Source organism: Lycium ferocissimum, chromosome 2, assembly GCF_029784015.1.
Source record: "Lycium ferocissimum isolate CSIRO_LF1 chromosome 2, AGI_CSIRO_Lferr_CH_V1, whole genome shotgun sequence".
Taxonomy (NCBI): domain Eukaryota; kingdom Viridiplantae; phylum Streptophyta; class Magnoliopsida; order Solanales; family Solanaceae; genus Lycium; species Lycium ferocissimum.
This window is the reverse complement of record NC_081343.1, coordinates 64,505,291-64,577,379: the sequence shown is the minus strand read 5'-3', so window position 1 is coordinate 64,577,379 and position 72,089 is coordinate 64,505,291. Positions and strand designations below refer to the sequence as shown.

At 35.2% G+C, this 72,089-nt stretch overlaps 4 protein-coding genes across 5 annotated transcripts in view; 1 reads left to right on the top strand and 3 right to left on the bottom strand.

Moving 5' to 3' along the window:
• The window catches only part of LOC132046782 (scarecrow-like protein 32), a 2,037-nt gene extending 1,245 nt beyond the window's left edge, over positions 1-792 (bottom strand). Inside the window, exon 1 of the mRNA XM_059437531.1 lies at positions 1-792. This exon is cut by the window's left edge and continues 1,245 nt beyond it. Coding sequence (XP_059293514.1) covers positions 1-185 — 185 coding nt within the window. The 5' untranslated portion in view covers positions 186-792.
• A 28,249-nt stretch (positions 793-29,041) lies between these two features.
• Positions 29,042-30,306, bottom strand: LOC132046781 (LOB domain-containing protein 37). Its single transcript, XM_059437530.1, has 2 exons — positions 29,889-30,306; positions 29,042-29,790 (listed from the first exon to the last, which is right to left on the bottom strand). The coding sequence occupies exons 1-2, from the start codon at positions 30,070-30,072 to the stop codon at positions 29,321-29,323; spliced, it is 654 nt and encodes a 217-aa protein (XP_059293513.1). The 5' UTR covers positions 30,073-30,306; the 3' UTR covers positions 29,042-29,320.
• Positions 30,307-39,723: 9,417 nt separating this feature from the next.
• On the top strand, positions 39,724-44,457 carry LOC132046779 (uncharacterized). 2 transcript variants are annotated; one of them, XR_009412778.1, is made up of 7 exons: positions 39,724-40,092; positions 40,215-40,452; positions 40,547-40,737; positions 40,993-41,228; positions 42,301-42,544; positions 42,676-42,796; positions 44,069-44,457. XR_009412778.1 is itself a non-coding variant. In XM_059437528.1 (7 exons), exons 1-7 carry the CDS (start codon positions 39,874-39,876, stop codon positions 44,186-44,188), a joined length of 1,356 nt encoding a protein of 451 aa, XP_059293511.1. In that variant the 5' UTR covers positions 39,724-39,873; the 3' UTR covers positions 44,189-44,457. The 2 variants fall into 2 exon arrangements, 1 of the variants encoding a protein (XP_059293511.1); XM_059437528.1 differs by having other exon boundaries at positions 42,689-42,796.
• Positions 44,458-44,630: 173 nt separating this feature from the next.
• Positions 44,631-49,820, bottom strand: LOC132046780 (uncharacterized). Its single transcript, XM_059437529.1, has 7 exons — positions 49,461-49,820; positions 48,951-49,094; positions 47,959-48,057; positions 47,060-47,136; positions 46,770-46,878; positions 46,337-46,665; positions 44,631-45,005 (listed from the first exon to the last, which is right to left on the bottom strand). The coding sequence occupies exons 1-7, from the start codon at positions 49,528-49,530 to the stop codon at positions 44,913-44,915; spliced, it is 921 nt and encodes a 306-aa protein (XP_059293512.1). The 5' UTR covers positions 49,531-49,820; the 3' UTR covers positions 44,631-44,912.
• Between the last annotated feature and the right edge of the window lie 22,269 nt (positions 49,821-72,089).

Sequence of the window (72,089 nt, the reverse complement as noted above, 5' to 3'; positions counted from 1 at the left end):
AATTGCTCCATGCAATTTGTGTCACCAAGGGTTCCCATATTTTTTGACGTGTGAAAACCAGGCCACGGTCGTGCACGTTGGATCTGATTATTAGTACTATTTTTGTCCATCATCAAACTTGAAAACGGTGAAACTTGTTGGTGAAGTGATGGTGGTAAAGGTAAACTCTCAGTAAATTGCATCATGAGAGGAAGGTATTAGAGAAAAGTATTGCCAAGGTGGTAAAATTGAACTGGTGATGGTTATAAGTTTTGGTATTTTAGAAGTAATAAGAAGAGAAGGACAAGAAAAGAGAGAAAAAGACAAGACTAGTAGTAGTGGTACCTGACCAATATTATTGGGAAGCGATCCATTATTGGGTACCTGCTTTGCAGAGACCTTTTGCAATATTCTGCAAATGAATCAACCATAATTGACTGTTCAACTTTTTTGTTTCAATGGTATTTTTCTTGCTACGGACAGGTAAAATGACTGGTGAGAAAATCTCTATATATCTCTCACCCCAATGAATTGCTTGGTTAAAGTCAATATTGGGGCAAAAGAGACACTTCGTTGGCATAATAAGGACATGTCATATGGGGAACTTTACAAAGGCTAGCTACAAAATGGATTAATGTTACTGCATCTTCTTTATCAGAGACAGCAAAAAGAGGAGAGAAGGAGAGAGAGAAAGAGGGTTTGTGTGGAAGAGGAGTACTAATATAAAGAGGACTAAGAAATTAAAGGTGCCTGATGGCTGGGATTTCTGTTGGATTTTGGGGGCATGTGAAGTAGCCGGCCAAGGAGTTGTCAATATGTGGGAGTTGTGATTTTGTCACGTAATGGACTGAGGGAAAAGATTGAAGTCAGTTAGTTTTGGCTCACTCACGGGTTTATCATCATCATGCTCAAATCATTTTAGTCACTTCATATTCCATAAATGAACTAGAATTATTTGCGCATATATTCAGAGAATATAACTTTTTGCAGTTATTGGGTCTTTATTCTTGGTAGGGTAGCCTAGATATAATATAGTCCATCTGTAACAATTTATGTGACACGCTTTTTTTTTAGTCTGTCCAAAAAGAATGTCATCTTTGTATATTTAGAAAAAATAACTTAACTTTATGAGATTATTTACTGCAACATAAATATCTAAGGCTTGTCTTGAATTACAAATTAAATTTCAAAAGTCTTCGTTCTTTCTTAAACATCGTGTCTAGTCAAATGGTGTTACATAAATATTTAGATGGCTGGAGTAGTAGTATTTAACTTAAATATATCGTGACACCTATCACGTAAAGAATTTTTACACTATCAGAAAATCTAAAAGATATTTAAAAGTAATTACCCCTCATAAATGTGAGAATATTCATCATCTTGAAAATAAGGTAACTTATTTACCATTAGAACGGGTAAATATGACCTAATGATGTACTCCCTCTACCCCAAAAAGATTAGCACTTTTCGCTTTTCGAGAATCAAACGAGTTGTTTTTTTACATTAATTTTTTCATATGTCTTTTAAATATTTTAAATTATTAATTATGGTGACTTATAATACTTTTTACGTAGTTTCCAAATATGAAAATTTTATTTCAAAAAAATTAAAAATTCTATATTCAAACACACGGTCAATATTAAAAAGTTTAACTATCGAAAAGTGCCAATCGTTTTGATATAGAGGGAGTAAAAAATATTTACACTGTCCCTCGATATTAGTTAAATTCATAATGTTGATCGAAATGTTTCAATGTGCGGTCCACAATATTGCATGTTATTACGATTTGTCTAGGGACCTTCAAGTGACTGTGGAGCCAAAGGAAATTCTCATGCATCGATAGGATGGATGACAAGTCATTATCTAATTTAGCAGATTGATAGTTCTGAAGAATTAATCTGCAGAATATATACACCAAGAAAGCAAAATTGATCATAAAGATTTCATGCTAACGAGTTTTCTTTAACCGGTCATTTATGGCAGGTTACTACTCTTACCAAAAAAAAAAATTACAAAACTAATGCTGCCTTAATATACCAATTTACAAGAAGCCTAGGGTTTTTTGGGTGATGGTATGAGTTGACACTTGCATCAATTATTATTCAATTTTAAAACACATCTTTTAAAGCTGAAACTTTATACTACCTAACACACGCAATATCACAAACTAACACTGCACTCTAGGGAATATAACATTCTCCAAAAACTCAAACATCCACCAGTACACCCCGTTCTCTCTCTCTCCTCCTTGAAAACACACATAAACACATGCAAAAATATCCAAATAAGTAAAATACAAATTAAACATCTTATCCAGTACCATTTCCTGATATCCACCAGAAATATGAACCCTGTACTGGCATGCAAGCGACTTAAGAGGATGGCAAATGGGCATGATCATGTGAACATCATTTGTAAACAGTACCCCAAGACTCCGACTTGGGTCCATATAGCTTTATATCTCATTTGGATCTGCCTGCAACCTTGCACGTGATGCGCTTGCTTTTCCTCTTTGCCCTCAACATCTCTATGCTTCCCTAACCCCACCTCAAATAGACTACACGACCTTTGCCACCACACCAACAAAAGCAACATCCCTTGCCCACGAACTCCCTCTTTTGCCCCCACTGATCTTCATGTCAAAGTTGATTAATATCATTAATAATTACATAAAGAATTACTATGGTATGCGGTAAAAACCGATGCAACTTGTGCCCAGTAAGAACCGGGGTAAAGTTTAAAGTCGCCCGCTATGAGATCGAGGGAGAGTAGGGTGGCAACAACCGGTAGGAATGAAAACCGAGGAGTCGTGAGTACATTCAAGTCTACGTCAAAACCGAGGGTATTTTGATGTGCACGGAAAACCCGAGCGAGAAGAGAGCACACTCAGCATAGGTCCAGAGAATGCGTTATGGAACAAGCCACGCGTCATTTGACCGTTCCGCCATTTGTGCTGACAATTGTACGGGTGTCAGACCGTGCGGACGCAGCCTTATCCATTTTAGGGTTTTTCTAGAAAGGCTTTTTCTTACAATATTGTACTAAGGCCCATATATTGTTAGCTGTAAATAGGGGTCTACCATTTCCTTTTTAAGGTTAGATTTTCATTATTATATCATTTTGTAATCAGAAAAGTGGCAGTAAAATCTTCTTAATTAGTATTTTGGCTCGGTTAGAGAGAGCAATCTCCAAAGCAGACCAGTTCACAGAGCTCCTAAACTTGACTTCCTAAGCTTCCTCTACTATTATTTATCAAATATACTATTATTTACTTACTGTTATCTTATGCTATAAATTAATCTAACCACATATCCTATTAACCACTTACAAATTTAATTATTATCCACTTTTGGGGGTGAACAACTATAATCTTTGATTATATTATAATTGAATCCTTATTGATCTCAATAATATGAAAAAACAGATAAATTTAGCATCATATGTTGAAGTAGTGTTTTTTGGCTGAGACACTCTCAACGGAGCCTCCCCTGTGAGGTCCGATGATGGTCAACCACTCAGCTAGAAATGCTGAAAAGAAGCTAACGATGCAAGAGGCTTTTCCCTTAAAACTTAAGTCGAGAGAGACTAAGTGACAAACCCTTCATGAGATATGAGGCAACTTTCTCGTGATAGTAATTACGAACATCTCACCTATTTTCGTGATGTGCACAATTTACTAACATGCTACCTCAAGCACATCTCTCTTTCTTAAGGAAACTAAAGATAAAAGAATCATACATGGATTTTGACTGCTCTAATCTAGAGGACTTGATGGATCATCTTAGAGGTCTGAATTAGGAAGATCCTTCGAGGTCACATCTGAATTATGATGTTGCTTAAAAGATCGGTATTTGATTCTTCCAACTCTCACTTTAACTTCTTTCTTTTCACCAAAAAAAAAAAAAAAACTCACTTTAACATGGAGTGCAGCATAATGCCCATGCTACAAAAATTTCCCGTCTATTTACCAAAAATCTGCTTAATTTAGCACTGTACCCTATGCAAAACCTTGCGTTTTTTTTTGTTTTTTTTTTTAGTTTTTTCATTGTAGCTAAGCGGTTTAAAAAACATGTCGTAATAGTTTATAATCGGCACCTAAATTATACAAAGATTACATTTACAGGCTAAACTTTATAAGAAAAATAAATAAATTTAACCTTTTTTGTATTGTGGATTTTGTTGGACTACCATGTTGTGAAAATGCCCCCTTTTTTCTTCTCCCGAGCAAAACCTTTCCTTATAAAAGGAACTTTAATTTGGTTATCAAATTCTTAAGAATGAAATCATTGTTGCCTCTTCCAAAATCTAAACCACTTTTTCAAGTTTACATATAATTAAATAGTACTTCTATATCTTAAATCAAAATAGGCCCGTGCTTTGTCATACATAATATTCTTAACCTAACAAACCTTGAAGGTGCAAGAGCCAAAAAAAGGACGAGTAAAGAAAGCGAATCACCTTTGTCTCTTCTTGTCGTCTATCAATCAATATAATAGACGAACTACGTCACTCCAATCTTTTCAAAATCCATAAGAATTCTAGAGTATTAGAAGAATTCGAGGAGAAAACATATAAGGAGAATCGAGTAAGATAAAAAGAATTAGTGAAGTTTAGTATGAGTTCTCGAGAATTTTGAGGAGGATTCCGTAACTTTAAGATACAAGGACTAGAAGACACCAATCCGATGTTAAAATAAAGAAACAGAGTTTGAGCATTTGTTTTGGAAGTTCTCAAAAGAGAATTCTCAAGCATCCATGGTCCTTGGGGAGGTTTTTATTCCTTAAAATAATTAGGACAACAAATCAAACAAAAAGTGCCTAACCATGAAAGTAAGGAATTGTAAGTTTGTAACCATGTGCTTAAGATACCCTTCTTACATACGTGACTAATATCTACTCCTTTTTGGTTCTCTCGTCATTATATATATAGCACCCACAGAACTTGGCGTTAATTCCTACTTAATTTAATTAAATAATTCTTTATTTTCGTTAGCCAAAGAACAACTTGCCCAAAAGAGGAGGCGGCCAAAGGAATAGAGACACTGGATCAAATGTAGAGCAAAAGAAAATTATTAGGTTTTGATATTGATGATGCTTTGACTGAGTTGTCCCCTGTTTGATTTTTCTATAACTTTGGATGTTCTATGATATATTTTATAAATCTGTCTAATCATTATCCAAAAGTTTGATGCTCTCTGTCTTGAGCTGGCTCAATACGCTACGTGACGAGGATGGACCATTAATCATGATTTATGATCTTAATTATGAACATATGTACATTACTAGGTTTTAAGATTATAAAAGAATATAAAATCTACTGTAAGTTCATCGTACCCATAATAAAAAATATAGCACTAAAAGAATAAGTAAAATTCCACTTGGCAGTTGACATCATTTTACTCAATACATTACTACTACTCTACTACTAAAACTGTAATACCTCCGGTCTATTTTCAATTTTTAAGAACATATTTGATCCAAATAAATATCATTTTAGAAAATCAAGAAGCATTCATTTACTTTTAAAAGAAAATCTATCAGGTATTTTTCTTTTTTGTCAAATCTCCACGGTTCGAAGATTGGGGCTGCTTCATTGTTGGATTTGGGCTCTTGCACCGTTGCACCGATTGCATTTGGGCGGCCTTATTTCACATGATAAAATGGACTATACTCAAATCAGTCCATCAGAAAATTATAGGGAAAAGTACCTTTTTTTTTTGCGCGGAATGTCCTTCAAAGGCACTGGTCTTTAATTTTTGTCCCTCAAATCGTTGGTCCTTCGCCTAAAACCCATGGGTTCCGGGTTCGAACCCTCACTCAGTTAAAAATTATTTAAAAAAATCGCAAGGCAGAGTTTGGACAAAAGTCTGCCTTGAGGCAAACCTCTGCCTTAAGGCCTAACTTTTACCCGAATAGGCAAAATTTTGGTTAAAAGCTTGCCTTAAGGCCTAGCTTTTGCCCGAATAAGCTTAATTTTGCTACAAACCTTTGCCTTGCGAAATTCCTTTTTTTTTTTTTTTTTTTTTTTTTTTTTACCGAGCGAGGTTCAAACCCGTAACCTCGGGATATTAGGCGAAGGAGAAAATTAAAGACTAGTGCCTTTGAAGGGAAATCGTGCAAATGACCCAGAAAAGAACATTAATGCCTGCTACACACAAAGAAATTACCCTTCCATGTCCCCTTTACTTCCAGTTAGTTGTCTCTTTTTTCTTCTTTTCTTTTTATTTTTCTACTTCTTATCTTCTTTTCTTTTTTTCTCATTTTTTTTTTCCTTTTTTGTGTATTTATGTTTTTCCCAAGTCATCCTATTTTTTATTTTCCTTTTCACCATAATCTCATCCCATATTTAATTTTAGCTCATTTCTTTTCATTTTTTTCTATTTTCTTTCTTTTTTTTATTTCCTTATTTCTTGTTCCTTTTTTAATTTCATTTTTTTTCTTTTGGAGCTCCGTAATCTAATTTCATTCACTTTTTTTCCTATTTTTATTTATTTTTCTTTTTTAATTTCTGGTGATTTTCATTTACTTTTTCTCCTTTTCTAATTTCATTTTTTTTTTTCAGATTATTTTTTCTTTATTTTATGTCTTTTTTTTTTCATAATCTAATTCTACACACCTTTTGGCTCCTTTTTTTTTTTATATATCAATAAAAAGGATAACTGATATATTATCTTTTATTTGTTTTTTTTTTCTATATCTCAAAAAATAATTTATTCTAGCATGTAGTATATCAAATCAGTAGGAGGTGAAGTATACTGCTACAGTATACTATGATACCCAGATGGTATATATCTTATACCAACCTGGTATATATCTATAATAAGAGAGTATCATAGAGGACCGATTCATCCCGTCAAGAAAAACACAACTCAATCCTCTATGATACTTACATGATATATATCATATACTGACAGAGTATCATAGAGGACTAATTCATTCCTTCAAGAAGAACACTCGGTCCTCTATGATACCAACCTGATATATATCATATACTTATAAGGTGTCAAAGACGACAGATACATTACAACATTACTCGGTCGTTTATGATGTCCACATGTTATATATCATACACTGACAGAGTATCATAGAGGAATGGTTCGTTTCTTCAAGAAAAACACTCATCTGTCCTCTACGATTCCCCCATGGTATACATCATGTACTGACAGGGTATCATGGAGGACTTGTTCATTTTTTCAAGAAAGACGCTCCTCTTCTCAGTCCTTTATGACACCCCCATTGTATATATCATATACCAACAAGATATCATAGAGGATTGGTTCATTACTTCAAGAAAAAAATAACTCAATCTTCTATGATATCCACATGGTATATATCATATACTAACAGGGTATCATGGATGAATTATCCACATGATATATTATATACTAACAAGGAGCTTGTTTGGATGGGCTTAAAAAAAATAGCTTATAAGCTAAGCCAAAAAAAAAAAAAAAAATTGGGGTAGCCCAACTTATTTTTTTGGCTTATAAGTTGTTTTAGATAAGGTAAGCCAAACGAGCCCAATTATTTTTTGGGGCTTATTTTAAGCACAAAATGGCTTTTGTTCACATCAAACACTCAAAAAAAAAGTTCGAAAACAAATTATAAATTGTTTTCGCACTTATAAGCCAATCCAAACTCTAAGATATCATGAGGATCGGCCATTCTTGGGGGGGGGGGGGAAGCAATCGTCTATGATACTTACATGGTATATATCACATACTGATAAGGTATCACAAAGATCGATTCATTCGTTCAAGAAAAACAAAACTCAACCCTCTATGATACGCGCATAGTATATATCATATACTAACAGGGTATCATGAATGACTAACCCACGTGATATATCATATGCTAAAAAAATATCAAAGAGGACTGATTGATTCCTTCAAAAAAGAGTTCAATCATCTATGATACCCACATGGTATCTATCATATACTGACAGGGTATCACAGAGACTAGTTCGTTCCTTCAAAAAGAAAAAACTTATAAAAGATTCAACAAATAAAGCTTAAGCTTAAATTTGATATTTTAATTTTTATATCATTTTTAGCAAGTTATAAAAATAATTACCAAAAATAGAGCATATTTTAATTGCACGTAGACCTTACCTCTACCTTTGTGGGATATAGTCTAATTATTATTTTTTATATATATATTTCTATTAGTCTAAAAATAATTAGCTAATATAATCATCTTTGTATTTTATTTTTTCAAAAAAGAATAACAAAAAGACAAAATAGATACAAGGATTAAAAAAAAAAAAAAAAAAAAAAAAAGATAAGCTGACCCAATAATTATGTATAATGAGTTTTTAATTGGTGATTTTTCTGTCACTAATTTAAAATGGGTATTTAAATTGTAGTTGTTATAATTCTTATAATTAGGGCAAATTATATGTTCATCACAGTTCAATAGTTTTAATAAAATCATAACTTCAAATTTTTATCCGTTTTTGCTAGTAAGATTTGTGTAAATACAATAAGGAAAATAAATGTGTAGTATTAAAAGAATAGCGAGACAAAACATCAGATAGGATAGATGTCCAGCAGAAACAATGAAGGATCAATCCTACATATGGCCAGGGCGTCTCAACAACAATGGGGGACTAAAGTCAAACTTCAAATAAATATTCTAAGTTTTTTTTAAGGAAAGATTGTCAATATTTTTTTATTTAATGTCTACTTTTCTAATTTTTTCCGATGCGAAATCATTAATTAATTTTTTTAATTGATTTGTTCTAACAATTCCTTTTCAGTTGATAATATATCTAATCCATTCAGTCTCTCTTGAGACATTATTGATCTTAGCTAAGATTTTATCAATTTTAATTTTTAAAAACTTATTCGGTTGAGACAACAGTTTATATCTAAAATACATCTTTGAAGAAAAAATTGAGGCACCGAAAAAATTAGAACCCAAACGATTGCTTTGTTTGGCCTTATGGTCGAACCACCCGGCATATGAGTGCTGTTTAAACAAGGGAAAAGATGGAGACTTGACATTGTTTATGACGAACAACTAAGCAGAAAGCACAACATTGAGTAGATTGGGAATAATGAACACGTGAAGCATAATAATACCGACGTTGAAATATTGGTTATTGAATTTGTATTAAGCACTGCACGGATTAAGGGGGTATTCGGGTAAAAAATTTGCTCCGTATGAGCATCAATGGACAATGGTAATTAAATTCTGTGGGAGCAAGACAGCGTAAATATTTGCCTTTTATGGGCATTTTGTGTTGTTTTCCCAAAATTGTTATACCATGCTCAAATCGTGAAATATTGGTCCCATGTTCTTAATACTAGCAAAAATTTCATCATTCCGTCTCAAAGAATGGAACAAAGAACACGCTACCAAAAATTAAGGGTATTAAACATGCATAAATTAATAAATTAACAAGGGTATTATAAATTTTTTAAAAGAGAATAACATTTGGAGAAATTACCAGCTAAGCTGTCAATCCAGTGTAACAAAGAGTGATTTGTAAGAAGGAAATTTGAGCTAGATACATTAAAAGTATAGTACAAACATACTGTCAGCAGTTACTGTTTTGTTTCAATTTTTATCTTTTCCTTTTCTTGGACCTTTTAATTTCTTCCAAAATGATAATCAATACAGTCTATGGATTCAAATTCAGGATCTGATCCAGTTATTTTTAGATATATGGGCTTTGAGTTAACAATGTTTGGGTTTTTTCGTTACTAATTTTCCAGAACAGGCCTGAAACTGTACCTTGAGGCAAGACCCAGTGAATAAAGATCCACAATTTCGATTTTAACCACAAAAAATTTCATCTATTATATATACATAATAAAATAATTTTAACTTTTGAAAATTTTTTTCGCCGAGTGGTTCGACATACACTGGCTCCGCCCCTGACGTCACAAGTTCAAAACCAATAGCCTAATGGTCACTGCTAGTAAACTAGACTCACTACTCCATCCATTTACTATGTAAAAGAAAAATTAAGAATTACTTTGTTTTCCAATTACTAGCATGAATAAGTTAATTAATCAAAAAATTTACTGGATTCTTCTATATAACACTTTCTAAGTGTAACAGTGGAAAAGACGCTTACTTGGACTCAATGTTTACACTAAGTCAATAAATATACAACATATATTTTTCATATAAACTTTTAAGTTAAGTAATAGTAATAAATATGTATTATACTCTCACCTCAATATATTTTCCAGTGACCATGGTAATCTAACATAATCTAGTGAAACATTAGGTGTGAACAAGTATTTTGCCACTTAACTTTCTTCTTCTTTTTTTTTTCTTTTTTTTTTTTGACTTTTGCGCTAAATAATTGTTGCAATTATATGTATTGTTCAGTATAAATGAAGTACACTGGTGAAAGGACTAACAAGGGAAAAGAAAGGATTACGAAGAACAAGGATGAGCTAATCCATGTTGCGGGCAGTGATGTATAGATAAAAAATTATATGCACTCGATATTTAAGAAAAAATCAAATTAATTTCTCATAATAAATAAGAAATTGAGGAGAAAATGTGCATTAATCAATACTCCAAGACACATGCATGTTGTATGTGTCCTAAATTCGAGTATAGTTTGCCATCTGAGGGACATGATGGTACTTATTCTCCGGAAACAAAGGGTTCCTGGCTCCTGTAACACATAGCCAAATTAAGCTCTATTCACTTTTGCATGTTCCCTCCTAGTTGTGGATGACATAAGCTCAAAGAAAGGAATCCAACACATCAACTTTAAATCCAAAAGAAAAAGAAAGTTGAAGTGTACTAATAAAGTACTATACTATATGGATAGATAATTGAAGAGAGAGATGAACGCAACTGAAGAAATATAAATAACAATACGACCTTAAAAACACTTGAAGAGTCATGTGTCTCTCTTATAGCAAGAGCCAACACTCATAACTTTTAAAATGAGTCATTTGTTTTACAATAATCTGTAACCATTCATTACTTTGAAAAGTAAAAATGGACAACACAGCGTGATGTATTTGTGTGCTGTTTTTTGTTAGGTAATTTGGCTTTAGTTTATATGGTGGAAGCAAAGATTAGTTCGATCAATACAACTGTATATAAAAGTCATCCTCTATAATAAACTTTTCATTGTAAAAAACTACGTTTTCTTTGAAATCAACTTTTAATGTTTATATGCTATACTGTGTTCTATAATAGTGTTTTACTATAACAATAAGAAAATATCTGAACAAACACGCCTTCATAAAAAGACTTGATTGTAAAGGCAACATTCAGAATATTAAAAGCCACTAAAATTTTAGATTGGACACCCCATTTCCAGGGATGTGGGACTGAGGGCAGCTTAAAATCCCTATAAACTCATAATTTTTGTGAGGACAACAACGTAGATCAAATGAACCAATCTTTACTTGGAGCTGGCTAGACCTGTGGTGGACAACTTGCTAGGCCACTTGGACATAAATATAATCAAACAAAATTGAAAGCAGACTAGTTGGGCCCTACTTCTTTTTCCCATCTTATCCTGCGCCAGTCTTGAGAACACATATTGCACGTTGAAAATATTAGAATGGGGTGGTTAATTTGGTCCGTGACTTAGAATAATTAATCCCAGTAAAAATAGGGAAAAGTACACAAAGTACGCCCTCGGCCTAAGGTAATTACGTGTCTATGCCCCCACTAAAATAAATTAGACTAGATACCTATTCACTACAAAGTTATTACCCGTGTTGTTTGGAGTTTTAGAAGCAAATATCTGCCGACATCGTTAAATCATTAAATCGTTAAGACAATAGGTAGAAGCTGTCTCTGTTGCATCTATTTAAATCATTAAATCATACAAATGTTCAAATTATACTTTTTTTGTTTGCCTTTTTACTTATTAACTAATCTCTATGAACGTGCAGTTGCGCGTTATTCCCAAACAATCTAATGGAATGCTTGAATATAATTAATCGTCATACACATTGGTCACTAGTTCCTACTCGTTGTAATGTCGATAATTGATTAAAAGGCTTCGTGCATAATTGTAGTAAAAGAGACAGGATTAAAACAATAGTAATAGTTAAGGATAGAAAAGGATATCAAATTACTTAAATTAATATGATAAATTGGTATGTTAATAAACGTAAAGTAATTAGATTAGGCCTTGTTACGTGAGTTAAGTTGTAGTAGGAACAGGATTACTAAAGAATATTCCTAATGTTCTAGTAGTAATAGGATTAAGTTTTTTATTTACCAAAATAGATATTAGAAATATGATAGAATTAGACTAAAAGTCATTCAATATTTGAAGGATATTTGTGTCAACCAACATTTATATTCTTGCTTTTAAAATAGTATAGATAGATACATTGCTGCTTTACTCATTGTTTCCACATAAACAACATTTTCTATTCTGTATATGTGAATATTTAAAGAATAATGTATAAATAGAGCTTTCATTTTTTAGTCCTTTTCTCTATTTTATTTTCTCCTTTTTTAGTTTTGTTTTTTTTTGTTTCATTAAAATTATTAAATATAAAGATAAAAATATTACTAACTATTTAAAACTAATAAAAATATAGAAAAATAAAATAATCAAACTAAAGAAAAAAATAATTAGAAAAATGCCAAAGTCACTAGTACACTAAGTCACTAGTACACTGCGACGATATATTAATTAAGCTGTGTTTTTATGAAATTTTTCTATTTTGCTAAAAACAAAACCTATATTTAAATGTGGCTCTATTTTTTTCCTAATTCCTTTTAAAAAAATTAACTCGCTATGATACTTTGTCAATATATGATATATATCATGTGGTATCATAAAGGACTGAGGAGTTTTCTTTTTGAAGGAATGAATCATTCATTTATGATACCTTGTCAGTATATAATATATACCGTGTGGGTATCATAAAAGACTGACAAGTAATTTTTATTTTTTTTAAAGGGATGAATCAATCTCTATGATACCCTATCAGTATATGATATATATACCATACGGGTATCATAGATGACTGAGCTCTTTTTTAAAGGAATGAATCAGTTATGGATGATATCTTGTGCGTATATGATATATGATGTGGGTAAGTCATCCATGATACCCTGTCAGTATATAATATATACCATGTGAGTATCATAGACGAGTGAGTTGTGTTTTTTCTTGAAAGAATAACCCAGTCTTATATGATACTCTATCAGTATATAATATATGATATATACCATGTGAGTATCATAGAGGATTGAGGAGTGTTTTTTTTTTAAGAAATGAATCAATTGTTTATGATACCGTGCCAGTATATGATATATACCGTGTGGGCATCATAGAGGACTGAGTAGTGTTGGAACGAATCCGTCATCTATGTACCCTGGCAGTATATTATATATACTAGATTGGCATCACAGAGGACTAAATGTTTTTCATGAAGAAATAAACTGCCAGTCCTTTTCATTCAATTGGGTTTTCTCGGCCTCTTTCTCTTTCTCTGTTGTTTCCTTTTTTCTTTTCTTTTTTTCTTTTTTCTTTTTCTATTCTCCTTTTTTTGGTTTTGTTTTCCTTTTTTGGTTGTTTTTTATTCCTCTTTTTTTTTTTTTGTTACCTTCTCTATTTTTAATTTTTATTTTAAAAAGTATAAAAATAAAAATATAAACTAATTATTTTACATTAATACAAACTTTTTATATTAATAAGAATATAGAAAAATTAAATAATTAGACTACAATAAGAAATAATTCAAAAGAACACTAAATTCACTACTTATTTCTTAAAATATAAATTAATAGAAAACACGTTCTATTATTTTTTCTTTCGCAAATAAAAACAAAACTTATATCTAAAATTAAATATTTTTATAATTTGTTTTACAAAAATTAACTTGCTAAAAATGGTTAAATTAAGCTTAAACTATTTTTGTTGATTTTTTAATAATTTTTTTCTTTTGAAAGAATGAACAAGTCATTTGTAATACTCTGTTAGTATATAATATATGCTATGTGAGTATCATAAAGGAGACGAGGAATTTTTTTAAAGAATGAATCAGTCCTTTATGACCCTCTATCAGTAATGATATATGCAATGCCATCATTGAGGACAAAGATGTTTTTTCTAAAAAAAATTAAGAAACTAGTAATGTTTTTCTTGACGGAATGAGCTAGTCCTCTATGGTACTCTGTCGGTATATGAAATATACCATGTGAGTATCATAGAGCGCTGAAGAGTGTTTTTCGTTGAGGAATGAACAAGTCATTTATGATACCCTATTAGTATATTAAATATATCAGGATGGTATCACAGTAGAATGAGAATTTTTCTTGAAGGAATGAACTGTCAGTCCTCTATGATACCTTGTTAATATATCGTATAGTTGTTAAAATAGATTTTTTTCTTGAGAGAATGAGCCAATCTTTATGATACCTTATCAGTATATAATATATACTATGTGAGCATCACATACGATTAAGCGTATTTTTTTAAGAATGGGTCAGTCCTCAACGATATCTTGTGAGTATATGATATATCACGCGGGTCATTCAAGCATGATACCTTGTTATTATATGATATATACTATACGGGTATTATAGAGAGATTATATGCTAAATATTATAGGGGTATCATAGAGGACTAAAGAGTGTTTTCTTGAAAAATGAACTAGTCCCGATGATACCCTGTCAGCATATGATATACCATGTGGGGTATCATAGGGGAATGAGTACTATTATTTTGATGGAATGAATCAATCTTCTATGTTACTCTGTCAGTATATGACATATACCGTGTGGGTATCATATAGGATTGAGTTGTGTTTTATATGAGTATATGATATATACCAAGTTGGTATCATAGAGGACTGAGTGTTTTTCTTGAAGGTATGAACCGTCAGTCCTGTATGATACCCTGTTAATATATGATATATACTATGTGAGTATCATATTATACTGCAACAATATACTTCAATTGCTATTGATTTGATATACTATATGCTAGAATAATTATTTTTCATATATAGAAAAAAAAAGAATAAATTAAAAAGATAATATATCAGTTATCCTTTTTATTGATACCAAAAATAAAAATTCAAATTCCAAAAGGTGTAGAATTAGATTATGAGAAAAAAGAGGAAATAGAGAAAAAAAATTAAAATTAGAAAAAGAGAAAAAATAAATAAAAATCACCACAAATTTAAAAAGAAGAATAAATAAAAATAGCAAAAAAGGTGAATGAAATAAGATTACAGAAATAAAAAAGAAAAAAAGAAAAGAAATAAATCAAATTATAAAAGGAATAAGAAATAAAGAAATAAAAAATAGAAAAAAAGAAAGGAGCTAGAATTAAATATGGAATCATATTATGATGAAAAAGAAAATAAAAAATAGTATGATTTGGGAAAAAATAAATGAACAAAAAAGATAAAAAAAAATAAAAAATGAGAAATTAAAAGAACAGAAGAAAAGAAAGAAAAGGAATAGAGAAATAAAAAAAGAAAAAAGAAAAAAAGAGACAATTACCTACAAAAGCTACAATTGATAGAAAGGTTAAATAGTTTTGGGGGTATGAAAGTAATGGTGCATGAATGGGTAATTATTTTGTGTGTAGTAAGCATTGGTGTTCTTTCCCCTTAAAAATATTCGTACTGTATGAGATTTAAAGTTTTTAATTGGTCACATGATAACCGCCGCATAACTATATACAATACTAATTAAATAATATTTCTATTAAGTTATGCATGAATTATTTGTTATTTTATACAAAATAATAAGCAATTAAAATATATGTATTAGGATATAAAAATAATTACTCCCGTTTTAGTTTGTTTGTCTTACTTTGACTCGGTAGGGAGTTTAAGAAAAAAAATATTGCAGTTTTAACAAAAGATGTGTCTCATGTACCAAAAATATCCTTTTTTAATCTTGTGATCTTAAATATATCATGTATGATGTTGGGTGTAAAGAAAAATACTAAGTAATTGGTATGTGAATGTATTTATTTAAATATGTCAGGTAGAAAATAACATTCCTTTTTAACAAATTAAAAAGAAAATAAAACAAATAAATTAAAACTGAGGGAGTAGTTGGTATGTGAATCAAACGACCTCTTGTAAGATAATTGGTATTTGCAAAATGGAGTCCAGAACCTAAGTGACCCAAAAAAAGACACTTTGAACCAAATTACCCCAAGAAAAACAAAAAGTGATACCACAGTATGCTTAACGCAGTAAATTACGGCGTTAAAGGACTTAATTGTAACGGCTCAGTTAAGTCTAATAACGCAGTAAATTATTGTGTTATTGTGCCTTTTTTTTAAGGGTTAATTACTCCCTTTCGTTTAAATTTTCACACTTTTTCGGTACTTTGGCCATAGCTTAATCGTGCGTCGAGACTCCGAAACTTAAATATTTTACATAGAACCTGATTTTTTTTGTTCGATTAATAATGTAGGCTCAATATATCAAGGATACATAAAACTTTGGGTCGTCGTTTTAGTGGTTGAAAAGTGCTCGAAGTAAGTTTTTGTTTGAAAACTTGTTATCATTAGCTTTAAGTTTTTTATTTTTTAGGGTGTAGATTTAAGCGTTTTATTTTTTAGTTAATGCCTAACTTTATTTCGAATATTTTACAATTTTTTTATAATTAATTTAGGATGTCACACAAGTTAGTTATAAACGATAACAAAGAGTAAAAGCAAGATTTATCATTAAGAAATAAATACGCAAAAAATATAATATTTACTTAAACTATGCAACTTATTACATATAGACAATGGTCAATCGATCCACATGTAGTAGACTTTAGCATACCCCGAGGCCTAAGGTATATACGATCCCTATCACCCTCGTCACCGTCTCCGTCCCCCTTTTTTCTCTTAATAATCGGACGCTCTATGTCATGATCATCCGCCCTTCCCTTCTTTGCGCTCTTGACGATAAAGTGCTTCTTATTGGGATCTCGTACTGCTGGTACGCTCAGAACGTCTGGCCAGATGGGTTCATCCTCATCGGGAGACGGGAACGCTACATAATCATCCTCATCGAGAGACGAGACCGCAGGCGCCGAAGGATCAACGTGAAAAAACATATAAATATTAGTACTAATTTTAATTTATATTGAATACATTAACGTTTGTTAAAAATAAAATCTGTGTATCAACGAGCACATGAGTAGGCTGCTAAGAGGGCCCCTGAGGTGGGTCTGGTGCAGAACCTGAAGTAGTTTCATGGACGGGATGCTGAGAGGCTGAAGCTGGAGCGGTGTCCTGTCAATATAATTATTCAATATAATTAAAAAAATAATTATATTGAATATATTAAAGTTTGTTAAAAATCAAACATGTACCGAATTTAGCTTATCGTTCGTTATTCAAGATTTAGTTTATTGTTCGTTATTCATTTTATAATTGTAAAAATTATGAGAATTATGTTGTATTATATTTTTATGAATATTACTTACTTAATTAATTTCTTAACTATAAGTTTATATTAAATAGGAAATTATGTTAACTAACTGATCCTTTATCGGGAGTATATATTAACTAACTAATTCATAATTAACGATTGCTAACTAATTATTCTTCTAATTACAATTAAAGTAATAACGAACTAATTCATTTAATGAGAAATTACATTAATTAACTAATTAATCATTAATTAAATAATTAACACATAAATTGGATAACTACTTAGCACATTAAAAATTAACATATGATAAACAATTTGAATAAATAAATTAGCAATTATATAATTAACAAATAATAAGAGATTAATTTTCTAATTAACAAATTATCATAGAATAAACAATTAATAAATAAATTAAGTAAATATTATATTTTTTACGTATCTATTTCTTAATGATAAATATTATTATACTCTTTGTCATCGTTTATAACTAACTCGTGTGACATCCTAATTAATTAATAAAAAATCGCAACATATTCGAAATAAAGTTATACATTAACTAAAAAATAATACGCTTAAATCTAAACCCTAAAGAATAAAAAATAAAACTTAAAGCTAATGATAATAAGTTTTCAAACAAAAACTTACTTCGAGCACTTATCAACCACTAAAATGACTATCCGAAGTTTTGCGTATCCTTGATATATTGAGCCTACATTATTAATCGCACAAAAAAAATCTGGTTCTATATAAATTATTGAAGTTACAGAGTCCCGAAGCATGATTAATCTATGGCCAAAGTACGGAAAAAGTGTGAGCATTTAAACGAAAGAGAGTAATTAACCAAAAAAAAAAAAAACAATAACGCAATAACTTATTGCATTATTGGACTTAATTGAGCCGTTACAGTTAAGTCTTTTAAGGAGTAATTTACTGCGTTAAAGATGCTTTGATATCACTTTTTTTTTTTTTTTTTTTGAATATTTTGGTTCAAAGTGTCTTTTTTTTGGATCATTTAGTAGGCGTTTGGACATGCGATTTCATCTCATGAGATGAAATCCCAAATCATTCAAAAAAGCATGATTTGAGATTTGAAATCATGATTTCAAAAAATATAAATGTAAAATTTGACCCATACGTTTATATTTTGTAAAAAAAGACCCATAAGTTGGTAGATATATTTACTAATCATGTTTACCAACCATTTGTATTAAATATTAATATGCCAGTTGGTAAAATATATTTACCAATCATGTTTACCATGTGAGAGGATTATATTAAAGAGTAGTTACATTACTATTCATGTTAAATTTTCATTTTTATTGAACTAAAGTTTGATCAATTGACGTTGTATTTTTTAAAAAGGCCTTCTAGTAGAGTATTAATTTTATTATGAACCATGATTTACTTTTTTGGTAAGATTGTATAAGAATTGAGAAAATTTTGATGGTTTTCACAACTTGTGGGGTTTTTGTGTTTATAAAAAAAACTGCAACTTAAGAAATCTAAATTGCATGTCCAAACATGATTTCATCTCATGAGATGAAATCATGTCCAAACGGCTCCTTAGGTTCCGGACCCTACAAAATGTAGCAAATTAAACCATGAGGTCGGCCCCGCTCCTCGGAGGAAAAGAAAAATATGATGATATTAATGTACGTACGTACAAGTAAGCCTATTAACCGGTTGAAATCGGCCCGGACCGGTAACCAGTTTGGAAAATCGGGCGGTTTTTGGTCAAAAACCTTGAATCCGCCACCGGTTAACCGGGTGGAAATGCGGAAACCGGACCCGGATGGTTAAAAACGTAAAAAAAAAGCTTCTTTTTTTTTTTTAAGTATGTGTATATTATAGTATTTCTTAGTGTATTGTAGGTATATTTATATATCTTATATAAGTTTATAACTAAAGTTTATATATTTACTAACTAACAACACACACACACACATATATATATATTAAGTTATATGTATCATAAATTAAGTTTATTTATTTACTAACTAAAAACTTATGAATATTATAAAATTCTAGATTGTTTTTTTTTCTAAGGTTATAACTTTCTATTTTATAACTCAAGGCCAAATATATGTATATTATATAAATATACTTATATATATACACTATGTTTAAGTTATTTTCAAGTTTATAAGTTAAGTTACTATATTAGTAACTTACTTATGTTTTTTTTTTCTGAATTTATAAATTTATATTTTATAACTCAAGTATGTGTATATTATAAGTAGCTAATAAGCATATAAGTTAAATTTTTTCTAAGTTTATAACTTTCTATATATAACTTAAGTATATTTATACTAGATATATACCTAAATATACCAAGAATATACTTATAATATAAATATACTTAAGTTATAAAATAGAAATTTATAAACTTAGAAAAAACTTAACTTAAGTTATTTTTCCAAGTATATAACTTTCTATTTTTTAATTTAAGTATATGTATATTATAAGTATATTGTTAGTGTATTTTAGGTATATTTCTAACTTAATATAAGTAAGAATATGAACACAAGTAAATAGAAGAAAACTCAATGAGCCATATATTTTATTCATTAATAGATAACATTTATTTGCAAGTTGTAATTTTTTTTCACTTGCAAATAATACATGAGTTGCAAAAAGATAGTACAAGAATAAAATCAAAAAGTGTGAATCATTTCGCTAATCTCCGCAATATTAAATTCGGTCATTGAGATATCTTCAAAGTCTTCCATTTGGTTTACTCCACTTGCTATCAAATCTTCAATCTCTTCCTCTTTACCTTCCACCGCTTTTAAGTTTTAGTTGCGTCACTCCGATCTAATCCAATCGAGAATACAAACTAGTACTTGCAAGCTAAATCTAGATAATGAGTGTCTATGATCTCCAATTTGTTGTCTTCCTTGGCTAAATACACTTTCCAAAGCCACGGTTGGTATTTGAACCGTAAGGATATCTCGAGTCATTCTTGAAAGTATCGGATGATTCGCCTTGTATTTCTTCTACCATGCTAAGACGTCAAAATCATCTAGTTGGTTGATATCCACATTTGACTGCATCAAATAAAGGTGATATTCATCAAAATTTGCATTATGAGAAGGAGTTGGATGTGAATGTAAAACTTTTAAATTAGACAAACCCGACAAGCCTTTTTTGCTACTTTGAGAAGTAGTAGGGCGTGGAGCAACGGGTGTAACAATTTCTTCCAAAGTAGAATAATGAGTAAAAGCTTTTCTAAATTCGGCATCAACCGCGAACTCGGCGTCAAGTAAAGATGGTTTAACTCCCTCGGAAATTTCTAAATATTTATAAATTTGACCAACCAATCCTCTAGTATAAGACATTTTAAAACAAGGATTTAAAAGAGAACCCAATATAAATAAAGTTGGGGATGGGAAAAAATACTTCTTAAATTTTGTTGTCATAGAAAAAATAGCCGTTTGATAACCGGATTTATATTTATACTCATATAAAACTCTAGCTATTTCCGTTAAGTAGTCAAGACCATCTCTAATAATCAAGTTTGAAATGTGACAACTACATCTCACATGAAAAATATTTTCTGGCGGAGGGTTTAATAATAAATTAGTACTCATATATTATTAGAAGCATTATTTAAAGCAATACAAAGTGTTTTTTCTATAAATGTTTAAAAAAATCATAATAGTTGATATTGAATCCGCTAAAAATTTTCCGTCATGACGACCTTTTCCTTCATCTTATAAAAAAGTTATAATTCTTTTTGGCATCACCCAATTATCATCAACCCAATGACATGTAATAGCAAAAAAATCTAACTTGCTAAGACTAAGACCAATATCGGCGGTAAGAGAAACACTACAATTTAAAGAAGTAAATACATGGTGCAAATAAAATCTATATTTATTATATAAATCAATAATATCCGATCTACAAGTACTTCTAGGAATACCCTCAAACAACGGATTATAACAACATTGAATATAAGTAATAAAATTCAAACCCGAAGGAAAGGAAAATGGTAGAGCATCAAAAGCAACCATTTTAGCTATTTCTATACGATCTTTTTTCTTGTCATAGCTAAAAATTTTACTGGTTCGTGGGTTTATTGTTTGTTGAATACCCCCCACATTTGAACCCGTTTGCTCTCCCCAAACATCCTTATGTCTAGTTCTCATATGACCCGTTAATGAACCCGTTTCACCATCCTTACTAGTTTGTTGCTTGAAAACAAATTCTTTTCCACATATAGCTAATTGTCTTTCCTTATCTTTAGTCATAAATTTCCAAATTCTAGCGGTTGGCTTACGAGCTTTTGGCGGTCTGTCTTGTGTATGTGATTGTGTAGGATGCATATCTCCTATGGGATTTTCGGGAGCTTGTGTTTCATCATCATCATCAATTTCATTAAAAGTGCCGGTATGGTGTTGCATTACCTCATGATCTAAAAGTGCACTACCACTACTACCGCCACCACGTCTCACTCTCTTCGACATTATTAAATAGCAATAATTTAAATCACACGCAAATAAATCACAAGAAAATAAATTGCAACAAATTAAATTGCTAGAATTAAATTGCGTAAATTAAATAGCGAAAAATAAAGATAGAGTTAGAATGAAGGTACCAAATTGCCGGACTAATTTCCACCAAAGTGAAGGCAGGTAGAATTGCAAATCCACAACGAAGGTATCAAATTGCCGGACTAATTTTCACCAAAGTGAAGGCGGCTAGAATTGTAAATCCACCAAAGCTTTGGATCTACTTCAGATTGTTGCAAAATCACCAACTCCACCAATAATTTTTTTTTCTTTATAATTGCAAAATATAAAATTGAAACTAGAATAAAACTTTATAGTATTTAATTGAGAGAAATTTAAAGTATATAAAAAAAAAGTTTGGGGGGGTCAGGGAACAAAGGGAGGCCAAAATGGCCGTTTGTATAAAAAAAAGTTAATGGCCATTTTTGCAAAATGGACCTTGGCCAACGGCCATTTTTTGTGACCCGTTTTACAATTGCATATTTTTCTACTTTTTAAAAAAACAAAAAAATCTTTCTTTTACCGGTTAACCGGTTTTAACCGGCCCGATCAGGTTAATCGGTTACATTTTTTGAAAATCGGTCCGATATAGAACCCCGGTAGACCGACGATCCATTCCGGGTCTGGAACCAGTTAAACCGGGTCCGGTCACCAGTTTTGACCGGTTCAACCGGACCGGTTGACAGGCTTACGTACAATCTACTATTACTGGACTAGAGACAATTAATGTGGTTACCCATATTGGTCTACTTTAATGATTATGTATAAAAGAATGATCATTGCTTAGGTGACAACGTCGTAGGGAATGATCAAATCAAATTCGAAAAATCTTTATTTTTTTTTCCTGGTAAGAAGTGCAATAAATAAACCAATCCCAAACATACAAGAAACATGAGTTTGTGTGTGTTCTATATGCTTGCCCAATTTATTTGACATGCTTTCCTTTTCAATCTATCACAATTCTTTTTTTATTTTCTTATTCTCTCTGTTCACTTTTATTTATCCACTATATTAAAGATACATTTTCACTTTTACTTATTCACTTTAGTATTACAAGAGAAAAACAATGTTTTCTCTTATTTTACTCTTAGTATTAACTACTCGTTCCAAAGCCATTTCCAAGTTCATTAAGAATATATAAAAATTAAAATGAATATTACGGTAAAATATACACTTTATTTATAAGCTCGCTACTCTCTAAAACTTGTTCTAAATTACAAACTTCAAGAAATTTTTAGAAATTTTTTGTGTCTAGTCAAACATAATCACACAAATTAAAATGGAGAGTGTTTTTTCACAGATACCAGCTAGCTAGCTAAGCTGGGGTAAGTTTCGTAATGACGAACTATTCAAACATTTGGACTAACAGCATAGGTTTAATTAAATAATATTTTCAATTAAAAAATAATAGGAGTAGTCCATAGTATCTTTCTGTATAATGCCTGCGCATGCACCAAGAAGCTTGGAATTTGTCGTGGTTGGCCATATATGCCTCTATTCGATGAAATGAAAGGGACTGTGCTGATATCCGCGTCACAATTTCTCCTCTCTTTTCTTGGCTCTTTAATTATTTGGATATACACACAAAAGTACATTATATAATGACTTATCATATTAGTACGACTAGTATTTAATTCCTGTCCCCACCCCACCCTCACGTAATATTTCATCACATATTCCTCATTCACGCCCATGTGGCTTTGTTTGTTGCACTTGAAACACAATCCCTTCCTACCATAACAAAATCTTTGCATTTCAGTTTCAACATCATTATCGAAACAATTTTTTGCAGTCTTCACTTTGGAGCTACTATTGTTTTATTTGAATTTTATAGTTACTCAACGACTCTGCTACTTTGTAAGTTTCTCATAATTAATACGCTGCAACTTCGAATAATAAGGAGCCTTAGGGCTTATTTGGTTCGAAGATAAGCTATGATGCGATTAGTTATACTGATATTATTTTTTATCGACGGTAAGATTTATTGTATTAAAAATAACATGCATTATATAATTTCAAATAATGCTGAATAAGGTGTCTAACTATAAGAATAGTATTGATATTGTTATTGACATGATTTATTATGTATAAGAATAGTACTGAATAGGTCGTATTAAGTAATTATGATACTAATTGCGCAAGATTTCGCAACCAAATATTGTAGTACTAAAATTTATACCAGTAATATTTTATCTAATACACCTTACCAAACGATTCATAACAGTATAAAATTTAATGGTCTGTAAAAGAACAGTCAAACTTCAACTCTCTCTGCGATTTCAATATCAATTATTTTGGCAGATCGAATATGTTTTAAGAAATTTGATGCTTCCGAATAACAAAATGTCATTTATTACTTTATTTTTTGCTAAATCTACTGGTATTATTATTGTTTTAGTTAACGGAGGTGCTTAAGGAGAGATAAATGATAATTTAAATTAATAGCTTACAATTAAATTTATTAATATCATCCTTAAGGAATATACAAAATTAAACTCTTATAATAGATAAACAATATAAACCAGAGGTAATAATTGATGGCTGATTGATCAATTCAGAATTGCTTTTGTCATTCTCTTTCCAAGAGGAAGCGAACCAAAAACTAAAAATGAAATAATTATAGAGTTCACACTTGGTTGGCGGAAATGGTCATGAGAGATGAGAGCTTGGCATGGAAGCGGCATGAGAAGCTCCACAAATATAAAAACTAACGTATTATGCTAATATGAAAAACACACAACACAAGGGGTACATGACTTAATTTTTATTTTATTGCACTGGAGTACCATAAACTAATTTGTAACAAAAATATTCAATTTTATCTAAATATCACAAAGTCAAAAAACTATTTTTCTCAATAACAAAAGTCACTCAACTTTGCGTAAATATCACCAAAGTCATCTGGAGAAAATAAAAGAGATATTTTTATTATAAGGAAAATTTATAGCTTCTTTTTATTACAATTACGTAAAATTGATTGCTTTTTGTGTTACAAAAAATACTTTACTAACTTTTTGTGATACTTGAACAAAAATTGAATAATTTCATTTTTACAATAAATAATTTAATGACTCTGATTCAATTAAAAAAAAAGTTGAATAATGCCTCCCCCAGGAAAAGTACTCGCATTAGTCTTGAGAAATGGCGAGTATCATGCCTAAGTGTCGATTAATAATTAATTAATTTAGAGATTTGATTCCTTTATTCCTTCGTTGCTTTAATTTATAATACATACTTTAATTTATTTAGAGGTTTAGAAGGAAATGATGTCGAATATTCTTGTTAAGAGCAGCATGAATTGGAAACGTAGCCCAAGAATTTAGGTATTGTGGGGGCCATTGAATTTTTGCAACTGCGGCGAGGCGCAGGCAGCTTTGTAACTTGTAACAATTTATATACTAACTAGTAAGGAATTGCCCGTGCACGGCACGGGCCCAACTTCAAAGTTTTCTAATGATTTGTTTGGCCACGAAAATTTTTCATTTTTTTTTTGAAAAATTATTTTAATTTATTTGAAAATTTACGTTTGGCTATGAAAATTTCAAATACATAATTTGAAATTTGAAAAACATAAAATCTTATTTTCACTTTCAATACATTCAAATAACTAAATATTAACATTTGCAAAAACTATAACTAAACACAACTCCATCTTCAGAATTCCAAATAAAATTAAAAACATTTGATTTTCATGGCCAAACGCCTACTAAGTTGTATATTATTTATTTATAATTAAAAGTCTTTGTTTTTTCAATTTGTAACCTTTAAACATAAAATTAGATCTCATCTATGGTTTATATTTAGAATACATTAATACATTTTTACAGTATTAACTAAAAGCGATTTAATTTTGCTAAAAAGTAAAATGCATTTTAATGTAATGGCTAATTCATACCTTCTCTAAATTTCCTGAAATTTAGCTTATAGTATTTCGTCTTAAAAGAGTTTTAAACATAGAAAGTCCAATAATATCTCTGATTTTCTTAAGAAGAAAAATTTAATAATGATGTTGAAAAGAGTGAAAAGTTGCTCATTATTTTTAATAAATAAAAAAGACATCCTTGAATTTTTTTTTTTTTTTGGCTTGTAGTTGGTTGATATTATTATTATTATTATTATTATTGAATTAAGACTAAAATGGAGAATGGTACAGAAGTATAGCAAGCGCCATCGTCTTGAAAATGCATGCATGTGGGCCCACGTAGCACCATGATGAGATAAGCAAAAGGGTAATTTGGTCAAGGCATACAAGTATTTATATGACAGCTACAGTAAGATTCCTTTCCAGCCATCTACTGTGCTCCAATTTTAACACATTTACGTCAATACCCTCCGGGGCCCATAGTGCGAAAGGTCGGACCCACTAGGCATTTGAGTGAAAGCTTCTTGGCTTTTTCGTCACTTTGGATCCATAAAAAACAACTGTGCACTTTGTACAAGCAAAAGCAGCGCTAAGTACTATAGAAGATGCTCAAATTGACCTCCACCCAAATTAGAATTCCACGCCGACTTTTCCATGAGCTTTGGTGAATTGCCAGAGAAGCAAAGGATGTCCAGGCAGGCATGTTGATGAAACAGTGGCCTGAAGGAGCTCACTGTGGCTTCTTATATAAGAGAAAGTCTTATTTTTTTTATTTTTAACTTTACTGTTAAAGTTTTCTGGTTCATGAACCTCCCTCCAGCTTTCTAATACTTATTATAATCTTCTTTTTCAATGAACGGCTACGTATAAGATATCTCCAACGTTTTTTGTTTTGTTTATAATAATAGAGATTAGGCGCAAATTAAAATATGAATAAAACCTCTTTCATTTGAAACACATTTATACGATTCCTCTTTTTCCAAACATCATAGTCAATTAGTCATCTTTGATGTGTTTGTGTACTGAAAGAAAGTAATTAATTAATTACCTCTCCATCCCAATCGTTGCTCATTGACATTACACACGAAAGTTAATGTTAAAAATTTTGAATTTTTTCATCCTAAATGTGAAAAGCCAGATAACGTAGTAAACGCCCTTCGAACTCATGACATAAACTCTGCTAGCTTATGATGTCAATCAGTAAACATATTAAATATCGAAAGAAACACTCTCTTTGAGATAGATTAAAAAGAAAATTAAGAGACTTAAAGTGGAACGGAGGGAGTAAAGGTTAAACATCTATGTGCATCGGGAGTTTTGTCCTTTCCTGGTGTCTTAAGTAGATCAAGATGTACCTGACCTAAGTTATTCTGGCGTCAAATATGAAATTTATAAGGCTGCACATAGGCTGAAGGCATTACAATTTCCTGATTTAACGTACACTAGCCAAATTTCTTACTTTTTAAAAAAAAATATATAAGATCGTTTATAGGACGTCCCAAGCACAATATGGTTACCGGACGGACATAAATGTCTTAAATACCTCATAGGCTTATGAACGCAATGTTATTTTATTTCGTTTAAATAAAAGATATTTTCTAGCCAAAAACAAGTCACAGTTATTTTTACCAAAAACGCAATGCATGATCCTCTTTCCTTCATCAAAATAGTATCGTATTATTATGTGTTCAAAATTTAATATTTTTATCCAAACACATAATATTTATCTGTAAAATTAAACTTCTAACACCTAAAAATATTTTAAAAATTTGACATTTATCGGCTAACTCATATGAGCTCTAGCACTAAACTGATCGTTATTAATTAAGAAAAAAGAAAGGACAATGCCAACACGACGCTGACATGGACCGTACTGTTTCATTTCACTGGCTGATAAAGACGGAAGAAACTGCAAACTTCTTGCTTCCTTTCTTCCCGGGACCACGTCCCACTTTCATAGACTGCTTTGTACAAATTTTAAGTTCATGATTCTGAATTTTAAAATAAGATAATGATAATAATTCGAAATTGAAGTATGATAATCTATACAAATTAAATGAATTTCTTGATATGCAATAACATTTTAAATCAAATTTTACTGAATTATATCTAACCTATTATAATCGCAGGTGAGCTTAGTGGTCATCCTTTGATAGAAACATATATAGAGTATATTTTTTTTATTTTTCATTTCTCTACGTTTCGTATTAAATCTCGACTAAATTAAATTGTCACGTAGAAATTTCATTTTGATAAGTGCTCCTTATCAATGATTATTTTATACCCAAAATTCAAACTCACGATATGTGATTAAGGGAGGAGCATCCTCGTCCATCACATCCTTTCATGGTAAACACACACTACTAGTAATACATTTGATTCTTCTTTCACAATATCATGTAAGTAATAGTACTTGTGGCGAAAGAAAAAGTAGTAGTATAGTACTACGCCTCTTAACGCTCTCCAAAAGTCGCCTCTCTCCGATTCGCAAATCCAACCACTTTGTCCATTTCCAGGTTTTCACGGCCGACAATAACATACCCACTTGTTGTCCCTTTCGTTTACAATAATAGAAGTTAACTCCATTTATATTTTTGCTTACCTCAACTTTGGATAACTATGGATTCCTCCAATCCAAAAACAATGTCCAATGACCTACTTCTTCTAGGACATATCTACCTCCAATTTACGTGGGCAAGTCAATTATGTTGACTCCATCCCCCTAGCAACTCGGAACTCCCTACCACAAAGTGTTACCTCTTTTTATTCTCTTTAAATTCTTATCCCCTTAGCATTAGAATTATCAAAGTATACAACCTTTTACCTCGTCATATGTGGCCTTATATAAAACAACATTTTTAGTATTAGTTTTAACATGACCTGAGAATATGATGGTGACTAAATGTTATTTAAGTCCAAAATCTTATCTAATCTAGGACTTAGGTAACCTCTAAACAATAAAAGATGATAAGCATCTTCACCTTCATAGCAGACCGTCCATTTTTTTTTTCCTTCTCATTTTCTTTCATAATAATTAACTGCCTGAGACAAACTTATATAGAGTTATTTGGTCAGTTAGGATTCATATAGCTTCGCTGGACTTGTTTGAAACGGAAGAGTAATTGTTGTTGTTTTTCTTTGGATTATGACATACCAACAATGGTAGATCTAAAATTTAAACAAAGTTTTACATGAAAAATAGCAAATTCTGAAATGTATATCTAATTCTATTTCTATTTGTTTTGTTATTCACAGGTGTATATATATATATATATATATATATATATATAGTTGGATCATTTAAAGATTACAGTTCAACATTACACAAAGGAAACAAGATAAGATAAACAATCCGTTTATTCAATGTCCAACATTCATTAGACTCGTTATGGAACACGAAAACAAAAACAAATATAACAAAAGAAGGAAGGAATCACTGGCAAACTTTCACTTTCCCCTCCTTTCCACTATTTCGTAATAAAGAAGCTTGAAAGGACGGAAATCCAGTGCCAAAAATGATTTACAAAAACTCTCCGGAATTTACTTCCAGGAAAAACCCTTCCCCATAGTAAAAACAGGAAAAAGATTTAAAAAGTTAATAACAAAAATAGGTACAATCTAATTGAACAAGCTTAGTAACTTGGGTTCATCTCCAATAACAACAGTACTCTCAAAACACGTAGTTGTTCCAGATTCTTCTGAATTCATCGAAGGTGTTCCTGGTCGCCTGTGATTGTCCTGCAAAGGGTGGCTATTATACACCTTCTGATTATAACCTGGTGTTAAACTGAGATCAAGATCCGACAACATTGAAGCTTCTTCAGGAAAACGGCGTCGTTTTTGCATCTTCGGTCGCATGTTTTGAATAGGATCTTGAACCTTAAAAGCGTCGGTGCACTCAGATACTTCGTCACTCTCTAACGACGCGCCGAGAAATTCAGGGATTGGCCGCAACGCGCCACCGTGGAGGACGGTCTCCACCGCCGCTTGACAGACGTGCCAATTACCAGTCCATAATAAACCTACCGCTCCGTTAACTGGATTCACTGTTCTTCCAGCAGCTTCGTATAACAAAGACTGAAACAAAGCTGTAAGCAAATACACAAAAATAATCTCAGTTTATAAACAAAAATAATCTCAGCAAATTAATGAACAAAACTACAAAAGAGTTCGTAGAAAAGTATACCAGGTCGTTGGTTTTCTGGTACGTTGGAAATGAAGGACATGAGTCCAGCACGGCCAAAAAACTTAGCGACAAATACAGTGGCATGGCCTTGGGCTTCAGGGGTTTCGATCCATTGCAAACAAGGTCTAAGAATACAGTTCTCACTGCATCCTTTTCGAAGGACTCGACAACCATTGCAACTCATTGTTTTGTTTTCCTGTTATTTTGGATACTTCGTGTGTGTATATATGAGGCAATGGTTACCAGGGCATGAAGAAAACTTGAGAATAATGGTAGGAGGAGGAGACAAAGGGTACCTATACTTTAGAACCAAGAAACAGAAACTTGGGGAGAGAAGATATAGAGGCAATGGGAAAGAGAATGAAGTGTGTCTATATATAAACAATGATGATGTGAGACAGAGAGTCGGCTTCAAGTTTTTCTTCTATTTCTTTACTCCATTAAATAGGGAGTTGTGTAGGTGACTTTTAAGTATGGACTTAACTTTAATATTTTTTTCATCGTCAATAAAATTTTACATTATTGCTTTGCACTATTTGTACTTATAACAACGGTCTACCGGAGGTCTATCGGAATCAGCCTCACTGATTCTTAAGATAAAAATAATGTTTGCATACACTCTATTCTTCTCAGATATCACTTTATGGAATTTCACTGGATATATAGTTATTGTTGTTGGTATATTATACCGTTTTTATTTTACTAATTAAAAAAAGATCTAATTGTGTAAATATTTTTGAATTAGAAGTTATTATACCATTAGATCATCTTTATTTGTTGTAGCAGATAATTATTTATCTTATTTTTAAGATAACAAAAGCTACATTTTAAGGAGGTTATATAACTTAAAATCATATATTTTTTTACATGATTAGTGCCCAGAGCTTAACCACATATATAACTGGAGTTTAAGTTATATAGTACATCATAATTTTTTTACACTATCATTCAAATGGTATATACAGGTAGCCTCCTTAAAATGTGGGGTTTATAATCTTAAAAATAAGATAAGTTACTTGCTATAATAGGTAAATATGACCTAATGAAGTAAAAATTTTGCTGGCATTTATATAACTTAAATCCTAAGTAATTTGTGTTCTGAAAGAGTTTATACATTTATACACTGACTATGCAAAACAAATGTTTTCATTAATTACAATTAGCTCATCTAAAAAATAATTACAAGTAACTTGCCATAATAAATAAAGCTAGTCATACGGTAATTATAAAGTATGTAATTTGCTATAACAAATTAAATCACATCAATAATATAAAAAAATCACATTATCTAGTGTGAATCTTTGTGTTACTTCCGTATCAATTTATGTGATACACTTTCATAATTAGTTCGTCCTATGTTTAGAAATAATTTAACTTTAAATTTTCCTTTTTAGCCTTAATAAAATTATTTACAATCACTCAAATATCTTTGACTTATTTTAGACTACAAGTTTCAAAAGTCTTTTTTTTCTTCTTAAATTTAGTGTTTAGCCAAATTATATCACATAAATTGGGACGAAGGAATTAATATTTTTAGATGTTTGAGTCTAAAAATTACGTAACTCATAACTGAAATATTTGTTTGATTTTAAATGAATTTATTTCTTGCAGACGTTAACTAGAGTCAAGTTGGGGTTAACCTTATAGTTTGGGTTGTGTTAGATTCCAAAAGTATTGGGGCGAAAGCGGCTCCGTGTCTCCGCAGATGGCTGTCCATCAACCGTTGGATTGTTTTTTTTTTTTTTTTCCCCTTATCTCTCTGCTTTTTGGGGATATTGAAATGATAGCCTATCGCTTTCGTAATTTTAATTTTTCCATAAGACTATAAGAGTACTCAATTATACGAAGTGGTATTCACCAATTTCTATATATTTTTAGCAAGTGAACATGTCGATCATCGGTGTAGGGACAAGTCCTCTTCAATCACGAATTTTATACCATCTTTTAGAAAAAATCAAGAGATAAGCATTATAATCCCGTTTCGGCCAAACGACCACTAAGAGTACTCAATTATACGAAGTGGTATGAGAATTCATTTGACCGAGGATACACCATGGTGGGGACAATCAAAAGACTATTTTTGTAATAGTGTATCAAAGAGTGTAGTGTAGAAGAAAAATTATACACTTCATCATTTTGCCCTTATCACAAAAAAAAAAAAAAAAAAAAAAAATCATTTTCAATTGTCTTTTCTTTTGTCATGCAAACGAGTGGATAATGTTTAATTATTGGTCGGCTGGTAAAATGATTTCACTAGGCTCCCCTTAATTAATTGTAAAATAAACTAGTTTCTCGCCAAGTTGGAGATATCTTCTTTTCGATGATTAGGTTGGAGAAGTTTGCATGGTGTTTGTCTACTTTTTGAAGAAGAAAAAATGTTTACTGTTTAGAAAAAAAGAAAAAGAAAGAAGAAATGGGATAATTGTCTAAAAAAATAACAGAACTCTAGGGGAAGAAAACAAGTTTCTCAATGTGGACCTTACTATTGCGTCTGTGCGATTGTAATTTGGACATGTATTTGAATTTTTTAGGTAATAAACAGAAAAAATCTTAGAGGATTACCCAAAAAGATTCTGATTAACTAAAAATAGCACATTTATTCTTCACTTTCATCTTTGCATCGCTCCAATTATTTTACCTTTTTCTTTTCTAGGACGATCAAGAACCTAGCTAATCACATCCAAGTTAAAGTTGGGGCTGGGAAAAATTGAACCTGAAACCTAATGTGGCTAGTTGATATCATAACATTAAAACATATACTACTACTCGTAGATAATGTATAAGTGTGTTTTGGATGGGAAAATGGGAGTTGAAACTAATGTGACGTTGAAACTAATGTGACCCAGATGATATCTGAAGCTACTACTACTTCATATTAACATATGGGTATTTTTTCCTTGTAGCCATGAAAATGATAATCTCCTTTATATATATATCTACTACTAATATGATGCTTCTTTATTATTATAATGATGTAGACTTTTAACTTGGATGCACGATTTGATAGGCGGAGTAATTCTAAATGGCGTGACAAAAGTTTAAGAAAATAATGTAAGAAGTAAGAACTACTAATGATTGCCTGAAAATTACGAAAAATGATAAGTCGTTGACTCGTAGTTGGGACTTTTCTCTGAGTTATACTCATACTACACTATGACTTTTTTAAGTTGAGTTAGGTTAGTACGATCCAATTACTCGATCAAGTCCATTTCTGAGCTGTAAACTATACTATATCGATATATTAAACATGTATTATGCACAATTTTGTAGGAAGTAGGCACATGCAATTACCAGAATGCCCGACTGAAAGTTCGTTGTGTTTGTCGAAAATTATGCTTAAAATTTTATAAGAGAAGCTAAAGATTTAAGGATCAAAGGGAAAAGTTTGTGGTGTTGGTAGCTAGGAGTATGAAAACAGCACTAAATAATCTAATCGAATATAAACTATATATGGATCGAATATTATGTGCCATACGGCTAAAGATAAAGAATATTATGATGAAGGGAAAGCTTATAACAGCTCATTGTGTCGTCTATAAAGACATTTGTTCAGGAAAAAAAATATCATGTTTGTCACTTCTGGGCAAATTCAGAAGATCAGAACCCAAATCTTCTTATTTTTGTTTAAATCTTTTTTTCAAACAATTCTGAACCTTGCTGAAATTTCTATGTATTGCATAATAATTAATAGAGAGAATCATACAGAAGAGTTTCGCAAATACAGATATGCTTCACTGTACAAGTAATTAAACGAAACATTATCACATGGTTCTCATATGCCGCGACCTCAGCCCATTCCTTTCTCATCACCTATCTTTGCGTTCTCATATGCCCCGAACTTAGTCAAATGACCTATTTTTGCCTAGGAGTTTATTTTTTTTAAGGGGTGTTTAAATGGCTAAATGGACACTCTTTTTTAACTGGAGGGAGTAGTAATTAAGAAAGTCTGTGTAACCCATAGTCGTGTTTCCTTTTAACAGGGATCCTTATATACAAAAATAGCTGGCCGGATTCATGGTTTGGTTTACTTTCCTAGTCAGTATACATAAAGTATAGATTGATTTTACCCGATTATAAACTTATTTCTTGGGATTATACATATGTGTTACATCCACCGACTATTTTTAGTTTAAGCGATTGGGTGAGTCGCTATATAGGTTAATACTACTTTAATAATTTTTCTCCTTAGAGCGAAAAGTGTAGTGCAGCATGCACTCCTCAGACCCCCCCCCCCCCCCCCCCCCCCCCCCCCGAACCCCTCGCCCTTGTGGGATGACACTGGGTATGTTGTTGTTGTTAGGGAAAAGGATAGTGCAAATTGACATCAAGCATATCACAAAGTCGAATTCTCAATCGCAAATGTCCCAGCTGATTAGATCGAAGGAATCACCTATTTTTGGAGTGATTCCCAACTACAGGACATGCGTTGTTGATGAACTCTGTTGCAACTTCTTGAAAGGTAAATTTCAAGTGGATATAACCTCTACACAAAGAGGAATCACTGTACATAGAAGTCCAAAAGTTAAGCTTTGGCGTCACCCAATTTGCTTGGGCATTATTGAGTGCCCTTACTTTTTTCTTAAAAAAAATAAAAATAAAAATAAAAAATGAGGGTAGGGATGTTTACCTGAAAATCGATTTAGTTGAATTTGTGTTCGTGCTCAAGGACACGAAGATTAAAGTGATTAGAAAAGCAATGTAATATGCAGTTAAAATTAATAGGATCAAAATATCGACAAAGTAAGAGTTAAGAAAAGCCTGAGCCTTGGATGAGCTTTGAGCTAGATTCTCCGGGCTCGCTTTTAGTTGCAATGCCAATTCAGCCAAATAGAAATGAAAAGTAAAATAGCCAAATAAGTATAGAGTATGTGTGTTGTATAACTCTCTTGAATATCGCGTACTTTACAATGAAATGATAAGCCCTATTTATATTTGGGACAAGGGATACACATTCCATTAATTATGCCCCTGCTAATAATATGACTTAATGCCACAGTAATAAGGGACAATAAAGAGGATAATAATGCCAATTAATGCCCCGTGAAAGGTTCAAGGTCTGCTTGCAATGGTTGACCGTAAGCCTACCAACCGGCGCTATTCCAATGGGCATCCGGACCCTTCAGTGTCTTCAGAGCTATCAGGTCTCCTTCGGAGGCTTTGAATGCTGACTTGACACGTGTCATCACGACATTCGTCCAACCGTGTTCTACGAATTTTACCCAATACAAGGGGAAAGTGAGGGGGAGAAGATTATAAGGTGGAAATCCAATTTTCACGAACAAAATGAAAGTTCATGTAGTTAATCAACTGATCTACTTAGATTCCTCACGAGTGCCCTTACTAGTTTTGGAGCTTTGATGGGTGGCCAGTGCCCAGATCCCTCATTGACTGATTGGCTTGTGGGCACATAATGACCAGTGTGACTCGTGCATGAACAAATTCATGGCAGAAAGCATGTCCCTGTTTCCTTACTTGATACGGTTCGTCAATACAAAGAAAAGATTATTTTTTTATTATTGTTATTAGGTATAAATGTACTATATCCTATTCAAATTCTAGTTTATTTAACTGTAAAAATAACTCTAATTCAACAACCACTAATGATATGAATCCTTTTAGACATAACTTTAGTTAAGTAGAGGGTTCAATTCGGTGGCGGAGCCATGATTTTGGCGAAACGTGTGCAAATTTTCTTCTCACTTGTGTTAAGGGTGTGCACAATTAGATAAATACTCATAATAACTAACATTTAACCCATGTACACCGTGTAATTTTCCCGCAAAGGGTGTGCACCCGACCACCTAAAGTGGCTCCGCCCATGATTCAAATATAATAAGTAGCTAGCTTTTCATATGAAGTTTACCTAATCGATACGAGGAGACACTTCTCACATAAGGTTTTCTGGTTGAAAAATAGCCTGGCTACCAGGGTACGTAGAAAATATTTATTAGTAACATTTTTCAAGTGAAGGCGTCCCAATGATCAGGATGTAATTTATAACAAAACTAAGGAACATGCATGGTGAGGCCATTTCCTTCTTGATTGAAGACATTGCAACCATATATGAGATATGTAGTCCTGGAAGAAAAGTACTCTCACAGATAAGTACTAGACGACTATGTTCAGCCGATGAGGGACCATCCTTTGTGGACAGACAAACACCAAGCACTTGCAGAGAAGTGAAGCCATCAAAAGATATTGGCAAATCCTAAAGATTTTGATTTGTGGGGTCCTTTACAAAAGGCAATTGGGACTAGGATTAGCTTTTGGACCATTATTTCTGTCCTCAAAATGATGATAGTTATGGGAAAAAACCCACTTTCTTTTCTTTGTTTCATGGAGAATGCAAGTACTGTACCTCTGTTAACCCTAAACAGCACGACCTCTTTCAGTTTTCTACACTTCAAGAAAAAAGAAAATATGTACTCACATAAAGCACTAGAGACTAATACTAGCAGGTTAAATCAAGTCATCATTCTGGAATTAACTCTCGATAACACGATAAAACTTTTCGTATTATTCCCTGATGAATGGCTAATGTTGCTTACAGACAGATTAAGGTAACCTTTATCTGGGTGCCTGTCATATTTTCAGAAAGTAAAGGCTAACAACAAGACCGATTTGTACTAATTTTGCCTCTTTGGAAGAAACTGTGTTGATAAGACACTAAAAGGCAGATAGTCCAATTGGAGGAAAAAATCCTAACCATATGCAAACCTATCATGGACTTTGAACAAATGCCATGCAGCTTGAACATGAGTGAAAGAATAAGTTGTGCACTCAAAAGCTTACTGTTTTCGAATAAACAGCTTGCAAAATAGCTTTTTGATCTTGGCTTTTCGGTAGCTACGGCTGTTTGATCTCGCACAAATTCCTCTTCTGCTACTAGGAAGCTCTGCATATCTGACAAAAGAAACTATGAATTCAATAGGTCCAAGGTTGGTAGTACAGGTAGATTTAAAGAAAAAGCCATAGGAACAAAATCCCCCTCTTCACAACCGGTGGCACCGGAGATACGTCCGGTAGCAGAGATGCTAGTTGGTGAGGTGTTCAGGGTTGAGATGGTGGATTTTACCGGCGGCGGCATAACGAAAGACTACACAGCCGAGGACATCAAGCATGCTGATCAGTCTGTTGTGAGTTTCTGACGCAGCACTTTATTAAGGTCCTGTTTGGAAAGCCACCTGGTAATTGAAATTGGTGTCAGTAGTAATTACACAGCCCAGTAATTACACAATATTGTGATTGTCTAATTACAATGACCTATTTGTTTGTCATATCGTAATTATAGTGTAATTATAAGCGTGTTGTTTGGTTGTACAAGTGTAATTACACAATTAGTTTAATTTAAAAATAAATTTTAATTATAAAAAAATTAAAATTAATATTTAAAAATATTTACCTTTATAAATGATATTAAATTAGTTATTTAATAACACATTGTTTCTTGAAAATATATTAATTAATAATCATGTATTTATAACTAATATTGTAAAAAATAATTGATATATATTTTTCAAAGTAATAATATTTAATTTTAATTAATTATAAAACTTAAAAGAAGACTTTTTCTATGAGAACGTCATAGATTGGATGTTTGACAAAAAATAATATTTATAAATATAATACCATAACATTATTCAAATGTTTGACACAAAAAATCAATCAAATGTAAGTAAAAAATAAACAACATGCAATGTGAAAGCAAATAACTTAAAATTGAAAATATAAACCAAATTCAAAATCCAATAGAAAAGTTTAATATAATACTCTTATGTCAAATTCCAACATTACATACGTAAGTTCCAATGTAACTTAAGTAAATAATTCAAAAGATAGGAATATAAAAGTCTATAACCTCATTCACAATAAAATTCTACTTTAATAACATAACTCGTTATATGTCAAGTTTCTTAATGATTCATTCTTTCCAATATTAAGAGGTGTAATTTCAAAAATTAGAATAATAATACGATTATGCTAAATGAATAAACTAAAAAAATACAAGCTATTACATGCAACCACAAGAAGTAAAGGTTGAGAATGAGAAGAAAGGAAATGAAAAATAAATAATATAAAAAGAAAAATAATTAAAAAGAAAAATAAAAATAATAGAAATTAAAAATCAAAAGAAATTAAAATAATAGAAATAAAAATAAAAAGAAATTAAAATAAACAAAAAGAAACAAACTAAAAAGTAACTCTGTAATTACAAGGTGTAATTACATCAAATTCTCACCCCCCCCCCCTCCCCCCTTGAGAATTGGAGAGTGTAATTACACCCTCTCAATTACACTCAATTCCCACCTAACTGTGTAATTTAATTGGTCAACAAACAGGCTAAATTGTGTAATTACACCCAATTTCAATTATTTAGGTTACTTTCCAAACATGCCCTAAATCATTGTTTTCAACCTTTATTACTTCTATTGTATTGAATCCCCTCTTTCGAACTAGTACTTTCGTGAAAGATAAAAGTTTGACTTTGACACGAAATTAACACTTTTTTTAAAAAAATCGAGAAACACGAAATTAACACTTAACAGTGAAAGTTAAGTTCTATTAGCCTAGAATTCTAGCAATAGCCAAAAAGACAAATTCAATAGATAAGACGTAGCATCTAAACTAGAAAGAGTATTATATTGTATGGTTTCAGTATTTCACTTTAATTCTAGTACCAGACATGAAAAGCAAGGACTTGGCTGCCAAAGGCATAGCCTAAGCTTCAAATTGAATACGGAAAAGGGCCAAAATTACCCCGAACTTTGAAAAATAGTTTATCTATGTCCTCCGTTATATTTTGGGGCTATTAATACCCTTACCGTTATAGTTTGGAACAAATATACCCTTGTGTTTAACGGAGTGCCACGTGTCAGTCGCGTTGGGAACCCATTAAACCCTTATATTTCATCCGGGTCAATTAAAATCGGATCCGACCCAGCTAAATTAAATCACCAAACACGTTAATATGTTTTCAAACCCAAGTAACCCTAAATCAGACCTACAATCTCTCTCTCTCTCTAAAATATACCGCCTCTGACCTCTCTCTACAGCAACTCGCCGCCGAACTCACCCATCGCCGAATAGCCAAATTGTTCTTTCAGGTATGGTTCTTTCCTCCATTGTTCTTTAGGTATGTATCTTTGTTTTGACTTTCTCACTCATTTCTTTTGTTTTCATTTGACTTAATGATTTTGGGCAAGAAAGTATTTGAGTAGGGCCAAATGGGTTCAGATGGAATATAAAGATGAAGAAGATCTGAACTGAAATGGCTTGAAATATGATTGCTTAATGATATTTTAATTAATGCCTAATGTTTTAAGCCTTGATTTTAGTGAAGTTGCTGAGATATTGGAAGTGTCGTGTTTTTTTGGATATTGATAATCATCAAAAGATGAATTCCACTATATTTGAAGCGGTGAAAATTGAAGGTGGAATCAACAATAGAGTGATGTCAAAGTTCTTTCTTCAAATCAGTTTGGGTTACTTGGGTTTGAAAACATATTAACGTGTTTGGTGATTTAATTTAGCTAGGTCGGATCCGATTTTAATTGACTCGGATGAAATATAAGGGTTTAATGGGTTGGCTTGTCAACTTGACACGTGCACTCCGTTAAACACAAGGGTATATTTGTTGGCCAAACTGTAACGAAGTGTATTAATAATAAAGATAACGGGGAATTACGTATAAACTATTTTTCAAATTTCAGGGGTAACTTTGGCCCTTTTCCGAATTGAACATTATCCTTTTGTCACTCTTCTCATTGGTGTTACGGTGTTTTCCAAGTTGAATTTGCTTACTTAGCGATGAATACTATTCTCAAGTCTGTCCAATATCTCTGTCATTTTCAAGAAGGCAAACCGTGATACAGAGATGTGACTACCATTTGTCATCGAGCAACCTTGTTGCAATCAGTCACCTGCTCCTTTTGAGTGATATATGTAATGAAAGTAAACAAGCTCATAGTTTCACATTAAAGTCGCCATGGCTCCTCGAACTCCAAGACTAGTTATCCCCATAGACCTAAAGAAAAAGCCATGGGAACAAAAGTTACCACTCCACAACCGTTGGCACCCAGAGATACCTCCTGTAACAGAGATTAGAACAGGGGAGATGTTCCGAATTGAGATGGTTGATTGGACAGCAAGGGCTATCCAAGATAATAACTCTGCAATTGATGTAAAAACCATTGATCTATCCACTGTAAGTGTTCATAAACTAACATATCAAGCCAACATCCAGTGAATCTAACCAAGAGCCCTAACTCCGAAGTCATATTATGTTTGAAATCATTTCAACCTGAATCATATAACTCTCTTATGCAGGTCCATTATCTCAGTGGGCCAATAAGAGTCGTAGACACAGATGGAAATCCCGCTCAACCAGGTGACCTTCTTGCCGTTGAAATATGCAACTTGGGGCCTCTCCCTGGTGATGAATGGGGTTTTACAGCAATATTTGACCGAGAGAACGGTGGAGGATTTCTAACAGACCATTTTCCCTGTGCAACTAAAGCCATTTGGTATTTCGAAGGCATATATGCCTACTCACCTCATATACCAGGTAAAAATGCACATCTTCTCCTAATAAATCCTAGACAAATATATATATATATATATCAAACCCTAATAAGATTTACTGGACATCTCTCGAACAGGTGTAAGATTTCCTGGTTTAGTTCATCCTGGAATAATTGGAACAGCGCCTTCAAAAGAACTACTCAATATCTGGAATGAGAGGGAAAGAAAGCTTGAAGAAACTGGACCCCAATCTATCAAATTATGTGAGGTCTTGCATTCAAGACCATTGGCTAACCTACCTTCACCAAAAGGGTGCATTCTTGGCAAGGTATGATGGCTTGCAATTGTTTCATCAACTGAAGACTTTGTCATTACCCTAACAGTTAATATATTCTGTCACTTAACTATAAAAGAATGAGAAGACAAATTGCTTATCAACAAGCTGCAGCCTGACATTATTGTATCCAGTAAACAGAATATGATTTGGTCATAAGATGTTAAACTGAAGAGAGAAATAGAATGAACAAACAAACTTCACTGCCAAGCACATCAAGTTTTTTTGACAGCTCATGACAATATGTAGATTCCAGACGGAACTCCAGAGTGGAATAGAATTGCCAATGAAGCTGCACGAACAGTACCTGGACGTGAAAATGGAGGAAATTGTGACATCAAAAATCTCAGCAGAGGTTCAAAAATATACCTTCCAGTATTTGTGGAAGGAGCAAACCTCAGTACTGGTGATATGCATTTTTCTCAAGGTGATGGTGAAGTATCATTTTGTGGGGCAATTGAGATGAGTGGCTTCCTAGAGCTCAAGTATGTTCTACATCTCATTTAGCGATAAATGGTCATGACTAAATAGTCTTTTGCTGCCTAGTGATTGCCTGTTACCCGAGTCCCTTTGCATCAACCAGCAAACAGTAAATAAAGTCATATGCACCATTCCCTTACAGGCTAATATCAAGTAACTTCAAAACTGGGCTCCATTAATAACTTTAGTGTTAACTTTCCTCTGTCACCCCCTTTCACATCACTGCTAATGCTACAATATAAGCCTTCTTAAGGTACTCGTAATATAAGGGTTGCAAAAGTATCCGTATGACATAAAGCAACAGGTTGCCAGGGTTTAGTCAAGAATTTCAATACAACAGCCTTTTTTTTTTCTTTTTTTCTTTTTTTTTTTTTTAATATGTACCATGTTGGAAACCAACCAAGTTAGTTATGGACGACTCATTTACATTAGGCAAGCGAAGTCATTTACGTCTGGTTCACCTAATTCTTTATCAATTAATCGCTGGAGCATAGCCATATGGAGTCCAAAAAAATGTATAATGCAATTTGGCTGCGTATATTTAGAAAAAACTAATAGCTATATACACTGAAAGAAGAGCAATTAAGAGATGCTAAGCTTGGATTTCTCTAAGGCAACCAAGTGAATTCCCTCTTTCGTTATCGGCTAGACACTTTAACCTTCTCCAACTGAGAGGTATTATCGTTCATCTGCCAGTTACCACAGGGAGAGGCAAGCCCAACCTAGCAACTGGAATTAGAAATCCAAGCAGGGTAAGTAAAGCCAATAACACAACACAATAATCTTGAGAAACAGACAATTAAACCAAACTTCACAAGAAGAAATTACATACTCCTAAATCTTATTTACTTCCTGAACATCCTGGAACTTTTTTATATATGAACCTGAACTATGAAGTACAACCTGACAAACAACAGCAGCAATTAACTTTTCATTTCATCAACATGAACACAAGAGAGACCTCCTTACTCTTTTTGCATCAGGTGTTTTTCTTCCTATGTGCTACACCTCTGCATTTAGAAGCTAATAATAGACCTGTACCAGATATTAGATTTACATCATTTTGCTTGTAAACAGGTGTGAAATTATAAGAGACGGAATGAGAGAATATCTCACTCCAATGGGACCCACACCTCTACATGTAAACCCAATATTTGAGATAGGGCCCATGGAGCCAAGATTCTCAGAGTGGTTGGTGTTTGAGGGCATCAGTGTAGATGAAAGTGGACAACAGCACTATCTTGATGCCAGTGTTGCATACAAGCGTGCAGTACTAAATGCAATTGACTACCTCTCAAAATTTGGCTACACAAAGGAACAGGTATTAAAAATCTCTCCCTGAAAATCACCCTTGTAACAGAAGATTCTCGGGAATAGATAACATTAACATCCAGAAGAATAAAGCAATTCGAGTAAATATGAACATTAATTATTGCTATGACCACAATGAAGTTGGTGCTATCAGGTGTATCTTCTACTTTCGTGCTGTCCCTGTGAAGGAAGGATTTCAGGAATCGTTGATGCCCCCAATGCTGTTGCCACCCTTGCCATTCCAACTGCTATTTTTGACCAGGTATTAGATGTTCTCAGAGTTCAATCATGGTAAATCATAAAAGTTGCAACGTACAAGTCCAATAAAGGTGACCAACATCTAGTGACTCCAATCTTTGAAATTGCTACATCTTCTGGCTAATAAGCATGGAGTACTCCAGCAAGACTCATACTAAGTCAAGATATCTTCTAGGAACACCTTCTCTGATAGTAATCCTACAACCTACAATTCCCATGAAATGACTGAAATCCAGACTAAAGTTATATTTTAGGAGATAGAACTACAATCTATAGCATAGTATCTGTATTCAGAACGTGAATACTTAAACCTAAATACCTCGGAGATTACACTAGCAAAATAAATATCTTTTACACTAGCAACGTACAACTCCAATAAAGGTGACCTACATCAAGTGACTCCAATCTTTGAAATTGCTACATCTTCTGGCTACTAAGCATGGAGTACTCCAGCAAGACTCGTACTAAGTCAAGATATCTTCTAGGAACACCTTCTCTGATAGTAATCCTACAACCTACAATTCCCATGAAATGACTGAAATCCAGACGAAAGTTATATTTCAGGAGATAGAACTACAATCTATAGCATAGTATCTGTATTCAGAACATGAATGCTTAAACCTAAATACCTCGGAGTTTACTCTAGCAAAATAAATATCTTTTTTGCTCCAGTTTATAAGTCTATAGCTGAATCAGTACGTTCAAGGTCACACATTTCCTGATCATTCTGAGTCCTGTTGTGTTAAGGACAAAAATTTATGAAGAGGAGATTTGTTAAATGCTCATCACATAATGCTAAATACTAATGACTTATAAGAATTACAAATTGCTTTAGTCTTTACAAAATCTTTTCCTTCTGAACTATTTAAGAAATTCCATTTCTGTGGCCTCTACTCTACATTTCTTTCTAAGCGAGCATTCTTTTCCTGTGCTATGCTAATTTAAACACCTTATTGGATTAGTGGACAAATAAGCTGCGTACACGAATAGCTTTCTCGTTCCTTATTCATGGAAGATAAAGCAAGCAGTCTAAGCTGACATGATGTTACATCCTCTTAGCATCAAACTCAACTTTTATCACATGACCAGAACCAAAATTCCTTGCTAAGTAGTGAATGAAACCACATAAGATAGGTAATTAAAGATGATAGATAAAAATAACTGAAATTGATTTAAATCTATTTAAACCTGATTCTAAGAAATCAGTCCCTCTATTGCTGGTTTTCATGAGGGGGAAGTTCAGGCTTATTCCAACAGAATCGGTTGTTTGATGCAGGATATTCGCCCAAAGGTCCATAAAGTGCCTCTTGGGCCAAGACTTGTGAGGAATCCAGGAATTCCGCAATGTACTTATGATGGCAGCCTGCCAATCACCAAAAACCCCTCGCTTCATTAACTACAAGGGAGCAGCTGCAACATGGATGCTCGTTCTTGAGCAGGTGATGTGCATGTACAGCTACTGCAGGAAGATACAACCAAGTTGAACGAAGCATACCTGAGATGTACAAAGCGTAACTAGACCTTCTAAACATCTAAATATGTAGACATGTTCCTCTTAAATGTAATAGCTCGGTATTACCAGTGAGACCATAAGTAGTTTTTGAATCGTAAAATGGAAAACTTTATACTAGAACTAATCATACTAACGTTGCAGCCTTTAGTAAATCTTAAGAGTTGAGAAAAATTTCTTAAGGCCTATAAATAGGAAAGAGTAATGTATCTTCCAGAGGCCATGTAGCAAAGGAGGTTTAAAAAGACATTCTCATTGAAATTTCTCCACCATTAAAAATCATGGAAACAGTCAAAGGCAATCAAAAACATGAGACAAAAAGGGCCAATTAAGCAAAGAGTCAGGCATTTCTCCAGCCAACATTTACCATTAAAGAAAATAATATATGTATGTAGGTCAATTGACAGACATTTAACTCGATTGAAAGAGGTTAAATAACTGATATTCAACCTCCGTACTCCTAAAAGAAAGTAAATTCACCACTAGGAGGGGAAAGAATCCTGTATAATTGCACTCTTACATCTAGACACATAAATATCAAAATCCCAAAACCAAAAAAATCATTTGAATGCAAGACTGCAATGGAGATGATGGAGCTTAATTTCTATAGTCAATAATAGATAGAGAGTGTCCGATGGTGTTGAAGAGATGGGCATTGTATGCCAAAAGCCCATAACCAAAGATCCAGTTCCACACTCAACACCTGGAAAGGAAATCGAGATGTCACAATTTAGTGAAACTGAAATTCAAACAAAGAAAATTAGAAAATTGGGAAATCAGTTTGGAATACACATACAACGGGAATAACCAAGTTTATAAATTTCAGAAAGGAAAAGTTCTCCGAAGTCTAGAAGTTTGCCAACAGATTTATATCTTGCAAAGAACACAGCTTGTCAGACTAACTGTTCGCACGCTAGCAGCTTTTGTTTCTTTATTGCTTGTACAATGAAATGAGGTGTATAGAGCTCAGCTCATATACAACTACCTTAACCATTGGACATGTAACTCACATTTTTTTCTTGTATTTTAACGCCAGATTAAGATATACACTTAAGAGGTCAACATGATCTAAGGAAGCGACGTAGCTGGAACTTGCCCTGATTACAAGTTTAAGAGCTAAATAGTCTTGACTCTTGAACATGAGAAAAGCAAGTGCACCACTGGGGGAAACATTCTTCTGTTTCCCTCTTAACTCTTCTAGCAACATGATACAGCAACAGCCATCTAAAATGTATACTACTTTTACTGGACTATAAACAGTTCCAAATTTCAGAAGTATCAACCAGAATAGACAAAGCCATTGCCCAAGGATGACAAATATTTTATGATAAAGCCTTTTTTCAATAAAGGCTCTTGGAGATATGAAAAGGATCATAACTTGGAGAAAACAGAAAAGACGCCAATTCTACTTAATTTCTTCTTCCAATAGGCAATAGATATATATTAGAAAGTCAAAAAACCCATATAAGGTGGAAAATTACTCCATCTACAATTTTAAATCAACGTTGTTCGTCAATGATCTAACAGCACCAATTTAGATGGACAGGATTTCAAATAATATCAGAAGCTTAACTGCATTAAAGCTAAAAGAACGATTTTCTATATTGTAGATTAGTCTATTTCATGAAGTCATCTATCTGGTAATTCAGGAAATCATTGGACTTTTACGTGAAATATATGGAGTATACTTAAACCAAGTATTGCATGTTTCCATTCAACCCTGCCAATAAGAGACACCATGCTTGACACATGCAAGAAAATACATATTCATTCTATAACTTGTAAAGTTGCTGCCATGTGACTAGGAGGTCACGGGTTCGAGCCGTGGAAACAGCCTCTTGCAGAAATGCAAGGTGAGGCTGCGTACAATAGACCCTTGTGGTCCGGCCCTTCCCCGGACCCGCGCATAGCGGGAGCTTAGTGCACCGGGCTTCCCTTTATTCTATAATATTGGCTTTCAGCCGAGTATAAGTTATGAATCACCAAATCTAACCACTGAAGAACAGCAACACAATAGAAATGAGCAAGACCAACCTGCTTCCCAGTCTTTTTACTGATCAACTCCTTCATTTTCTCCACAGCATAGACAGAGCAGGCTCGGAGTTCTACCTCCTCCTCACTGCCTGAGACAATTTCAGTATTTTTCTTGATACTATTAGCCAGGGATGAACTATATCTCAGCACTCCCAGTTGCTGAAGGACAGCTGGAACAATATAATCAGCAAATATGGTTATTGAGCTTATGTCTTCAAAATCACCGTATCCTTGACCTTTAAATGCACCCCACAAATCAGCAGCAAAAATTTGAGCTCTTTTATACAAGAAAATCTGGTGGCCCTTGTACACCGTGTGATCACGGAAGCCTGCAACGGTAACATAAGCAAAGATACATATATTGTTGTATCTCATTGTTGGAAATAAGATCAAATGTAATATGTAAAAGGAAAGCTATAATAAACAAAGATACCAGGGAAGTGGCGTGCGATAAGAGCTACCAGCTTTGCAGCAGATTTGTTGCAGGACTCCAAAAGTTTAGATGCCTTTCCCTCAAAGCTCCTCTCAAGCTCAAGCCCAACCTTGCCATGATTTCACAGAGCTATTAGCTCAGTACCAAGCTTAGGGGACAACATTATTTTAATTCACAGCACATTACGACCTTCTGGAAAACTAAGAGAATGCATATAATTCTAAAATTTATGACCTGGCCGAACATTAAAAGAATGCATATAACATCAAATCGAGAATTAAGAAGTGTACCTCATGCAATAAGCGCACCCGTTCATCCTCCAAAGGCAGTGGTCTTGGCCAGTTCAACATTTTCCTTAATTGAGGACCTAAAAATTGGTGCTCTGAATGAGATTATCTTCAGAATATGCAGGGAAAGCTACAAGATTTCAGAACTTAAAAACATTCAAGACAATGCCGAACTATATATATATAGCACTTGTGAGTTGCTTCACATACCAATGAAGATGCTCTGTAGGTAATTACTTTTGTTCTAAGCACTAAAATTTTATTTATCCAACGTGTCTCTATTGCTGCATCAGTTATGATCCCTCTAATATTTTATATCGTATGGGTCTCTATTGCTGCATCAATTATAATCCTTTTCGATTTCCTGATTTAACCTTGAGGAACATATTTACAAGTTGGAGGTTGGGTCTAAAGATTTAAGAGACTGAGTATCATTTTAGAGATTTCAAACTGGGATTTCTCACAATTTTTTGTCGAGCTAATAAGCTACTTCAACAAGAAAAGAAGATTTGAACTGAAGACTCAAATGATACATGTATTTTAAATCTTGGATTACCTCACATCTCATAGTTGTGTAAGGACCTTGAACTTAATGATCAAAAATGCATTCTCCTTAGAGGGTAGTTTAGTTGGATTGAAAGGGATTGGATTGGATTGTCACTTAGGTATTTAAAAGAAAGAGTAAAACTGATCCACATTCTTAAGGGACCCCCTTAGCATACAAATTGAGAAACTGTTCAGTGAGCATCCTATACAGAACTCATACACCGTATAATTTCTTATTCCCCTGAGTGCGTCAGTGGTTCTCAAGATTCTCATGCCCCTTAGTAGAAAGATTCCCCATGCGTGGGGGGGAGGGGGGACAGAATCCAAAAGGCAGAGTCACAAAGAAACCTGCATACCAGTATATTTCTGTAGACGATCAGCATCAAATGCAGATTTGTCACTTTCAAGAGTAGCCTTTAATCCAGATGCCAGATGATCATAACTCATCTCCTCGTCTGCAATTAGATGCAAGTATAAAGTCAATAGACCAGAGTATATTTCAAATAACTGAAATTAAAAACAGCTATAAGAACCTTTAATGAAGCCCCAGCATCAAGCATCACGAATACGGTTCTGAATTACATACTCTCTTGATTGACATAAATGTGCAAGTTCAAGAATAAACAATTAGGGGATTCTACTACTTTTTGCTTAAGTATAACAGTGAAGTTCCCCAGCAATTATGTCTGTCATGCACCCAGCCACCAGAAATAGAGAGACTATTTCTTTTATGAGTGTTTCTGTCTGAATATCAACATACAAATTCTCTGAACAAACATGTTAGAAGATAGCACCATCATGATGTATGGAACAACACAGATGATAGAAATATGAATAACATACCAGGTAAGTTGAATATAGTGGAATTAGTGAAAACACAACTGAATGTAGGAGCACAAAATGAAAAACTAATAGAAAAAAGAGCAATAATTTTGCTAGAGTATTGTACACAGGTGGATACCTTTCTCTTTACATACGGGAAAGTAAGCATAGAAAGGTAGACCATGGCTTTGGAAAGCATTAGATAGATGGCTTTGGAAAAGGATAACACTTTGTCTAAGTAAACAACTTCTGTGGAATTACATTCTTTTAACAAACCAAAGGTTAACAAAGTCACAAATCCTTGCTTGCACCCAAACAGACACTCAAGGAATCAGAAAAAATCCAGCTACATAACTATAGGTAAAAATGAAGAACCTTATTTGCATAAAATCCATAAACGGTAATTTCGAAGTACTGTTGCTCCAATACAAATATTGCCAAAGCAGTTGCATGCGGTATAACAAGTTTAGCATCTGAAAATTAACAAGGCTGTCTACGGCTACTTAAGGTAAACTTATTAAAGTACCTGGCCAGAAGCAGAAATTCAATGTATCCAATACCAGCAAGTACTGAACAGTGAGTGGCCCGTTATCAAAATAGTGAATCCCTTCGAAATCCCACTCCACTTTTGGTAATGAATTCTTCATATTTTCAGCAACCTTTTCCATGCCTGTATATAACACATACCAAAATATAATCTTATATCAAATACAAGCCACCTTAAACCACCATTAAATGTGACTCTGAATAAGAAAACAGAGCATTGCAGATATTTCTGGTCACGTACTCCTGGACAAAGCGTAATGGACACGGAAGATTCATATAATTAATAGACTATCAACTAATTTGAGATTAAAACATACTCCATTTGTTTCTCTTACTTTTCTTTTAAGTACATTTAAAAAAATACGTCTCTTTCCTTCTTTTTTTTTTTTTTTTTTTTTTTTTCTGTTGCTCTACTTTAATTTCAAATTTTTCACGTGGCATGTTTAAGACCACGGGATAAATGGAAAACATGAAGAGAATGCAAAGGGACCTGAGAAATCAAGGGTAACATGGGAGGAATGAGTAGCAACCCAAGCTGTGGTAGACCGAACTTCTTCCATGGCGGCCCAACAACCTCGTCGCAGAAGATTAAAACCCTAGTAGTAGTAGTTAAACAATGGAGATATGAAAAGAGGACTGTTATTTGCGCCTTATCCGAAATTTCGCGCTCACGTTTTCAGCGCTACTCTTTACTGCTTTCTCGAAAATTAAAGAAACTGGTCACGCCTCCCACGTGAAGCCCAAAAAGAATGAATCTAGTCATCAGTTATTGGGTCCAATGAATTACATGTGTTTTTCAACAAAAATTTACTTTGTCGGATTTGAATCATTGTTCCTGCGCCCGACAAGGCCAAATGTAGAATGCTGACATAATTGACTACCTTACGTGATATGTTCACACTAAAGGTGGTAAAATGGATAAAAAAAAATATGATTATCCATCCGACCCAGTGATGGATTCAGGATTTTAAGCTTGTAGATGCTCCCTTTTTTAGTATAAAATTATTACAAATCACATAGTATAAGTGCACAATTATTCTAAACGCGGTAGTTTTAAAAAGTGAATGAGAAAGCGTGATTAATATTTTTCTTCCAAAAAAAAAAAAAACTCTTCATTTGTTAGAAAAAAAAAAATTCATTAGCTTGAAGGATTTTCTTAGCCAGCCAACATTTCTGAAGGAAAAAAATAGAACATTGATTCCTTTCTCTTTCTTTATCACACGAAATTGCATAAAAAATATTTCAAAAATACTAAATGTAAAGTAGATAAATAAAGTATAAACGGAGGAGGAGGAGGAATCACTAAGTTGAGACCAAAATTAAAAGGAAAAGCCATAAATCAAGTATAAGAAGAGGAATGAAGAACTATTGGAGAAAAAGAAGGAAAACATTTGACTTCAAAGCAGACAAAAATGACAATAGTGATGCAGTAGCGGGTATCGAACCCTCGTACATCTCCCCGAGAAAGACCTTTAATTCAGCGCCCCAACCAAAGCACCCACCAGGCATTTTGATCACTGGGTGCTGATGGTTTAATATATCACACGTTTGAAACGTTTATATATAAATATACGTAATTTACGTCGGGGTTAATGGGTGCTCGAGCACCGGTAACTTGTACGTGGGTCCGCCTTTGATCCGACCCAATACATTTTAAATGAGTTGGATACCCAACCCATTTGAAATGGGTCCAATATGCGTCAACCCATGTTATCCACTTAAAATATAGGTAATTTGATCGGTAAAATGGATAAAACCCACAACACATAGGTGTGCTCAATATGTCAATTTTCTCATGTTCGTTTGGTCAAAAAATTTGAAAAATATTTATTTTAGAAAAATGATTCCTTAATTAAATGAGGCAAAATAAGTCCCACATTTAACATTTCACCAACCACCCACCCCACACCCCCACCACCACCCAACTTACCCCCCAACCTCCTCCAAGAAAAATTAAAGTTCTTAATTTTTTTTTTGTTTTCTACACCCCCCCCCCACACACACACACCCCACCACCCGAATAAAAAAGTTTTTTTTTGGCTTTATAACACCTCCCACCCCCCTCGACCCCCCCCCCCAACCCTCCAAAAAAATTAAATTTCTTTAAAAAGTATTTATTTTGATTTTCTACACCACCCACACTCCCCACCACCCCCCGGTGAGTTTTCTACTTCATATATTTTATTTTGTTTTTATAAAAAATGAAAAATTTGCGTGGTTAAATTTGGTGTGGGATGTGGTGGGGGTGGGGGTGGGACAATGTGGCGGGGTGGGGGTAAGAATTTTTTTTCGTTTTTATAATTTTTTTCATAAAAGTAAAATAAAATATATGAAATAGACGATTTGGGAGGGGGATGGGTCAGGGTTGGGTGGAGCGATGGTGTGGGATGGGGTGGAGTTGGGGTGGGTGGGTGAAGATGAAGTGAGTTCGAGGTGGTGGTTGGGTTGGGTTCTTGGGGTAGGGGTAGGGGTGGGGTTGGGTGGGTATTTTCCAAAAAAGGTATTCTTGGAGGTCGTGTCATTGGAAAGTTTTGAAGTTCTATTCTTCTCACATATGCTGAGGCGCAACTATGTACTAGGGTCTAGGGATTGGATTTGTGGACAAGAAGGTAAATTAATCTTCTCCATATTAACTACATGAAGCCAACATCTTTGAAGTAGCTTTGGATAATGTGGATAATATGGATATCCATATTATCCTTCGAGTAACCCATTTTTTATCCATGTTAAATGTGGGTGGGTCGGGTAATTGATCCATTTTTTGTTAAACCATTTTCGACCCGGCCTATATCCGACTCAACCCGCCCGTTTGCCACCCCTATCCACAACCATGATTGAACAATATCTTGTAGCACCAAGAAATGTGGTAATCAAACTAGAACCAGGATCAAATGGAAAGTTTAATCTGAATTGATCAGGTGGAAAGCGATACAAGGATAATAGAAGATTTGAATGATCGAATTTACTTAAATAATCAAATATACCTTTGCCCGGATTGCAAGCTGAAAGCATTCAAGGACTCGCAAGCGACATGTTGTCAAACTTGACAAGCTTACTGGAATGACACTTAACTATGGGAATTGAGTGAAATATTTTGTCGAACACATGAGTTTCATGCTTTACTGAATCTGCAACTTCCATATCAATTTCTCTATCAGGTATTTTAGTGAACACTTTGCAGGCATAGGTTTCCGAGACCTCCTCTAATGTTTCATCGTTCAAATAAAATGTGAGGGCGGATAAAAGAACCTGCCTATGCGTTTGGTCATCGTCGCAGGGCTAAAGCAGGGATTTAATGCACTCATCAACAGTGTCTGAATCTGAGGCCACTGGATCTTCAAAGACAAGAACAGATTCGTCAAAAGGCAAGCAGAATCCCCTTTATCATCCCTAGACGAGTCCACATCCGGAAGCACCAGATCCACAACAACTGAAGGGGAACAAGCGCACAATGCACGCTGGACATTGTCGAGTTTGTGTAGCATAGTAGAGCAGTTCTCGTCCAATTTCCGTATCAGATCAAGGACAATGTTGACGTGGTTGTGGATCAACTTTGAATCATTCCGAAAATGTAGTGCCAATTTCTTGGTGTAATGCTTCCAATCTGAAAATTATTTATTGCGATACAACCATTGGAACCAGTCTAAAGCAACACCATCGAGATTGAAGGAAGCAAAAGGTAGCCAGTCCTTTTCTAAAAAGCTAAGGTAGGTAAAATATTATTCCGCCCTAAGAATCCACCCTTCCGGGTTGCCGCCGCTATATCTATCTAGTACCACCGAAGCCATTGCAGTACAATCGATAAAAGCACCAATATAACAAATGCTTAATTCAAGAACAAACAGAGAACATGAAACGTTCAATAGCCATAGCCTTTGATTAACTATTGAAAGTCGATTACAAGAATAGAAATATCAATAGAACAGTAACTAAGACACAATAAGAAGAAGAAGATTGATACATAAGGGGATGAGAACTCAGAGACACAGAGTAGAGACGGGAGAATACTTAACATCATAATAGGCATAACCACTCTTTCTAACTCCTCATTTTTTTTTATCTAGTTCTTAATGGGCCTAGATCCTAAATCAGCCTTTTGTGAAAGCCTTTTGACCCTATTGCATTTTCTCAAACCAATAGTTGTTAGTGTGGGCCCGGACTGATTCATTACACTTCCGTTTTTGCCCATGAATTGCGGCGTACCTTTTACAATTTACCCTAAAATGTGTGCTTAGATGTTTTTTCCTTTCCCACCTCCCTTTTTCTTTGTTGTGTTTTCTTTCTTTTTTTCTCGTAATTCCTTTTTTGGTTATTTTTTGGTTATTTTTGTCTTCTTTTATTTATGTTTTGGCCTTTTCTCTTTTTGTTATTCCTTTTAAAAATAAAATACTGGTTAATTACTTTAAAACTAATGAAAATATAAAAATTATATAATCTAACTACAACAAGAAGTGATTAAGAAAAATGCTAAAATCATTAGCTTATTTATTAAAATTTATGTTAATGTAGACATATTTTATAAACTTTTTTTCATATGAAAACAAAATTTATATCTAAAATATGATTATCTTTTATATTTTTTCACGAGTAAAACCTCTTAAAAATGCTATAAAATTAAAATAACAAATGAAACAGTCATCTATGATACTCTGTTAGTATATTTTATATATCAGGTTGGTATCACAGAGGGGCTAAGCTCTTTTTTGAAGAAATGAACAAATCCTCTATGATATTTTGCCAGTATATGATATATATCATGCGAGTATCATAGAGAATCGAGAAGTGCTTTTTTTAAAAAAAATTCAAAAAATGAGTTGTGTTTTTTTTAAGAAATGAACTAGTCATCTATGATACTCGGGCAGTATGTGACATATACTATGTACTCCCTCCGTCCCAAAAAGATTGACACTTCTCGCTTTTCGAGAGTCAAATGAGTTGTTCTTTGACCACAATATTTCATGTCTTTTAAATATTTTAAATTATTAATTATGGTGACTTATAGTACTTTTTACGAAGTTTCCAAAAATGTAAATTTTATTTCAAAAAAATTAAAGATTCTATGTTCAAACACACAGTCAAAATTAAGAAGTTTGACTCTCGAAAAGCGAAAAGTGTCAATCTTTTTGGGACGAAGGGAGTAACTGATGAGTTGTGGATTTTTGGGATTTTTACATCCACTACGTATACTTTTTGAGTAGTCTTTTCAAGTGTTTATTCGTGTGTATTTATGTGTTTTCAGATTTTGTGAGTCGAGGACAAAAGAGGGACAAAATGGAATAAAAAAGAGCAAAAGAACATAAAGATGCGGCAAATATGTGGCACCGCAAAGTGGATTTGCGGCCGCATCTTTTGTCCAGAAAAATGGCAGTCAGCTGAGAAAAGATCACCAAGTTGCGACGAGGATGCGGCACCGCAACTTCGGAGTTGCGGTCGCATATTGGAAGCTCGAACACCCAGTGAGCCAAGCTACATGCCTGGAGTTGTGACGCAGATGCGGCACCACAAACTCAAGTTGTGGCCGCATCTTCAGAAGAGCTGTGAGGACTTGCTGAGCGTTCTGCGGTCGCAAACTCATGTTGCGACCGCAAACTTGGATTGCATCTGCGACATTTTTCCGAAATTTAACTTTTTGTCCTCCCTCTATAAATACTTGTACCTAGTGCTCTGTGCACATTATTGAATATTCCACACTTTTTACTTTTCAGTTGTCTTTTAGCATTGAGGGAGCTTTGAATATCATTTATTGTGGAAGCTTTTAAGAAGATTCTCTATCTTTTTGTCATCTTCTCCATTAACATTATCGTAAGCTCCATGAATATTCTCTTTGCTACTACTTTATATTTAATGAGTATGAATATCTAACTCATTTAGCTAAGGTTGTGGGACCAAATGTGTTAGTTATGTGATTGGGTTTCATATTCACACTTCATTTATATGCCAAATGTGTTTTCTATTAACTTTTCATGCTTGATGTCTCGTGATGGTGTACAACATTACTTGTGCCTTATTACCATTACTTTGCTTGGAAAAAGAAAGTAGAGTTAGGAAAAGAGTTAATAGCAACAATTTGAGACATAACCCTCGTCTAATAGCTTGAGCTAGGAATAGGAAAGCTAGTTGAGACTAAATAGGTGTTCTCATATAAAACATTCTAAGGTTTGGAAAAGCTTAGAATGAATTTCTTAATTTGGTTGGAAAACGTTTGGCAAGAGTTAAGTGACCCTTGGTCTACTACACTTATGCATGGAAATGAGTTGAACTGAAACCCAATTGCATTACTTTCCATTGGAACCACAACCTTAGTTCGACTTCCAAATAGTTAAATCTCATATCAACAAAGCGAAGACATAATGGTCAAAGACCAAAATCAAACATTATTATATTTCCCTTCTCTCAAAATATAGATTAAGAGTAAAGCGTTACACTCAACAAGTATATTTCTTCATTGTATTCTCTGTGGGATTCGACCCCAACCTCATTAGGTTCTATATTTGACAACGACCGCTTACTCCTACTATTAAAGGTGTAATTCGGGCGTATCAAATTTTAAGGCCGTTCTTGGGAAGTAATACGATGCAGAAATTTCGACTAGTGTAAAACTTTGCTTTTAGTCTTTATTTCTCTTCTTATTTTCTTTTGTTGTTGTGTGTTGTGAAGGCAATAAGGATGAGGATGGTAATCCCATTCAAAATCCACCAGTGGCGGTCGTCAAAGAGGCGGCGGGGGCAGGCTATACAGCTGCAATTCAGCCCCCGCCTCTAATGGGAAACTCGAGTTTCCACGTGACCAACACCATGCTACATGTCACGCCCCGAACCATGGCCTGGGCGTAACACGGCACTCGGCTTGCATGTGTCCGAGCGAACCTCATGGCTTGCTTGTCAACATGGGCATCAAAACAATATATCTATATGATGCAATTTAAATGAATCATGAAAATATAATTTGCGGAATAAGTCTTGAAATTATCTCTCGTAGCGTGAAAATTCATGAAAACGTAATAGTCTGTAACACAAAAGCATAATCGACTGCGTGAACTAATGCTGTCCTATGAAACCTCTAAAGCATGTACGAATACTAACTACCCGGGACATGGCCACGGACTACCATAAACGCATACTAAATATATATAGACTCCATGTGGAACCAGGAGAGTGGGGCTCTTTGCACCAATAAGGCGATGCGGAGGTGATCTACTGCGCGCGGCGTATGCTCTGAAAATCGGTATCGCAGCCGTGAAGTGCGAGGCCACGAGGCAAAAGGGACGTTAGTACATGGTGAATAGTACTAGTATGTAAAACTAATAAACGAAGAACATGGCACAACGTAGGTATAGGACATGAGCTCGAAATCGCATGTAACTTGAACATGAGCATGAAACGTGAGTAAAGTAAAAACGGTTATTCAAGAAAATACATGTATATAAAACTTCTTGTAACGTGGGGAATGCTATAGTGTAACCGACAACATGATGCGGTACTTGCGCCCTACCGGAGAACACTCACACTTGCCGGGGATATGAGATTTAAGTAATAATAGCATGTAAGGATCCAATGCATAATGAAGGTGTTGCCTACTTAACGACAACCCTTATCCTACGGTGGCAACGTAGTTTCGGAGCTATACGAGCCTTCTCGGTTAACTAAGCAATCCCAAAAATATGAACATGATATAGTTGGCTAAGAAGCCCATGAGTTTCGTGAAATAACTTGTAAATAACTTGTAATCATGATTTCACGAAGTAACTTGTAATATGGTTTCATGAGATAACTTGTCATAATCTTGCAAACATGTTCTTGATTCGTGAGTAGAAACAATAGTTCATAAATATATAGATATATAATTTGACTTGAAAACATGCTTGTAACTTGCTACATAAAATCATAAAACATGATAAGAACACATGAGGAATAATTCATGATTCATGGATTAAGCTGGAGTTCCTAATAACCGTAATGGAAGATTAGGAATACAATAACGAATATGGATACCAAAATTCATATACATAAATACATAATTACGGGCTACCAATATATTGGGTTTAATGCCCTAGGGTTTGAATTTCATGAATATCAAGAAACGAAGCATGGGGAAGAACGTAGAGATTCCCACATGTGGATGGAAGTTCTACATACCTTAATTGCTTTAAAAACTTGAATTAGAGACTTGAGTTTTTGAAAAGATTTCCCAATTCTTGATTCTTGAATCTTGAACAGGTTTAGTTAGGGTTTACCAAAAGTGTTGGGTGGAGGAGATACCAAAAGCAAGGAATCCCTAGGAGATGTTTAATCCACACTTGTATGAGCTCCACAAGGAATACCAATGGTTTAGTTTCTTGAATAATGAGTCCCGGACCCTAGAAAACCTATTTATAGGATGCCCAAAATCGAGAAAAACTTCCGAACGAGAATACCACGACACCGTATGCGATTCGCACATGGTGTCGCGTATCTTAAACATGCGAATCGCATGTTGCACCAAATTGTCGCGGTCTTTGTATTTTTTGGATCGTCATTCGGTGCGTATCGCGACATCATATGCGACTCTCATGTACCACATGCGAATCGCATCTTGTGTCGCGGTGGTGCACACCCGATGGTCTTTGGCCCTTCTTCTGCGGCGGATGTGACACCGCTGCGACTCGCGTGCAACGTACGTTCGCGATTCGCGATGCGATTCGCGGGTGATGCCTTAGTCTAGGCTCATGTTTTCTTTTGGTTTCTTTTGGTCTAGGATCATGCTCAAGGTCCGCGTTAATGGTACGGGGTGTTACAAAAGATACGGGGTGTTACACTACACCTGCTCAACACTAAGGGCCTATTTGCCGGTCTACCCAAAGATGACCCGAATAGGCACCTTAAGAACTTTCTTGGGGTATGCTACCACCGTGCATCACCGGCTGCCTCGGTCGGCGGTCAAGCTACGGCTTTCCGTACTCACGAGCAGGAAGCCCCGCTAGTTAGATGATCTTTTGTCCGGTCCATCTCACTACTTGGGAGGAATTGGTGAGAAGTATTCCTCAAGAAGTTCTTCCCTCCATCCCGGATGTTGCAACTCCGTGACGGAATCAACAACTTTCGGCAATTTCCTAATGAGGCTCTCTATGAAACTTGGATTCATTTTAAAAAGAAAGTCAAAAGCTGTCCCAAGCATGGGTTGCCCGATAATGTGCTTCTACAAATATTTTATAGGTCTTTGGACTCGGTCAACAAATCCGTGGCAAACAACATTACGGAAGGATCTATTATGGATAATTCTTATGCCACATTTTGTGAATTGTTGGATAAATTGACTGAAACTATTGAAGCGTGGCATACTAGGGAGTTGGAAGTAGGTGGAGGAAGTTCCTCGAAAAATGTGCTCACTCATGAGATGATTAAGAAGAAGGAAGAAAGAGATGAATCCATGGCAAAACTTGTCACCCAAATGGACCTTCTTACAAAACATGTCATGGGTGATGGAAGCAAAGCGGTGAATGCGGTCGGATCTTGTGAAGGGGTTCTCCGGATGAACAATGCTTCCAAATGTATGATTAGGAGGCAAGTTATATCAACAATCAAAAGGAGGGTTCCCGGCCAAACTACCAAGGTCCTAATCAAGGATCTTGGCGGCAAGGTCAAGGGAATTAAGATTGGAACAAGGATCAAGGTAATTCGAGTTAGAGAGATAATCACGACAACAACCCTAACAACAACTACAATAATCATCGGAGTTTAAATCCGTATGTCTCTCCAAAGGGAAATCAACAAAACTCTAGGCAACCACCTACTAGCGACCCCGCTAGTTCAAAAATCGAAGATATGTTGTCAAGAGTGTTGAAGAAAGGAAATCCACCGATACCTTTTGCAAGGAGACGAGAGATGAAGTAAAATCAATAGGGCAAGTTGTAAGTTCTCACTCCACCTCCATTAAACAATTAGAGTCTCAACTTAGCCAAATCTTGGCTATCCTTAACCAAAGGCAAAAAGGGACACTCCGATGATGCGGTACAACCAGGAATGATGGGGATCCTAACTAACGCGATCACTACTAGGAGTGGCAAAACATGGGACCCGTATCAGCGTTGGTGAAAGATGATATGGTGGTTGATGATGAGAAAATCATGAAAGAACCAATTGTTGTTGAGGAAGAAGTGACTCCAAAGAAGAAGCGGGCTAGTATTGAAAAGCCCATTATTGTGGAAAACGGTCCAGAATTTGATGAAGGTCCAAAAGTCAAGGAAGTGGTAGAGGAGGTGCCAAGGGCTTTATCGCCCATTCCAAAGTCTTCTCCTCCATTTCCTCAAAGATTGGCAAAGAATGCGGACGATCTAAAATTTCTCAAATTTATAGAGAGATTGAAAGGGCTTTCAATTAACATTCCCTTGGTGGAAGCACTTGAACAAATGCCCGGTTATGCCAAATTCATGAAAGATCTTGTTGGTCAAGAGGAGGCGCTAGTTTTGAAACAATGGGAGTTACACATCATTGTAGCTCTATGACAAAGGCCTTGGTTCAAAAGAAAGAAGATCTGGAGCTTTCACCATCCTGCACAATTGGCATGTATAAATTTGGCAAAGCACTATGTGATCTCTGATAAAAGCATTAACTTGAAGCCGCATTTTTTTAACAAATCGGGTTTAGACACTCCCCGACCCACAACAATGAGATTACTAATGGCGGATAGAACCGTGAAGAGACCGGTTGGTATCCTCTATGACGTGCCTGTGAGGGTTGATCGATTCATTTTTTCGGCTGATTTTGTGATATTGGATTGCGAAATTTATTTCGAGGTGCCCATAATATTGGGGAGACCTTTCTTGGCCACGGAGCGTGCTCTTGTAGATATGGAGAGGGGTGACCTAAAATTTAGAATGAATGATGAAGAAGTCACTTTTCATATTTGCAAGTCAATGAAACAACCGGCGGATATGAATGTTGTATCGGTTATTGATACAATTGATGAAGCCATGGATACAACCGGTGAGCATAAGCATGTGGGTAATATGTTGGCGGCGGTGATAATGAACTATGAGGGGGAAGATGATGAAGAGTTTGAAGAGGCGGTTAATGCATTGATTGGGTTGGGGTCATACCATTACAATCCAAAAAAGCTTGATCTTGATTTAGAAAACCGAGCAACTCCTCCCGCAAAGCCCTCTATTATTGAGCCCTCATACTTTGGAACTCAAACCTCTTCCTTCACACATGAGGTATGAATTCCTTGGTCCTAACAATAGATTACCCGTGATTATTTTTGCCCGGTTGACGGATGAGCAACGAGAAAGGTTGTTAGCAATCTTGAGAAGATATAAAAAAGCTATTGGTTGGTGTATTGAGGATATCCAAGGGATTCTGTCCGGTATTTGTACTCATAAAATTCAACTTGATGAAGAATGTGATCCAAGTGTTGAACATCAAAGGAGGTTGAATCCTCCTATGTAAGAGATTGTGAAGATCGAAATCATTAAGTGGTTAGATACCGGTGTTGTGTACCCCATATCGGATAGTTCTTGGGTTAGTCTGGTACAATGCGTGCCCAAAAAGAGTGAAATCACCGTGGTTGTAAATGGTAAAAATTCCCACTCGCACTGTCACCGGATGACGGGTTTGTATGGATTATCAGAAGTTGAACAAGTGGACAAAAAAAGACCACTTCTCAATGCCATTCATAGATCAAATGCTTGATAGGCTTGCGGGAAGGGATTATTATTGCTTCCTTGATGGCTATTCCGGGTACAACCAAATCACCATTGCCCCCGAGGATCAAGAGAAAACTACCTTCACTTGTCCTTATGGGACCTTTGCTTTTAAGAGAATGCCCTTTGGGCTATGTAATGCACCCGCAACCTTTCAACGTTGCATGATATCTATTTTCTCCGACATAGTTATGGAGTCCATAAAAATCTTCATGGACGACTTTTCCATGATGGGGGACTCCTTTGATGAATGCTTGAAAAATCTTGCCCAATTATTGAAAAGATGTGAAGAGACAAACTTGGTTCTAAATTGGGAGAAGTGTCACTTCATAGTGAGAGAATGAATTGTCTTGGGGCACAAAATTTTGGAAAAAGGGCTTGAGGTTGATCAAGCTAAAATTGAGGTTATTATCAAGCTTCCTCCCCCAATCTCCGTAAAAGGTGTTCGTAGCTTCTTTGGGCATGCCAGGTTTTATAGAAGGTTCATCAAGGACTTCTCAAAAATAACCAATCCTCTATGCAAGTTGTTGGAGAAGGAGTCAAAGTTTGTATTTGATGATGCTTGCTTGAAGGCATTTAAGGGCTTGAAAGAAAGACTCACATCGGCTCCTATTATCATTGCATCGGATTGGTCCTAACCTTTTGAGTTGATGTGCGATACAAGCGGATTTGCCATGGGGGTCGTTCTTTGTCAAAAGAGGGATAAGATCTTCCACCCGATTTACTATGTAAGCAAGACTCTAAATGCTGCCCAAATGAACTACACGGTCACCGAGCAAGAGTTGCTTGCTATGGTGTTTGCTTTCGAGAAGTTTCGTGATTACTTGTTGGGAACCCATGTGATTGTTCACACCAATCATGCGGCTCTACGTTACCTCATGACAAAGAAAGATGCTAAACTGAGGTTGATACATTGGGTCCTTCTCTTGCAAGAATTTGACTTTGAAGTCAAGGATCGAAAAGGTTATGAAAATCAAGTGGCGGACCATTTGTCTCGCCTTGAAGAGGGTGGGCGTCCATCGGATGGTCTTGAAATAAATGAATCGTTCCGACGAGCAAGTGATGGGGGGTCATATGATATGATTCCATGGTATGCTGACTTTGCAAACTATCATGCTAGTGACATCGTTCTCGAGGATTTGAACTTCCACCAAAAGAAAAAGTTCTTGAATGACGTCCAGAAGTTCTATTGGGATGAGCCATATCTATTTCGGGTTTGCGCCGACAACATCATAAGGAGGTGCATACCCGAAGTAGAAATGATGCCCGTTATTGAAGCATGTCACTCATCTCCGGTTGGTGGTCATCATAGTAGTTCAAGAATAGCGACAAAGGTCCTACAAAGTGGTTTCTATTGGCCTACCATCCACCAAGATGTCCATGTCCTTGTAAAAGCATGTGATCAATGTCAACGGCAAGGGGGTATTTCTAGAAGGCATGAATTGCCTATGACACCAATCCTTGAGGTGGAGTTGTTTGATGTATGGGGCATTGATTTCATGGGGCCGTTTGTGAGTTCCTACAACAATAAATACATCCTTGTGGCATTGGACTATGTGTCCAAATGGGTGGAGGCCGTTGCGCTTCTTAATAAGGCAAAATACATCAAATGACCCCTGAACTATACTCGAAATGTCAAATTCACACTCAAACTATACAGACGACCTATTACACACCTGAACATCTAAAAAGTGAATTTAATACCACCCTACAAGCTGACGTGGTACAAAATAAAAAAATAATTAATAAGTGGCGCGTTTTTTATAAAAAATTATTTTTTATTCAATTTTTTATTAAAATAAATGTTTTTGTACCCCCACCCCCCCCCCCCCCCCGCCTCTATCACTCCAAAACCGCCCCACCATTCTTTCTTCTTCATCCCTGCACCCTTCACCCTTTTTTTTTTTTTTTTTTTTTTTTTTTTACATTATGTCTCTCCTCCCTTCACACCTGCTCCATCCCCTCACATCACCATACCTTCCATCACAAATAATCACATTGCCACCATCAATTTCACCATCCTCACCTGACCCACCATCAAAAATTAAAACCCAGCACCATTAATATAAATATCTCAATTAATTTTTGTTGATTAGGATAGTAATATGAAAATAAAAAAACAGAACATGAATCTCAATGGTGGTGATGACATCTTTGTTTATAGCTAGTAAATTTGATGGTGATGGAATTGATGATTGGGTTTGGGGATGGTGATATGCCATGTGATAACCTAGGTTTTCAGAATGAGCGGGTGGGGGAAGAAGAGCGGGTGGAGGGGGGAGGGGCAAAGAACAACAACAAGGGTGGGGGGGGGGGGGGGGCGGCCAGCAAAGAACAACGTCACATCAATAGTGGGTCTTGTTGAAAAGCAGCAACAAATTGAATTTTGGACGGGGTGATGTAATTTCGATGGGGAATTTAGTTGCAGATCTTGAATTTATGGTGATTGTTTGTAATTCTTATAATGCGGAGTTGTGAAGCGATTTAACGGTTGATTCGTGGTTGTGGGAAATTTGTGGTTAATTTTTTTATTTTATGGTGGTGGGTTCGATGGTTGATTTGACAAAATGGTGATGGATATGGTGGTGGTGAAATCGATTGTGGTGGTAGCGGATATGATGGTGGTGAAACGGGTGGTGGCAAATTTGGGCGGTGGCGGATATGGTTGTGGTGAAATTGAGGGGGTGCATGGTTTTGTAACGAGTATTAAGAAAAGGAAAATAGTGCAAATTAAAAAGAAAAAAGAAAAAATACTGAAAATAATAAAATTTATTTTATTTTCACGTGGCGCTGACGTGGCATGCGCGTGTGGTGTTAAATATACTTTTTAGATGTTCAAGTGTGTAATAGGTCGCATGTATAGTTTGAGTGTGAACTCAACATTTTGGGTATAGTTTAAGTGTCATTTGATGTGTTTTGCCTTCCAATAATGAAGGCAAAGAAGGTCACCGCGTTTCGAAAGAACACATATTCTCAAGGTTTGGAACTCTAAGGCCATCATTAAAGTGACGGGGTACTCACTTTTGCAACCGCTTATTCAAAGCGCTTCTTGAAAAATATGGAGTAAAGCATAAAGTAGCCACCCCTTATCATCCCCAAACAAGTTGTCAAGTTGAGGTGTCGAATCGACAGATGAAGAGTATCCTCTCCAAGACAGTTAACGCAAATAAGACTGATTGTTTGAGAAAGTTGGATGATGCTCTATGACATACAAAACACACATTGGCATGTCTCCCTATCAATTGGTATTTGGCAAAGCTTGTCACCTTCCGGTGGAACTCGAACACAAGGCACTTTGGGCATTGAAAAAGTTGAATCTTGATTGGAGAGATGCTTCCCAACTAAGGATGGATCAACTAAATGAGCTGGATGAATTTCGATTTAGAGCCTATGTGAGCTCTTCCATCTACAAAGCCCGCATGAAGCATTTTCATGACAAAAAGATCTTGCAAAGAGAGTTCTTATTGTTCAATTCAAGACTCCGGTTGTTTCTCGAAAAGTTGAAATCCAAGTAGTCCGGTCCGTTTGAAATCACCCAAGTGTTCCCACATGGAGCACTTGAACTTGTGTGTCCAAGTGAAAATAAAATCAAAGTGAACGGGCAAAGGGCTAAGCATTACTTTGGCTTACCCAATGAAGCAAAGACCATGGAGGTCACCTACCTCAATGAACCATAAAAGAAAAGGGGTAAAACCGTCGTGCCGCGACGTTAACTCAAGCGCTTCTTGGGAGGCAACCCAAGTCTTTTGTTTAACGTTTTCTTAAGTGTGTAGGATGCACGGTAAATAAATGCAAGGTGAACTCGTGGGGAGAATTGGAACAGAACCTGAGAAAATTAAAGGCAGGGGTGAATTTGCGGCCTTGATCAGTACTGCAAATCATGTTACGATGAAAGTTTGTGGCCGCAAACTTCACCCCACAAAATGGCAGTGACCAACTAAAAAAGAGGAATTTTATAGCCATTCGCGTACCTCAAATTGATTTTTTTACGCCGCAACATGGCTCGTACTAATCGACCAAAGGCTGACACGTCGGTAGGTCGAGCCCGCGCGGGAATGTGAGGTCGCAAATTTGATATACAACCGCATTCTCCCTGTAAACTGCAAAAGTATAAAAGGTTTTTGAAACGTTTTTCATCTTCAATTTTTTCAAACGAGACAACAGTGACTTTTTATCTCCCCTAATTGCAATTTCAAGCATACACCCCTCAAAACTGACCCAATCCCTTCCCCATCTTGTGTTGTGGTGCGTCTATTGGCTCGTAATCAATATTTTCCCAATTGCCCTTCTCTACTATTGATCTATAAGGATGACTGGCCGCAAGAACCTGGCACAAAAGAACCCAAAGATGCCTTACTGGGAAGAAAAAAAAGCTGCTTGCTCTGGGTGCTAAGTCATCTACCGCACCTTCCACATCTCAGCTAGCTCCCACAGCCCAGGGCACTCCGGCCAACACTGATGATGTGATCCGCCAAAGGTTCGAAGCCCAGATAAAAAGGGAAGAATGTCTTCGATGGGCTATTGAAGGGGTGAAAGAGTGTTATGACATTAAACGCTCCTTCAATATTGAGAAGTGCATCAGTCTTTCAAGCTTAAAAGACTCGTTTCCCAGAATCATGGAGCAATTGCACCAGAGAAACTGGATGGTTTTCACCCAAGAGCCTGGGAAGTTTGTCCCCCAGATTGTCAAAGAATTCTATACCAGCTTGGGTGTCAACATGGGTAAGAAAAAGAAAGTCAGAATGGGCCGCCGCGAGGGAGAGGGCCGGCTCTCGTTCTCTACGAGGGATCAATTTAGAATACTTTGACAACAAGGGCACCCCTCACAGTGAATATGACGATATGATTCAATCCGATGTGGTGGAAACCAAACAAGGTTGGCTGGCAGAAATCATAGCGGCTCCGGGCACTACTCCTCCGTGGATTAGGACTAGGACGGATATTGAAAAGGTGACCCTAAACATTGAGGCAAAATTTTGGTTGTCCTTCATCAGCTCCCGGTTCTGGCCCTCACATAATGAGACCCTAGTGGGGATTCACAAGGCTATTCTCATCGTGTACATCATGACTGGGGTCCACATTAATGTGGGTAGCATTATGTACCCCCACATTATCGATCGACCTTGGCAGACATCTCGGTTCATCCCCTTCTCATGCTTGATCACTGACTTATACAGGAGGCACAAGGTGCCTGTGTTTAAAAAAGTGGATCGAGAATGTGCAGCAGTTGTGGTCGTAGATATTCTCCAGATGGAGGATGATGATAACCCTGAGAGAAAGATAAAGAAGGCTCGAGCTCAGACCATTGACCTCACAGCGGGATTAGAGAACCTTGCTAGGCCTGACACTTTGGCTATTTCGACGCCCTCGGGTCCTGCTTCGACTGGTGCCTCCACTAGAACAGCTGCGGGGTCCACCACTAGTGACACCCTCCACCTGCTATAGGGGCCCCACCTTGGAGCACACGGCCCCCCTTTGTTGATGATTTTTGGAACATGGCCCGGACTGTGGGGGCTGTGGATTCCAAAGTGACCCGCTTCATCCGCACTCTGCCTGACATGATTAAAAAGGCAGTGGAGAATCCACGAGCGATGGGGCGAGCGTGTGGTGAATCCGGAAAAGAGGGCAGCAAGATAGTAGGTGCGAGGCACGAAGTGTGAGCGGTAAAGACCGAACTTGCTCGATGCGTGCGGTTGCAGACGCCTTCCCCGACCCCACTATTTCGAGGCTATGGGTACGGGGGTCGGATGGATACCGAGGGATCCCGCACGAGTCGAGGCTACGAGAGTTCTTCGCATCACTCCCCACCCGACGATCCCTTACATTTGTGATGATCGATGCGAGGAGCCGGATGATATAGAGAGACACCGACGGATGCCTCGAAGGAGCGACCGAGCGGTATAAGCGACTGCGCATGGCCACCGTGTCACTCGAACTGATGCTGAGCTTGAGCGCGACATACAGATAGCCAGAGAGCACTCCTTTATGGATATGATTCCCCCTAGTGGGGGGTGGTACTCCTACTGTCGTTTGATGGATTTTTGAGTCTTTTTGATGATGTACTTTTGACAGATAGTACTTTTGATTGTTGTTTTAAATATTGTAGTATGTTCATTATTCGCATAGTTGTTGTTATGTTATTGCCCGGATGTTGTTTGTGTCATTTTGTGGTATTACCTATATCCTTGGCTTTTCTTAGTCGTGGTTCTTTTCCTAAGGATGCTAATGGTCTTTTGAACCCGGTATTTGTAGAAAGTTTGAGTTGGCTAGTCCCAATGATAGATATTTAGGCACTTTATTTAGGGAACTAAGCCTTGTAGGGTCGGGACGTGAGCATGACTTGTTTGGTATCAATACAGTTAGAAGGTTACATAATAGGGCGTACCCCTCAAAAATTTTAAACTTTATTGGGAAATGAGGACCATGACAACTTAGGCTTCACTTTGTTACTCTTGACTCCTCAATTGGGTAAACCATTAATTGATCTTCTTTTGATAGATATTGACTCATTCTGAACATGCATGTGCCAAGAGTGGTGACGTTTTGTATTGACTTATGTGATTGCTTGTGTCAATCAAAACTTGCCCGGTTTGTCTTCCTAAGCTAAACTTGAATGATCGGTTGAAGAAAAGATCTTAGGCAATCTTTGAATTTTCATGTGAAATACCCTGTTCATACATGTATCACTATTTAACCCTTTTGAGCCTTTAGCCTTTTTCTTGATTGCCATATGACAAGCCGTACCACTTCATGTATCTCTTTTTAACCCATCCTTCCTTGAACTCTAAAATCTCAACATAGGCTTTTAGCCTAAGTTGGGGGTGAGAGGCCATGTGATAAAGGTTGACAAAAATCGAAAGTGGAATGGCGGTAGTTAGAAATGAAAAGGTTGTCCGTGCACGAAAGAAAATAAAAGAAAAAGAAAGAAGTTTTTTTTTATTGTTGTGTTACTAGAAAGGATTCTCTAATAAGTGAAAAAAGGGGCGGTTAATAAGAAGGCAATAGAAAGATGTGACTAAGGAGAGAAAAGGTGGAAAGAAAATGAAATCATGGTGAATCAAAGAAAAGGCCTCAACCAAGTCAAATGTAGTGCTCAAGGAAGGGATAGTCACTTTTGTACCCAAATTTATATCCTACCCAACCCAAAGCCATTATACAACCCGGAAAGACCTTTGTGATCTATAATCGATTGTTTTTGAAATTAATATGGAAAGAATGTAAGGGAAAGCATATGGTTTGATACTTGTGACACGCGAGATTCTTTTTTTTGAGTGCGAGTGTTCTCCTTTTGTGCCTCTATATTGATCGATATTTGTGTGAAAGGGACTTTCTTTCTTATGAGGGCGCTGTATTGTAATAGTAGATGAGCAATGAGACCATGCAAGCGATTCAATAGGATGTGAATGCGAATTGAGTAATCTCGAGAAATCATGCGAAGCTTTGGAGTGTCATAAGGTCATTGCTAGTGCATTTTTTTTGAAATAACAGGAAAGGGGGGACTTAGTAGAAGGATTATGTGTGTTTTCTAATTATTGATACCAACTGATAGTCATGTGAAACCCATGTAGGCCAGTTGGCAAGTTGTGAGTTGTGAGTTGTGAGTTGTGAGTATCGAGTTGTTTGCTTGAGGACAAGCAAAAGGTTAAGTTGGGGGTGTTAATGAGCCGTGGATTTTAGGGCTTTTTACATCCACTACGTATACTTTTTGAGTAGTCTTTTCAAGTGTTTGTTCGTGTTTTCATGTATTTTCATGTGTTTTCAGGTTTTGTGAGTTGAGGACCAAAGAGGGACAAATGGAACAAAAAAGATCAAAAGAACATAAAGATGCGACGAATATATGACACCGCAAAGTGTATTTGCGGCCGCATCTTTTGCCCGTAAAAAATGGCAGTCAGCTGAGAAAAGATCACCAAGTTGCGACGAGGATGTGCCAACACAACTTCAGAGTTGTCGTCGCATATTGGAAGCTCGAACACCCAGTGAGCCAAGCTACATGCCTGGAGTTGCGACGCAGATGCGGCACCGCAAACTCAAGTTACGGCCGCATCTTCAGAAGAGCTGTGAGGACTTGCTAAGCATTCTGGGTCGCAAACTCATGTTGCGACAAAGAAACTTGGATCGCATCTGCGACATTTGTCCGAAATTTGACTTTTTATCCTCCCTCTATAAATACTTGTACCTAGTGCTTTGTGCACATTATTGAATATTCCACACTTTTTACTTTTCAGTTGTCTTTTAGCATTGAGGGAGCTTTGAATATCATTTATTGTGGAAGCTTTTAAGAAGATTCTCCATCTTTTTGTCATCTTGTCCATTAACATTATTGTAAGCTCCATGAATATTTTCTTTGCTACTACTTTATATTTAATAAGTATGAATAGCTAACTCATTTAGTTAAGGTTGTGAGAACAAATGTGTTATGTCACACCCCGACCTTATTAGGGTGTGATGGGCACCCGACTCTCCTCAGAGTCGAGCGAACCCTTAGACATTCGCGTAATAAAACCTGCCATTTCGAAAACTTCTTAAAACATGGAACTTTTCAAACAACAATCGTTATCTGAAAATACATACTCTTTTAACATTTACAAATTATTCGCACTTCCCGACGCACTATCCACGGACACCGTCGCAAAGTCTCTAGGATGTATAAATACCATGACATAAGTACCGACCCGGCAACACTCCGAACCGAGACGGAGCTCGCCAATCCCACCGGAACAACTCCTAGCAAAGTCTTTTACTCGTCCGGGTGTACCGCGTGGCATGAAACGCAGCCCCCCGAAGAAAGTGAGCCGCACGAAGAATGTACCGAATATGTAAGGCGTGACAAATAATAACCACACTAATTTAAGAGAGAAGAAATCGCAAATCAAATTCAATACCCGACTTTTCGCCGGGAAGAAGCAATATATAATATATAAATATATATATATATATATATATATATATATATATATATATATATATATATATATATATATATATATATATATATATATATATATATATATATATATATATATATATATATACGGGTCTCATTTAATCCTTAAGTAAATAATGCAAAAGAACACACGCTCCTTAAGTAAGGGATGCAATCTAACCCGTGCGTCGCTTCCGACATTCAATGAAATAGTCCCTTCGGACGGCCGCTTCCGGCGTAGTAATAAAGATGGCCCCTTCGGGCATTGCCGCTTCCGGCATAATAACAACGATAGCCCCCCGGGCATGGCCGCCCAAAGATAATAATAAAGACGGCCCCTTTCGGCATTGCCGCTTCCGGCATAACAATAATCACGGCCCCTTCGGCATAATAGTAATGATAATGTAAACATAAGTAGTAAGTGAAATGAAATAGTAAAATCTCGCACCCCTTCGGTCGTTTTTGAAAAATAGCTCACGCGTACATAAGTCGAGGCCATAGTGCACCCGGACGTGAGCCGAGGCCATAGCACACTCGGTGGATCGGTGAGGCCACGGCTCGCTCGCATACGTACCGAGGCCATAGCACACTCGTGCATAAGTCGAGGGCCACCGCACCCCTTTCGGAGTGGTTTTAGAAAGTCTAGATATTAAAATCTCACACCCCCGGCGGAGTGGTTTTAGAAAAATCAATTTTGTGTTTCCTTGTACAAAACTAATTCTTTAAAAATCATCAGTGAACCACAAACGCGTTTCCGAAGCCATTTTTTTGGAAAATCAAAGTAATAATTATATTAGGAACATTGTCACACCACCACGTACATTATAGAACATAATGAGGTAGCTAAACAACTGGCCTTTGGTAGTCGGGTCCTACCATGCAAGTTCTAAATGTTTAGGGAGTTCTTCCATCATTTCACACAATTTCCAATTCAATTCTACTGAATGAATAGTAGTTAATTTCAATCTCGAATTTCTAAGAAAGGAATTGTCCCCGAGGCACGTATTCAAGCCTACTACGTCTAAGACATGCCAAAGAAAGAAAGTGAAGCCTTACATACCTTTTCCGTCTCTTACGCTACTCCAAATTCCAGTTCCAAGTTCGCCAAAATCTACAATTTGGTCATATTTACCAAACGTCAATTAGAGCATTTAGAAGTTGAGTCTTAAGGTAACACTTGCCTACCGAAATTTCGGCGATTTCCCCGTAAATACTTCATCCCACCAAATTCAACTTGGTCAATTTTAATCAACAACAATCCGGAAATTCAACCCGGCCAAACCATCCACAATAATGCCAATAATCATACTAACAATTTCACACCTTGACTACATTATCTTCCATAAACCCATAGAACTATATACAATTTACATCAACTTCGTCACATGCTTTAATGAACATAACTTCACTTAAGTCATTTAAACCTTAATTATCAACATAGAATCCATGGCGACATCAACCAAAAATACTAAACGAACTTAGTTCATTCATTGCCATGCAAAGCACCCATTTTCGGCCACAACTCCAACACATACAACTTCATGAATTTCATTCGTTTCCTACATATTACAACAACACAAAGACATGCTAAATTCACTTAATCCATTGCTCCTACACATCACTACACGTACATGATCCATCACTAATACCCACGGCTCAACACCACTACACGGCCACACACACAACTCACATTATTTCCATGAATTTCATACATATCTTCATACCACAACAAGCAACTCACTACATAAAATGAACTTAATCTTCCACACAACACATCACATGCACACACGGCCCAAGCATGCAACACACATATTTTCATATACTTCACCCACTTCTTCAACCTACAATATGTGTAAACCATCATAACAAAATGAAAGAGACTAGTTCTTACCTTTTCCTTCTAACTCCTTCACTTGACCAAGATGCTACATCGATGAAATAAGCGTTCTATCCTCCGAAATAATTATACCACGTTGTCGAGGACCCTTGAATTGGTAGGAACACATGAAGAAAATAATTTTTGGCACAAGATTTCCAATGGCTATTTTTTCTTAGCCATGGCCGAATAGGCCTTCTCCTTGCTCTTCATCTTTTTTTTTTTTTTTTTTTTTTGTTCTTGAATAGAAGGCAACTCATATATATATGAGTATATATCCAAGCATGTGATGGGGCACATGCCCCTCTCTAGAATTTTCTTGAAATTTTTCTAAAAGGATGACTTATTTTATTTTTTTATTTTTTTGTCATCTTTTCTTTCCCCTCTTTTCTTTTTTTTCTTTTTGGTCACATGGCCAATATGGCCCCCTTTTGGAATGTTCATGAACCCTTTTGTAAAATTACCGTTTTGCCCCTCGACTTTTCTCAATATTACTATTTTGCCCCTAACCTTCCACATTATTTCCATTGGTCATTTTGCAAGTTTCCCTTTTTACCATGGCCTTTCCAAATATTTTCATACTACCAATGCTCATAACTGATATCCCTAACAACTCGTACCTTAAAATAATTCTTGAAAA

Coding starts and splice junctions, on each gene's coding strand:
- LOC132046781 (XM_059437530.1), bottom strand. CDS start 30,072: ATGAGTTGCAATGGTTGTCGAGTCCTTCGAAAAGGATGCAGTGAGAAC. Junction 29,791..29,888: donor ACCAGAAAACCAACGACCTG/GTATACTTTTCT, acceptor ATTTGCTTACAG/CTTTGTTTCAGTCTTTGTTA.
- LOC132046779 (XM_059437528.1), top strand. CDS start 39,874: ATGGCTCCTCGAACTCCAAGACTAGTTATCCCCATAGACCTAAAGAAA. Junction 41,229..42,300: donor AGTGGCTTCCTAGAGCTCAA/GTATGTTCTACA, acceptor GCTTGTAAACAG/GTGTGAAATTATAAGAGACG. Junction 42,545..42,688: donor TTGGCTACACAAAGGAACAG/GTATTAAAAATC, acceptor TGGTGCTATCAG/GTGTATCTTCTACTTTCGTG.
- LOC132046780 (XM_059437529.1), bottom strand. CDS start 49,530: ATGGAAGAAGTTCGGTCTACCACAGCTTGGGTTGCTACTCATTCCTCC. Junction 48,058..48,950: donor GAATTTCTGCTTCTGGCCAG/GTACTTTAATAA, acceptor ATCTAATTGCAG/ACGAGGAGATGAGTTATGAT. Junction 47,137..47,958: donor TCGTCTACAGAAATATACTG/GTATGCAGGTTT, acceptor ACCAATTTTTAG/GTCCTCAATTAAGGAAAATG.